The following is a 64,265-nucleotide window of genomic DNA, read 5'->3' as shown; positions in this document are numbered from 1 at the left end:
CCCTCCAAGGAAGAAAGTGGAACAAACCTCCAGGCTATTTTGTTCCGACGCTATTGCTTAGGATATCTATTATCCAACGCCTCGAACTCTATTCAAAATAGAGCCATTTTCACCCTCTTACAACTTCGAACTATTTTTTACCGATCGTTTATTTTTTTTTCTCTCTCTCTTTACAATACGAGAGGTTTGGTTTTTCCAGAAAGGGTTGGAAGGTTAAGATACGTATCCATGTTCGGACTAGGGTTTAAAACATAAGTGGATAAGATAACACAACCCGACCTGTTGGGAATGTATTCCGCAAACAGCGATGTGATTATCGGTAATTTTACAACCTCAGTAACACAAACCGTTGTCGGGAAAGTGTCTGCAAGGAGGTAATTGCAAGTCGCAATTTAAGCAGATTTCAAAAGCAAACTGCAATACTACAAACCGTAGGGTAGGGGTCGGGAAATTGTCGGCAACGTCGTAATTGCAAGTCGCAACCAAAGTAGGTCTCATTAAGGAAACTACAGCACCACAAACCGTTGCGTAGGAGCTGGGAAATTGTCAGCAACGAGGTAATTGCAAGTCGCAATTAAAGCAGATCTCATAAGCAAACTGCAGTACAATAAACAGTCGGGAAAGTGTCAACAATAAGGTTATTGCACGCTGCAATTAAAGCAAACCTCATTTGAGAACCAAAGCAACGCGAACCGTTGGGTAGGGGTCGGGAAAGTGTCGGCAACGAGGTGATTTCATGCCAAAAGCAGGAGAGATTCTTAAAGCTAACTCCAGTAATACAAATTGCCAGGTTAAATTCGAGAAGATGTCAAAGAGCTTTTGGGTACAGCTACAAAGAACTTCAAATAAGAACAACGAATAAATCAGACAGTGAGGATGAAGCAGATGACGTGTTAGAAAGAAATCAGAATCGTAAACACCATGCTGGGCACTACGTAATGCTGTAAACCACAACAGAACCTCGCTTTATGTTGCTATTTACCTCCTCTACATTTTGATTAAAAATCAACTTAATAATATCTGTAATGCGAACAAGACGCGTATGTGTGACCAGCCCTAGCCCCACCAAGGAAATCAATAAAGGGAAATTGAAATATATATTTAAGAAAAAAATCCCGCAGATGTAAAATCGTCATTTGCAATTCAATTTGCTACCATTCTCGTTCGCGGTTTGTAATGGCTATTTTTTTACAATCATATAGAACTCTTAAAAATTGGTGATAACTATAAAACTGGATTAGAAAAAACTTCAAGAGCCGTGACTAAATCGATTTAAGTTTCAGGTAATGTAACCTTTTGTCCTTTTATTGAGTTCTGTAAGAAGTCCCACCGGTTTCAAGAAGGATTGTCGCTCCCTGATTTTCAAGCACTCGTTTCCATATCTGTTTTTTATCCTATGCGAAATGGGTTTATGCAGATTATATTTATTCTTTCGAGTTTGGAAGTAGTTTTGAGTCGGATAGGCTTAAATTTTATTAAACTTGGTCCTCATCATGACCCTCAAAAATTGAGGATTTGGAATTTACATTTATGGGGTTGCCTCGGTCACTGGAGATGCTTGGAAATTTGGTTAGTCAGGGATTTTCAAAATGTGTCTGAAATTTCTGGGATTTTCAAAATGTGTCTGAAATGTCCGGGATTTTCAAAATGTGTCTGAAATGTCTGGGATATTCAAAATGGGTTTGAAATGTCAGGGAATTTTAAAATAGTGTGCAGCGAAATGTCAGAGAATTTTAAAATAGTGTGCAGAGAAATGTTTGCCAGTCATTTGTGACTAAATAGATTGTAGTTCTGTTCGATTCAGATCATGAACTGGAAGTTTTTAAATGTTTGTCTGAATGCATTCTGCCCAAAACAATTTTTAGTTCGTTAGGCCTAAGTCTCAATTTAGGCTTAGCAAGGTTTTCTTCCTAAAATACACCCAGAGTTCATATTGAATTGTTTAAAATATATCATCAGAATTTTCGACGTAAAATGTTTACTTTTAATAGAGTTATTAATTTAATTACTTGCTAATTACTAGAACCGGTTGGAAATTATGTAATTACGCTGTCAAAATTAATTTAATCACGTTAGAGAATTAATAAGGCTTGAAGATGGGATAATTATCTTTATTAATTAAAGCATTCTGAAATTGACAAAATTATATTGCAAATTAAAATCATATTTTTAATTTCTTAAATGTCAATTTCTAGAAGCCTATATTGGAATGACATTATCCTGGATATAATTAACCTCGCTTTTATATTAGTAAACCCCGAAGTGAGATGAGACTAGAAGTGAAGGGCTCTAGCATTGATAGTAGATCCTGGCACTAGTGAACAAATTTGAGGATTTTATGCCGCTTCCCACGCGCTAAAACTAGAGAGAAAAAAATTGGTCGAGTTCCAAAAACATTTCCTACCCCCTTCCCCTCAACCTGAAGCGGCGGAACACGGACCCGGCTCCATGAATCTAGTTCGGCCGTCTACCACCGCGAGCGTCTTACGTTTTGGAGGGGAAATTCTGAAACCGCCACCAGAGGGCCAACCGTTGGTGTGTTATCAAGAATATTCACTTTCACCGAGTGAAGAATTTGGTTAGCTCAGTACTTCTAGTCTCATCTCACTTCTGGTAAACCTTACATAGACACGTGGTTCAAAGAAACTTAATTATTTTCTTGAAAATGAGTACTCACTAAAAACAAAAACTGAATGTTTAGTCTTTGTACATCAGCGTCACGTGGTACCTGTGATGTATGTCATATAATATTTACCCACCTGCCGATACATTCTTCAAAGTATTTTTAATATTTTTAAATAAATAAAATAGCAAGTGAAAATAAATATTTAGCGTACCATTTTCCCACAACTAAAAGTTTACTAAACACTAGTAACGGATCAACTTATTACGCTTTTAATGATTTTCTTTATCAAAATTAGTTTACCATACACCATTAGTTTAATTTACAACACATGTAAGTCAGTAAATTCCTTTTACCACAATCAAATATTTCATAATTCCTAAATATAAGTTATAAAATTGATGTTGCAAAATTTAAGAGGCCTTCAATAACGCTTTCAAATCATTTAAACAATAACCTTACGTTTATAGAAATCCATAAATGCCAAACAATATTTAATATAAAATGAAGAACTCGTAAAATTAATTTCTGATTTAAATTTATCGACACATTCCTTTATATACAGGGTGTTGCAAAAACGGTAGTAGGTCCGACCTACTACTATCAGAAGTGAGATGAGACTAGAAGTACTGAGCTAACCAAATTCTTCACTTGGCGAAAGTGAATATTCTTGATAACACACCAACGGTTGGCCCTCTGGTAGCGGTTTCTGAATTTTCCCTCCAATACGTGAGACGCTCGCGGTGGTAGACGGTCGAACTAGATTCAAGCACCCGCGTCCGTGTTCCGCCGCTTTAGGTTGAGGGGAAGGGGGTAAGAATTTTTTTTTTGGAACTCGGCCAATTTTATTCTCTCGAGTGTAGGCGCGATTGAAGCGGCATAAAATCTTCAAATTTGTTCACTAGTGCCAGGATCTATTACCAATGCTAGAGCCCTTCACTTCTAGTTTCATCTCACTTCTGCTACTATGAGTAATTTTCAGTCAAAATGCTATTTATATGACCAATTTTGCCCCTAGAACCACAGTTTGCAAATTAAAAATAACTAAGAAACTGAAAGACAATGCTAAATTAATTAATTAAAAAACTCAATTATAACTTGAAAACTGTGGTCCTGTGGGGAAAAATGTAATAGAAATTACATTTTCGACTCAAATTTTATTACCGAAAGTAGCACCTTTTTAACACCCTGTATAATACGTTTAAATATTTAACTATGTGGCATTCCGCAAAAAATTTATTTAATAAGATGCACCGGGACATATCTGTCTTAATAAATCACACAAATACCTTAAAGCTTAAAGTCAATCGGAATTGCATTAGGAACCGTTAAGAAGGAGACGTAAATATAAAATTATACAACTCATTATTAAAATGAAATCAAAATCTCTCCGGGTAAGCATTACTTGTTTACGGTCTTTTGACGTGAATTACGCGAGTTCACTTTCGTTAGGTTATTTAATAGCTTCAGAAGATAATAATACCCACCTAAGTTCATATTAGAAGCCTCTTCAAGCTCGGCGCGGCGTTGGTGATGAATTTCCTCTATAGTAGCGACCGCAGCGCGCTTATGCGGAATTTTGTATTCTTCTCTACCGAAATAAAAATTAAATAAATGAAATGGTGCCACTAGCTGAAAGGGGCGTGGTAATTTACATCATTTTGGCAAAAATATAGATACAGGTAGAGGCTGGTAAATGTTTTTATAGTTATGGTGACGTCATTACCCTTCTAAAAATGTCCCCTCCTATCTAATCTCAACACCTCTCGAATTGAGAAGGGAAACAATTTTCAACTCCTTGTGTACTGATAAAAGGAGCTTTTGGAAAATTTTCATAGCCAACGCCGTTCACAGTATAAACTGCTTTGCCCTTAGTAACTCCTATATGATAAACTCCTTTTCCTTAAAGAAGGGTTTTTTACATTCTAGGCCGCCATTTTTCAAGATGGCGGAAATTTAAAAAAAATCTTTCTTGTGGCGTACCTTCTACTTAAGAGTAACATCCCTTCAAAATTTCAGCCTTCTATGTGAAGCGGTTTGGACTGGGCATTGCTTATCACTCAATCTGGAAATCAGGATTTTGACTTATATAGATGTACATTTACTTATGTTATTACGTATTTTCCCGCTAAGGTATGCTTATAGTTTTATAAGTCAGGTAGTATTATTTGAATTTAATATTTCAGCTATAAATTTTTCTCTAAATCTGTTACGATGCCTTACGGGCTAAATAGTAAATAAGGATTTTCATAATGATTATACCGAAGTCACACCCTGTTTTTATTTGCATTAATTACAACGGGGAATCTTAATCTTATAGCGAGTATCTGTCACATTGCGCCGTAAATTAAATTAATGAATCATAAATGTAACGGAAATAATTAAATTACCAGTATTATTAGCATTTTGCGGTATTTCCAAGGGGGTATTCACTCCATTAAGTAATGAAAAAAATAAAATATAAATAAATAAGTTCAAAGGTATAGACCACTTCTATGCAACCATAAGTTTATAAGATATATTCCATAAGTATGACGCTACCTATATTTCGTAATGCTAGAGACTTACAGTTAGAGAACGACAAGCGAGAATTTGCTACACTCGGTTTTGCAGTCCATCTTCCTATTTAGCTTGTACTAAGCCTTTGATAGCGCCTCACCAGGCGTCGCTTTACAAGAATCTATGACCTACGTCACTTCATGACAAGCTCTCAATAACCTGTGACAAACTTATGGAACACATCTTATGAGCCTATGGTGTGTTCTATGGTGAATTTTGAGGCGAAATTGTTCTATGACATTTTGCCACAAGAGACACCGTTTTCTAGTAATGTTTAGAGTGTTTTATCAATGGCCCTTAAATTAAATTAGCAGTTTCTTAATTAAATTTAAGTAATAATTAGTAAAATACTCCAATCTTAACTACAAACGGTGTCAAAGAACATTCTTGACTCAAAATCTCCCGAAGAACATCTCCCTTGACATTTTAGAAAGACAATGTATCTTATTTTCTCCTGATCTTACGATATATAATAATTAAATCTCTTTACAGTGACCATTAATTTTTCCACGAATACTTAACTTGATAATTAAGTCGTGATTTTACTGACAATAGCAAATTAATTAATTATCAAGAAATAAAATTTGGTAAAGCTTGGTGATAAATATCCGAAATTTATAGTGATTTTCGTGGCTACACCCAGTAGGACACTTTAATTGAAGGTACGCTGTAAGAGGCTATTAGAAAGGTTTTAATCAAACATATTGAAGCAAAGCACCTCCTGAACGTCAAAATTTAATAAAGCCATCAAATACTTGGGCGCCGTCCTTGAAACGAAATGCCCCGTCCCTTTTGAATCACGATTTTTCAATTTTATAACAAAAACTTTCAATTTGTTTAAGAATTATCTTTTTAGAGCCTCGAATTTACCTTCAAAGAAAGATACCCACATATCGAGAGGAACGTCACTGTAAACGTGGATACCAAAACTGAGAGAGTGGTTTCTACGTCGATACAATAATATTCCACGGTATGAACGATGAAGATCATAAACCTTTTTCAGAAGTTGGAGTAAAATAGAACTTGATGTTGCATTAAGACGTTACATCCGGTTTGTGTATCTAATGACGTTAGATATGACTTCAATCAAAAGTTTGATGCCTTCAAACAAATTAACTTCGGTGGACTGATGACTTTGATGCCTTCAAACAAAAGAACTTCAGTGGACTCGTAATGCTTGTTTGATCTCTTCAAACTAAAGAACTTGGTTTACTGGTGTTGTTTGTTTGATATCTTCAAACAAAATAACTATTGAGGACTGGTAACTTTGATGTCTTAAAACGAAAGAAATTGGTGCACTGGCAATGTTTGTTCAAATGATGTCTTCAAACAAAAGAACTTTGGCGGACTGGAAATGCTTGTTTGATGTTTTCAAACAAACCTGCTTGGTGGACTAGCGATTTTGATGCCTTTAAATCAAAGAACTTTGGTGGACTGGTAATGACTGTTTGATGTCTTCAAACCAAAGAACTTTGGTGGACTGGTAATGATTGTTTGATGTCTTCAAACCAAAGAACTTTGGTGGACCACAACTTTGATGTCTTCAAATCAAAGAACTTTGGTGGACTGGTAATGATTGTTGGATGTCTTCAAACATAAGAACTAGGTGAGCTGGTAGCTCTGATGCCTTCAAACAAAAGAACTTTGGTGAACTGGTTGCATATCAAGGTCACAAATAATTACTTCTATGCTGGCCCTCTTTAGAATTGTAAAGACCATATAGGCTATTACTGAAAGTGGATCTTCAGCGTTCTCATATACTATATGGGCTCTTCGTTTTACTTAACATAAACTAACCTGTTAAATAACCAGATTTGGAGCCAAATGCTCGACCATGTGTCATGGATTTAATTTTAGTCATAATAACCCTAAACTTCTAAACTAAATTACTGAAATAAAATATTATCTAAACTTTGAAAACTTACCAATAGATGGCAGCACTCGCTACGAAAATCCCATATTTATGGTTTAGGTTTGTATTTTACATCCTATTGATTTAGTATAACAGGCTGAGAGTATCTTGTCCCTCGCTTTAGGGCAACTTACAAATTACAATAGAGTTTTGCAACATTTTTCCAATTATTCTGATATAATGGGAAAATTATTAAAACGGTTGAATTTATTAAAAGAATGGCGTTCTTTGTCGCGAGATGGTATTAAGATTAATTAAGAATTGGTTAGTTTCAATGGTAAACCGAAGGGGCCCACACAATTTGCACCGTGATTGGAATATTTACAAAATTGATTTAAAATATCATTAATTTTAGGAATAAAAACCTTGTTTCGTAGTTTAATTAATTTTAAGAATGGCGTATTTAAAACGCGCTTGCAATTTTAATAAGTAGGCTAGTAATAGAATGATAGCGCCATTGTTTGTTAAAGTTGGTATAAAGTTTAAGGTATTTAAATATGTTTAAATGATTTATATTTTTAAGGTATTTCAATTCGTTTTGTTTTAATATTTTTTAATTTTGAAATTTCTTAGGGAGTTTTACTATTTTTTAATTTTGAAATTTCTTAGGGAGTTTTACTATTTTTAATTTTGAAATTTCTTAGGGAGTTTTACTATTTTTTAATTTTGAAATTTCTTAGGGAGTTTTACTATTTTTTAATTTTGAAATTTCTTAGGGAGTTTTACTATTTTGTAATTTTGAAATTTCTTAGGAAGTTTTACTATTTTGTAATACTGAAATTTCTTAAGGAGTTTTATTATTTTCTAAGTTTGAAATTTCATAATTAGTTTCAATATTTTTTTCATTTTGAAATTTCTTAAGGAGTTTTAATATTTTCTAATTTTGAAATTTCTTAAATAGCTTTATTATTTTCTAATTTTGAAATTTCTGAAAGAGTTTTAATATTTTCTAAGTTTGAAATTTAAGGAATTTTAATATTTTCGAATTTTGAAATTCCTTAAGGAGTTTTAATATTTTCGAAGTTTGAAATTCTTAAGGCCTTGCAATACGTCATAAAGTTGGAAATTCTTCAAACCTTGCAATACGTTTTGAAGTTGGAAATTCTTAAGGCCTTGAAATACGTTATTAAGATGGAAATTCTTAAGGCCTTGAAATACGTTTTAAAGTTGGAAATTCTTAAGGCCTTGAAATGCGTTATTAAGTTGGAAATTCTTAAGGCCTTGAAATACGTTTTAAAGTTGGAAATTCTTAAGGCCTTGAAATGCGTTATTAAGTTGGAAATTCTTAAGGCCTTGAAATGCGTTATTAAGTTGGAAATTCTTAAGGCCTTGAAATACGTTATTAAGTTGGAAATTCTTAATATTATAAATCACTTTAAATTTTGGAAATTTTTTAAGCATTTCAACACGTACGTTTTAATATTTGAAATTCTTAAGGTATTTCAATACTTTTTAATTTTAAAAATTCCAAATTTTTAATAGTCGACTCCAAGTTTTAACAATTTTCAAAACATTTTGAACTTTTAAAATCTTTGAAGTACGAACTCGACCGTATTTAATTGGAAAATGGAATTTTGAATATTTTAAAGCATTTTAACACGTACGTTTTATATTTAAAATTCTTAAGATATTTCAATACATTTTAAATTTTTAAAATCCAAATTTTGAACAGTTGATTTCAAGTTTTAACAATTTTCGAAACATTTTAAACTTTTTAAAGTGTTTGCAGTACGAACACGACCGTATTTAATTGGAAAATTTCTGAAAACCAAATGAGGAGGATCTTTTAAATTAGTTTCAGTTCGCTGAACTTGTTACAAAATGTACCGCAATGTTAAAGGGAACCGTTTTCCGAGGACTCTCACTGCGATAAAAAGCCCCTGGGCCCCGAAACGTCTCAATTTCCAATAATATTCAAACAAAACGTTCTTTCGTCTAAGTAGTTTGCGCGCCGTGAAAATGATGACGTATCGATTTTCGATGAAATGAAATAACGAATTAATCCTTAAAAATATATTTTGGATCAACCGATCTTTAGACGCCACTTATTTCTTCCCAAAGTCACGAATGTCTTTTTTCTCTCTCTCTCAAAATTATAGCCTACATCTTCAAGGCAGTAACGTGATATTTTAAAGTATGACATTAAATGTATTCTACATGGCAAGATCCAACAGTTAAACATGCAGTTTCTACTGTAACTGGGAAAAGAGCGGAATTTGAAAATGGGTGTGAAGTGTCATGGAAAATCAGGGAATTTTAAAATCGTTACTAATAAAGCTAGGGAATCTTAAAATTATGATAAAAGTTGGGGAAGTTACAGAATTGTCCCACAATGTAATTTTAAAGATACTACAAATTGGAGTTTAAAATTAATTTGAAAAAAGTGAGGGAATTCTAAAATTTTCTCAAAAAAAAAAAGGGCGTTTTAAAATTGTCACAAAATGCAGAGAATTTTAAAATTGTCACAAAAAGCAGAGAATTTTAAAATTGTCACAAAAAGCAGAGAATTTTAATATTGTCCCAAAAATTAGAGAATTTTAAAATTGTCACAAAATGGCAGAGAATTTAAAAATTGTCACAAAATGGCAGAGAATTTAAAAATTGTCACAAAGAGTCAGGCACCTATAGAGTTATGATAAAATTAATGAAATATTAAAAAGCATCATAAAGTTTAGGAAATTTAAAAAATCGTCACAAAGTTTTGGAAATTTTAAAAATCGTCACAGAGGTCAGGATATTTTAAAAATTGTCTCGAAGGTCTGGAAATTTTAAAAAATTTAAAAATTGTCACAAAGGTCATTAAATATTAAAAATCGTCTCAAAATTCAGAGTATTTCAAAAATGTGACCAGAATCAAGGAATTTAAAATCGTCACAAAATTAAAAAACAAAATTTATTCATATGTTTTTTTCCATAATTTTCCAATTTGATTACAAAAATTAACTAACAAGCGTGTACTTAAGTTCAAGGCATTAATCAATTTTAGCCATAACATTCAAACTTTCCTACAAATAAACAGATGTGAAAATTTATCAGGGAAATTACTCGAAACTTTCAGGGAACCCTTGGAAAAGTCCATTTATAATTTTAAAATGGAAGTTAAGATTTTTCATACTTACGCGTAAGGATTTACTAATGCCTTGTATATTTTGGTGTATAAAATGGCGTCTTCCATTTCAATCAGAAAGACTACTATGCTAGGGTTTCTTTTTCCCTCGGTTGGCACGGTAATCCATTTTGTAGTTCAGGTACGTCGATCAAAGGTCGCGGTGGGCTTGACCTCTCGCGAGTGAGTGCGCCGATATTGATTGTGTATGGATGGGACTATAGGCAATGATGATTGAATCCTCAAATTATGGTCAATAGTAGCCGTTCGACCGAAAACAGGTAGTAGCCTTAACTTCTCACAATAATAATAATATCGGGGCTAAAACTCTCACGCTATCAAAGGGATATTGAAATACATAAATAAAGTTTCCTATTTGTTGATTTCTGATTTTATTTATTTTTATTTCAAAGCTCTTATACGTATTGTTAACACTTTGCAGACAACTTTTTAGAACAATGTTTTTTCTGGTGAAAATTTAAGCAATATATATCTTTCAGCGGACTTACCTGATAAGGATTATTTGTTTGCTAATTTATAGAAAATTTAACATTTTCTACTTCATTATGGAAAAATGTAACATTTTCCACTACTTTATGGGAAAATTTAGCACTTTCTACTGTTATATGCCAATAAATTAACATTTTCTACTGTTACAAATGTAACATTTTTATTGCTTTATGTGCAAATGTAACATTTTCTACTACTTTATGGAAAAATTTAACATTTTCTACTGCTTTATATACAAATTTATCTTTCCCCACTACGTTTTGCAAACATTTAACATTTTCTACTGCTTTATGCAAAAATTTAACACTTTCAGCTGCTTTATGTACAAATATAACCCTTTCTAGTGGTATTGACAAAATTTAACATTTTATACTGCTTTATGCAATTTAAATTGCACACTGTCTACTGCTTTATGCAATTTAAATTGCACACTGTCTACTGCTTTATGCAATTTAAATTGCACACTGTCTACTGCTTTATGCAATTTAAATTGCACACTGTCTACTGCTTTATGCAATTTAAATTGCACACTGTCTACTGCTTTATGCAATTGAAATTTAACATTTTCTGGAAACTTACGGTAAAATGAACACTTTCTACTGAACGACTAACAAATAATTCAGAATTTCTTCAAGCGATCAGCAAAAAAAAAAAAAAGAATTAATGATTTAGTGAAGAAAACAATCTTATTATGCCATTTGTTAAGTCACCACATTTTCCTATGACTCCATATCGAACCCTTTTTGAAAGTCAATAAATTAACTAAGCCACTTGCTAATTTGCCATCAAATATAAACCCTCCGATAGAAAAAAACCTTGGCTGACCGGTCATTTCACTATCCCTTGACTAAAGTTTGATATTTTCGGTGACCAGAATAATAGATGACGGATAAAGAGATGTAAAGGAAAGGTTCTGAACGTCCGCTCGCTTCTAGGCCTATTTATGAAGACGTCAAAAATGATGTTGAGCTTGAAGATTGAGTTGAAAAGGTGGAGACACGGACCGTCCAACAATTTCCGAGCCTTTTCACGGGACCTCCATCCGTTCTCTCGAATATTATAGCATTCTTATAATTTTCCTTATAAATAATAGTTATTTTCGTTTATCTGGGCCGAAAATAATTTTTTTAGGTGATCGAACGTATAAGCCATGAATTTCTGTATCGATTACCAATACTATATTTTTAAAAATTACCTATTTTTCGGAAAAAAAATCGTGTACTAATTCATCATTTTTTATCAACGTCTGTGATTACATAATCTTGATGTGTTCAAATGAGGTTTGCTCTACGGAGAATATATCGCGCCTTGGTATTAGCTGTACTGTTTTTGAAACACTCCAGATGAGATAGATGTTCGACAGGAGAACAATACACTCGGTTCAATTATATAGTATTTTGTTCCTTACAGTTGTGTTATTACCTTGTGCTATATAAGGTCCATGATTTAAAGAATTTAAAGGTACACTATAGCTAAGATATCCAGCATTTTCCGAATGCTTTAAGGTTTGGTCTATCAAGATACTAATTAATTTATGGTAATTATTGTTTTCACGCGTATTTTCTATTAAACCACGTTGAATTTTGAGCAGTTAATACCTAGATTAGCCGCTATACACAGCGCCATCTAATGGGAAATTGAGGATGTCTAGTACATTTGGAAACTGTTTGGTAATTTAAAACGGTAATTTACATTGAATGGCACAGTGGTAATTTACATTGAATAGTACAGTGGTAATATACATTGTAAGGTTTAAATCGGGTAGTACAGTAATCGTAAGGTTTAAATCGGGTAATTTACTTTTCATGGTGTTAATCAGGTAATTTACAACCTTAGTTTACATTTTATTGTATAAATCGGGTAATTTACAACCTTAGTTTACATTTTATGGCATAAATCGGGTAATTTACATTGTATGGTATAAATCGGGTAATTTACATTTTATGGTATAAATCGGGTAATTTACCATGGTATCGTATAAATCGGTAATTCACCATTGTTTGGTATAAATGGGTAAACTACCATTGTTTGGTATAAATAGGTAACTTACCATTCAATGGTATAGATAGGAAATTTATGACGAATTGTGACTGTGTATAAAGCACAAACAAAAAAAATAACTTTCTCTTATAAATAAGATTTATACAGGCAACGAAGAGAACCTTTATTTTAGTAACGTAACATATAATTTTAAAAATTGGTGGAAAAAAATTAATATTAAATATTAGATATTTTTCGTTGAAAAACACATTTTTCTCTCAAGAAAATCTTATAGGAGTTTCCAAATATTACAGATTATGAAATATGCATAATAACATTCAGCTTGCAAATCACACATCTAAGACAAATCAAAATTCACCGATCTTCGCAGCCATAAATATGAAATTATATTTTATACCGAAGATATTCAAATTATAAAATATAGGTCAAATATTTTTCACCAACTCTACTGTTACATAAAATTATCATTAGACCATATAGACTCTGGTAAATGCGAGGGGTCGGACGTATCTTAAAATCACGCACACTTTGCAAAAATATATTTTACGATCTTAAAATCTAGAAATCTCTAAATCTCATCTTAAAATCTTGAAATCCATAAATCTCATCTTAAAATCTTGAAATCCATAAATCTCACCTTAAAATCTTGAAATCGTTATATCTCACATTGGAATTATTAAACCTCACCTTAAAATCTTGAAAATCTTAAGTCTCACCTTAAAATCTTGAAATTATTAAATCTCCCCTTAAAATCTTGAGATTCATAAATCTCCCCATAAAATCTTGAAATTGTTATATCTCACTCACAAATCTTAATATCTTAAAAATTCCAAATTTCTTGGTCAAAAATCACAAAATTGACTGCTACATTTTCAATTTTAGAACTAGAAATAAATTTTTCTAAAATCAGTCAAAATCCCCTCAGCCATGAAAATCAAGAAACCATAAAAAGAAAACACTAAAATTTCAAATGTTAGACCCCTCAGTGAAATATAACAAATTTTACTCAAAACATACCAATATTATTTACGTAAATTCGTGGGATATTTATTTTCTCGTATTAAAAACAACATTTTTGACCAAAATTCCAAATTTTCGAATAAAAAAGGCGGTTTTAATAAGAAAATACAGACGGTCTAACATTTACCTGAATCCACCCCGTGATTTAGGTTTAATATTATTCAAGCAAACTCGAGCTTCGGGCGAAAATGCGACTCCAGGATGGATTTGTCTTGATTAATTGCTCATCTTTTATGGAAACTATTAGGGACTAGACGGGCTTTGAAATGGTACGTCGGAAATATGAAATAGCCCTAGGCAATCTGAACAGGCCATTTTGGTTTAAGTATCAGACTGGCTCGTGCCCTTCCTTTGGCTTCATTAAACCATTAAGGAAAATTAAGTGATGTTGACTTCAATGTATTTTTAAAATTAAAATAGTCCATTTGATAAATATTATAGAATATTCTGGTGTATGTAAATGAATTTGATACTACAGAAATATTTATTAATTTTAATAAAAAGTTTCGAATAATGAATTGAGTGTAGGCTACAGCTGCTAGTGTTCGATTTAGTTAAAGTGTAAATAATTTTATATTAGTGACATAAGAGAATATTTTAAAATTAGAGTTTATAAAAATAATTATCATTTTTGACAAATACTATGAAAAATATAATTCCACAATGTGCTATTACACTTTTAACTAGCTTACATTACCAGCTTAGGTACACTTCTACCTGTAAACGTACACTTCTGCTATATAAAGGCTCATTAATGTTCTTAGATTGGAGACTATTGAAATTGTCTAAACAAGATATGTCTTACTACTCATGTGTGCTAATTTAATTGTTTCAGGGGACAATCAATGTTTGGGGGCCTGTACCTCCGAAACTAAATCTTTTAGCTGTCCCAATGTTCGTTGACACTTTTCACTCAGTCTGACCCAAGGAACACTCCCTTTTAGTAATGGCAGATTTATCACAAACCCACTGTGTATAATTGTTTGAAGATTAGGCTAAATTTGATTGTGTTATAAGCACTACTTTAATTAATTTTCAATTGTTAGGTGGAAAAAATATTAATTTTTCGAAAGTAATTTTGACGAGGTGTGACTTGGATAAGGTTAATACCATCACATTGTTATCCATAGGAATTCTAACGGTTCCAACGTGGTCTTTTTATTCTGAATTTCATCACAATACTTTAAAACCCGGAAGAGAAATGGACAGTGAATGAAAAAAAGCCTTTCACTTTTTCAAAAAACACTTTTACTTCCGGAAAAATCGTTGATGGCATGTCATGTGTCCTTCTGTTATTTGCGACCACCATCTGTATTACTAAGGGAGTCCACGAGGGTCTTTGACCCTTCTCTTGGACGATTTCGAATCAACGTTCGAAGCTATTTCATCTTCATCCTTATATATTTATATTTTTTCATGAAAATAAGGTCCTGTAGAAAAGGTTCGAAGCGGATATGTAGAAATGGTCTATGCCACAGACGACCGTTTGGGTGAAGAATTGGATTTTAGGGGGTGTGGGGCCCCGAGTCGACCATGAAAGGGAATATTTTGGGGGACCATGGGATCGTTACTTCAGTTGATCCCAGTTTTAGTTTACTATAACGGTAGAGTTGGACATGATTTATCAGTGAAATATCTTATAATACCAATTTGATTTTATCTATTTACATACTAGTCACATTCTGTTTTTTTTGTTACTGTAGTAAAAATACACTTTAAATGGTTACGACTTACGTGTTAATAATAGCGGATTAAGCTATTTGTCTCGGTTGTAGAAATAATTTTGGGGTGACTTATTATTTTTTAGCAACGATAGAAAAATGCTAGGTGAAGAATGCAGGAATCATAGTTAATAGTCTAAGGTGATTAATAGGTGTTTAATGATACATTTGACTTAGAGATATGAAATTACCATGAATTTCAAAACGGTACCAGGTTAATTAGAAAATAAAATTACCGTTCAGTCAGTAATTTATTTTTGACGTGTATGTAGTCTATTAAACTACGTTTGAATTGTGAGCACTTTATACTTTGTAAAGGTTTTGGGCCTGATGAGCACCAAAATTTGGAGACTGTTTTGTAATTTACAACGGTAATCTACCTGTTAATTACCATTGTAAAATTGCATTGTGATATAAATCGGTAATTTACGGACTGTAAATTACCAATTCTGACTAAAAGTATATACTGTTCATTGCCATCAATGTTTATTGCAATTTACGACTTGTACTTGTAAACAAAGATAGTGAATACTTACGAAGTAACTTATTTGTCCACCATTTTCCAAGATGGCCGCATATTTGAAAACCTTTTCCTCATCAACATATTAATGAAGTTTTCTTTATAGAAATACATTCTACGTACAGCGATATATTTGCAATTTGTGGACGAAACTATTTTGCCACGTACTTGTAAAACTTATATACTCGATAAACATTTTCTGAAAAAAATCAAAAAAAAAAAATGAAAATAATATTTCATCAAACTATCTAGAATTCCTCCATTTTCAGTATTGCAATTTCGGTTAAAACGGACAATTGGCAACTTTCCCTGAACAGTATAAGAATGGGCCCGCATTCGAGAGTGTCTCCCATTTTCCTGACCAAAAATAGAGAAAGTTTTTGATGAAAAAAAAAAAAAACCGAAGGATTTTTCATGAACATTGAAAGTCATTGAGACTGAATGTTACCGACCGGTAAAAATGTAGGAGCTTTACACGTACGCTACGGTACGGTATGGGCGAAGCAAACAAGGGACGATACAATATAGGCCTACTGCTCAGTTCCTAACTGACGTCAATTGAATAATACATCATTTTCTGACACGGAATATCGCCAAGGAAAGATTGGGGAGTTCGGGCTTTATTTTCAAAAGAGAAATGAAATTGGGAGCTCAGATTATTCAACAAGTTAGCTCGTCCAAAGTTTCAATCGCAGGCGTGCGTCTCGAGCTAAAAACATAGCAAGTGGCAATTTAGTTACGAAACTTGATAAAATGTTTATAAGATATATTGGCCATAAGTTTGTCACTGGTTACAAACTGGAGCTTGTCATGAAGTGAATGAGGTAGGTCATAGATTCGAGGTAAAGCGAGGGAGGCCTGGTGAGGCGCTGTCAAAGGCTTAGTACAGACTAGCGCAACTAACCGAGTGTCGTCAATTCTCGTGTCGTTCTCGAGCTCTCAGTAAAGTCTCTAGAATTACGAAGTTTAGGTAGAGTCATACTTATGGAACCTATCTTATAAACTTATGGTAGTAGTAAGTTAGAGAAGCGTAATTTTATCCTTGCTGATTAAATATTGTAACACCCCATTGACACTTCATGCTGAAGTTTTCAATTTATGCTGCAACTCATAACTCGCTGTTTAAACCAAGTCGCGGGGGTTGTGAACGCAGGAGAATCTGCCATATCAGGGTCACTATAAAGTTCAAAGTACTGTCTCAACGTGATTTATATATTCATCTAAACTCACTGAACCCGGGTCCCCCAATAGTCACTTCTTTGACGGTTTTCTTTCGAATTCCGTGGACATACGACATTTTCCCGCTGAATTTCTCTTCAAATGTTGACGGGCAATACATAATGCACGATCGATATTAGGTATAGTTGGGAAGGGGGCGGGGTCATTTTGATGTAACGATTTCGGCAGGCGATCGACTTGCTAAGACGTTCTAGTTGAAAAGAGGAGGCGAGCGTGAAAAATCATCGCGTGACAATCAATGTTATGAATTCACCTACTCACGCGCTCACGCGAGATCGGGGTTCTTCCTTCCCTAGACGAGTCATTCAATACTGTCGTTATGTTATGAAATTTGAAGACTGACTGACAGATTCAAGGTCATTCATTCACCACCTCCGTATTGACGTTTTTCTGAATGAAATAACCTCACCCCCGCTTGAAGCAAGCCCTGCTGTTACAAAAATATTTTTATTTTCCCTATTTGTACCTTGATGTGGTAGATATTTATAGTTATCACTTGGGTACCTCTTTAAAAGGAGGATGAAAAAGAGAATCAAGTGATTTTTCTACTAATTTTAAGACCTATCTGCATGAAATAACTCAGAGAGATTTTAAGATTCAAATTAGTTTCATATTTCGTTGGTAATTTTAAATCAGCGCCTCCGTCCAATCGTGTAACGCCCTGCATTCTTGTTAACAAAATTCCCGTTACGCGCAATGTCTATCAAATTTCATTCGACATGGACCGTGCCACGATAAGTTTCTTGACAAGAAGGAAGGACGTTACGCGATTGGTCGGAGGTGCTAATTTCAACTTATCTATGAAATCACAATCTAATATGAATTTTTAAATCATTCGGAGATATTTCCTGGATGTTTCTGTATGTAGATAGGTCTTATAAATCACTTGATTTTCCTCTCACTCCTCCATTGGTAACATGATTTCCGCCGTGGCACTGGAAAGTGTCATACTTATTGTTGTTATATGTTACTTATAGTAAATTTGCGATTTCGTGAAGACTTCATAGCACTTCTTTTATTATTTGGGTGCTTCATCCCTTAGTGTAGCATTCGTCAAATAATATTCTGTAAACGTTTTCATCAATTTCTCCATTCTCCACATAGACCACATAGACCACCTACTCCCCTATTATTTATTCTCTCTGTACCAATTTAATTTTACGAAATCCCAAATTACACAGTAAATTATTTTAAATTCAAATAAAGAACATCTATATTTTCTAGGAAACGAAACTAATATAAGATGAATTTTGTAAACAACACGCGTGCGGCATCGGTTCAATATTCGTCCCTGACCTACCTTGAAGATATAAGCGCTCCAGTTTCTTTCTTAAACACAATAACTTTAGGAAATGGAAATAGACGAACAATTCCGTCTTCGAGGGTGGTCTTCGCGATGTTGTCCATATTTAGAAAAGCTTATATTGTTAAAATAATTCATTTGATTATGGGGTACAATCTTCGATTTAATTGAAATATCCAAACCAATAGATACATTTCAATATTTTGGTTTAAAGAAGATGGTATTTTCAATTGCACATACAATGTTTATTGAAATTACACGTAATTCATATATTTTATTTTCTGAATACAAGATATTCAATTTGCAAATAAATGAAGTTGCAGGATCTATTTTGACATTCCGTATAGAATGTTTAAGTCGCATTTTAATACTGAAACTTGGAATAAAACGCTTTCTTGCTATTTTCTTTCGTAAAATCATAAGTTCATAAGATATACTCCCTAAGTTTGTCGCTGGTCACTGAGAGCTTGTCATATAATGACGTAGGTGAAACGTCATAGATTCTATTATAGCGACGCCTCGTGAGGCGCTGTTAAAGGTTTAGTACAGACTAAATAGGAGAAGATGGAAGTCCTGCAAAATTAACCGTGTGTAGTCAATTCTCGCTTGTCGTTCTCGAACTAGCTCTCATTAAGTCTCTAGCATTACGAAGTATAGAAAGTGTCATACTTATGAAAAAACTTATAAACTTATGGTAAGAATGAGGAAAAACGATGCTAAACTGACTTCATTATCAATGACGATATCGGTTTATTAGCCCTTAGAAATTAATTGAAGCCCTTATCGGAAAAGGTTGCAACAAAAATTTCTAACTGTAGTATTTTTTTTCACGAACTTTGCCAAGTTCAAAAATTTTCATTTTTAGGCCTAAAATAGGCGTTTAAAACAGTCTGTCTTCATCTAAAAAATATGAATCTTTGATATAAAAACCCTTTGCATCGCTGTTTAATTATCAAACTTTAAGCAGCGTTCTCTAAGTGTAGTTAAGTGCTTTGCTAGTACTGTTGTGCTCATCTGTCAAAATGCAAGTTTTAGTCGGGCTAGTATTGCTCTTAACCGCGGTCGTTGCGGTTCCTGGATTGGAGTTTGAGGTCGATTCAAACCCGTTGGTTCTCGATGGTAATTTCGGTGATGTTGAGGAGTTGACCAGCAAGAAAATTCATATAGTGAAGGCCATTTCGACGACAACTCCTAGGCCTTGCCTTAAATGCTGTGAAAAATGCAAGCATTCAACCACAACACCAAGGGTAAGTATGCATTGAAGAGTGTTTCTTGTTAGTTCAATGAGTGAATAGGTTTTAGTCTTGTTTCCTATATTGTTCTTGGTGATTGATTTTTTTAGCCTACATCATCCACGACTTCCACTACGACATTAAAGCCTACCACGTCGTCCACCACGCCAAGACCTACAACTACGGTTAAGCCCACAACAACCACGACTTTGAAGCCGTCTACAACTTCCACCACGCCCAAACCTACGACTACTACGACACTGATGCCAACAACTAGACCTCCTTGTGTTCCTGGTTGTGACTGTGAAGAATGTACCACAACGCCAAAGCCGACAACTACCACGACTTTGGGGCCCACCACGACGTCCACCACTCTCAAACCAACTACCACGACTTTGGGACCCACCACGACGTCCACCACTCTCAAACCAACTACCACGACCGTGAAACCGACCACGACTTCCACCACGACGAAACCAACTACTACCACTTTAAAGCCAACTACTCGACCTCCTTGTGTTCCTGGTTGTGACTGTGAAGAATGTTCCACTACGCCTAAGCCCACAACTACCCCGACTCCTTGTGTTCCTGGGTGCGACTGCAATAGTTGTATGACTACTCCTAAACCTACAACTACCACACTGAAGCCATCAACAACATTAAGACCGACCCACAAGCCTACCAGGAAACCAACTCGCAAGCCCACTTGGAAACCAAAATCCACAACTGTCGAACCACACCAGACAACCAAATGCGTGAAATTCCTTCTGAAGGAGGTGTGTTGTCCAGTTGAGAACGGTGCTAATCCAGTCTACATTCCTCACCATGAACATGTGGATCACTTCTTCAAGTGCAACTGGGGTGTGGCCCACTTGATGAAATGTTCCCCAGGAACCGTCTTCGATTCCACTTTGAACGTCTGCGTTTTTAAGCATAATTTGAAGAAATTCAATTTGTGAACTGTACTTTTATTTATTATGTGGTTGAGGCTTCTAAACATCCAATTTTTTGACTTATATACAACTTATTGTAGATATTTAATGTAAATAATAAACGAGAAACGATTGTTTCAAGTAATTTGAAAAGTTGCTGGTTTTTGAACTTAGAGGTGCATTAGTGTTTTCAATTGTAGTCAGACAATCCACATGAAATAACTTTAGCCAATATATCCAGAATGATACATCCTAAACCATTTTAGTGAAACGTAATAATTAAAATGAATTGAAGAAGTATAAAAACCAAAAATTACGTATATATCATTCATCTTTTGCTGTCCATTTTAATAGAGGAAATTATTTAACGGTTAGTTTGATGTAACCGAACCGTTTTAAAACGTTTATTACTCAACACTTCTCAAAATCAGTTGTGGCTTCCAGTTGAACATCTTCCTTAAATAGTCCCTTTTCATCTTCATTTCGCAATATTTACTATGAAGATATTCGAAGATTTTTTATCTTGAACAGCATGTGTGAGAAGGAAAAACATTTTTGTATTGGGTCGTAGACCCGTTAAAATGCTGCAGTTTAAGCACAACGAAATTGGAAAAGTAATTAAGTATAAGCATTCACTTTTGGTATAAGTCATTATAACAATGAGAATGACTCTATACACCTATTCGGTTATTTGTTACACATTTTTTTGAAGCAACCCCTGTTGATGCAGCGCCAATAAGTATGGTTAGTTTCTTGGAACTTGCTAATGTTGCAGTTTTCTTGTAAAGTCCCTATTTATTGCATGGGATCAAACTTTCGTTTAAAAATTCAGCATTAGGCCTTCCTTAATGGGAAAGGTCGTACTTATTTATGGTTTTAAAAATTTTAAATATTGATAAAACAATTTTACATGTATACCGTAAAGAAATGTCTTTACTGATATTTTTTTCTCGTAACGCTGAGGTTAAGATAAAACGAATCTTATCGGACTTCATTACCAACTGTGATGTCGATCTTTCGAAGTTTTTACTGAAGAGTGTTTGAAAAAAATTGTTGCCATAGTTTTCGAAGCAAAATTTTGCCTAATTCGAAAAAATAAAATAGCCATTACTATTTAATCTTAAATAAAAAATTAATCACCGATATAAATACCGTACACACTGACCTGAAGTCATCACACGTTCTATAACGTTCTCTTAGTGGATTAAAACATTTGAGAAGTACTTGGCTCTTCCATCTTTAACATGAAAGTTTTAGTCAGTCTTCTAGCTGTGTTAGCCATAGTGGCTTCGGCTCAAGCGTTAGAGTTTGAAGAGGGTTCAAGCCCATTGGTGCTTGATGGTATCCGTGATGATGATAAAACCTTGACCAGCAAGCACGTTCATGCCCTCAAGGATAAACCGTGTTCATTGACATGCAATTGTCAAGAAAAGCCTTGTAAGCCCGGATGTTGCTGCAAAGATTGCACCACAACACCAAGGGTAAGTATCGTTCATAGGGTTTTCCAACGTAATTGCCAATGAGGAATTGGAAACAGTCTATTTGTTCTTATTAGTTGTTCATAATTTAAAACCATCATGATGAATTTTAGCCTACCACGACTTTGAAGCCAACCACAACGCCAAAGCCCACGACTACCACGACTTTGCCGCCAACCACAACATCCACCACGCTTAAGCCGACCACTACCACAACATTGATGCCAACTACTCAACCTCCTTGTCTTCCTGGCTGTGAATGTGGAGGATGCACCACGACAACTATTCCTAAACCCACAACTACGCCAAAGCCAACGACTACCACGACTTTGAAGCCAACTACCACGACCTTAAAGCCCACGACTACTACGACTTTAAAGCCAACTACCACGACCTTAAAGCCCACGACTACTACGACTTTAAAGCCGACCACGTCGTCCACTACTCCAAAACCCACTACTACTACTACGACTTTAAAGCCGACCACGACGTCCACCACTCCAAAACCCACTACTACTACTACGACTTTAAAGCCGACCACGACGTCCACCACTCCAAAACCCACTATTACTACTACGACTTTGAAGCCAACCACAACTTCCACCACACCCAAACCGACGACAACCACAACTTTGATGCCAACTACTCAACCTCCTTGTGTTCCTGGCTGTGAATGTGAAGAATGTGCCACAACAACTACACCTAGACCCACAACTACCCCAACTCCTTGTGGCTGTGATTGCGAAGCTTGTATGACTACCACCACGACTACTTCAAAACCAACAACTACCACTATGAAACCAACTACAACGTTGAGACCGACGCACAAGCCAACTCGCAAGCCGACTAGGAAGCCCACAAGTACTACAACTGTAAAACATCCAGAGCCTACCAACTGCGTCAAATTCTTTCTGAAGGAAGTCTGCTGTCCGGTTGATAACGGTGCCGAACCTGTCTACATTCCTCACTACGAATATCTGGACCATTTCTTCAAGTGTAACTGGGGTTTGGCGCACTTGCTGAAATGTGCACCAGGAACTGTCTTCGATTACACTTTGAACGTGTGCGTTTTTAAGCACGATTTGAAAAGAACCATTGGCTAAAGCAACTTCTACTTCGTTTTTAATTAATGAGTATGTTTGCAGATTGTAAACATTCAATTTTTGACCTACACACAAGACTGTGTACTAATTAGTATGTAAATAATAAAGAACCATTGTGTTCGAATTTCTTTGAAATTTGGTTTTTTTAGTAAGGTATTAGTACTTTCATTCGAGATAACAGGTTTTTTATGACTTTAAATTAATTGTAAAACTACAACCCAATATTCGTAAGAATTCTACCTTAAAACTCTCAAAAGAATAGTAGTGTGAAAGCCTAAACATTATATTCCTATTATAATCAAAATCACTTTTAAAAACGCCACTACATCCCATCAACCACCTAGTCTGGTCATTGCTAGACTCAAAATTAGGAGGAAAACTCCCGTTGATAGTGTCATCCTACTACTACAGTGGGTCACCCGGTTCTTCCTCCCCCTTCTTCCCCGATATTCATTATTAAAATGGCTGAATGATTGATTACATGACCGCATCGCCGTCAGCGTAAAAATTAAATCTAATTTTAATCGCTCTTAAAATATCGTTAATTGCCAGAATTTTGTAACAAAATACGCATAAGTAGTCAAGGAAGGTAAAACAGTGAAAATGAATGCTTAACGTTTATCGGAATTTAGGGAAAAGTAGAGGTTTTTAATTGTGAAACAAGGGAGTTTGCTGGTGAGTTAATGAGTTCTTATTTTGCTTTTCGATTAAGCAGTCGTTAGGCCTAATGGCGGCTCCACGTGTTCTTCACTCTGTTTCGTCCGTGTCTTGACTATACAGTAATTTAGAACAGTCATCATTAAACTGATAATTATTTCAATTTTATTGTTATTGGTCCCTAAGTTATTTATAATTTAAAATATCATTTTAAGAAATGATTTTACAAATATTTAATTCATCTTTAATTAAACAACCCCTAAAAGTAGGTGACCGTTGGGGTAGAAGACTGCAATGGGTCATGCTCATTGAGCCTAACCTATGCCTAATGAACCCAACTTAAACGTAACCTCAAGCTCAACCTAAGCCTAACCCATATCAAACCTTATTTGAACCTTACGCACTATGAATATTATGGGGGTTCAGGTTGCCTTTTTGTCCCTTGAGTTGATTAATCATTATCATTTAACAATTTACTTAAAAAATCATCCTAATCTGTACGCTTTAATTTGAGGCTAGATGGCGATAGCAAAGCTACTATGAAGCAATGGCAGCCCCTATTTATTTCAGATCGTAAAACACATGTATTGAACACGCGTCTGGTTCACATCAGTATTTCCATTGAACTCTCCTAGTTTTTATCTCAATCAATAGCTTGTGAATTTTAAAATGTCTGATTAGTGTCAAAATCAATTGAAGAAAAAATATTAAATGGGAGGTTTCTAACATAAAATTCATTTTCCACGCGCCAGAGGCCAAAGATGGAATATTAAATTTTATGAAAGGGATACAGCAATTAGTCTGGCAAGCAACGGTTGACACGCCTCTCTAGGTCTACCTCAGTCCCTGGTGATAACTTAATGATGTAAAGTGGTAGTCGACATGGAGCGTGCGTCTCCAGAGAATAGTCTTAGTGGGAAGTTTGGAGGATGAAAGTTTAATTCTGGAGTGCTCCTTTCCCATGTTTGGACGTAAAATCTAGCCATAGTTGTTTAGTTTTTAATTGTAAGTCAATTTTAAAACCAAAAACATTCTGACTTATCTACCACTAAAAGTGTAAAATAAAATTGGTAAGGTAAAATGTCTTAAGATGGTCATGAGAATCCTGGAAAATTTAGGAAATATTGTAGGGATATTTTGACTCTCACACACAAGAGACTAATCTGAAAATGGCAACCGTCCAGGTAGTTGAAGCCTTCAGCTTTGGCCTTGACAGTCCTCAATTGTCATTAGAGTTATCTCAGTTGTGACGTCACTGCCTAGGTAAAACGTCACAGGCTTAGCTTTGGCAGTGGGCGGCCATGTTTGGTACCGCGTTGGTTCTATGGGCAAATACCACAGGTGACGTCACACTTAAACTTCTACGGCCACATGTTGGAGGTAACGCGAAGTATGACGCGAAAAGACAGTCGAAAGATACCGTTTCTAAACCGCTTTGGCTCTTTTATGGTTCAGAATGCATGTAATCGCTAAAGAGATTGATGAATAGACTCTAGAATCTTCTTAAGTCAGGGTAAAATCAAGTCTTTGGTGGACTGATAACGTTGAAGTTCTATCTAAAGTCTTTGTTTGTTGTCCACACACACCCAATCAATTTCCATCATAATGGCCCTGTAAAACACAGACGATAGGCAGCCCATTCCCCTTTTGAAAATTTTATTCTGAAATTCACAAACAAACTTACGCGACTACCACTTTGAAGAAAGTTAATATTACGAAGAGCAAAATTACCTAAGGTCAGAATTTAATTATAAGAAATAAAATACTCAGAAACGAGACGTGAAAGTGCCGCAGTCGTGCTGTAAATAATTTTAAAATAAATTTAAACATCATTAAAATTCAATAAAACAATTAAAGGTACATTCGTATCTACAACCAAAAATAGCAAAATATGTTTTCGAAGGACTTTTCAGTGTCGTAGATTTTATTTGCTACTATTCCTTTGAAAAAAAAACCTTAATAAAAAACCCAAGTGCAACGTGATTCGATCGACCTCGGGTCTATCTATTTTAACGTGGCGGCATTTAAATTAAATTTAAATCAGTTTGGACCGTTAATTAAAGAGAACCGAAATTCCGCTAATAGTTTTTTCGAGAGAGTTTTAATGTATGGTTTTTACTCGGTTATTATAACACCATAAGGTGAAACTTGTTCAATTAGAAACTGAATAAATTGATATAAAACACTCCGACCTCCAAGGATTAGTGCAACGCAAAAACTGTTTAAGAACTCTCTGGAATTTCTTTCTCTTTTCGTCGTCTGCTAAGGCCGAGGTTCCCGGGTCGATAAGCCATTACACACCGTTCGAGATTTTTACGTCGTAATTAGATAGTTCTGAAGTAATAGAACACTTCGAGGTAACAAAGAGGGAAAGACGGGGGTTAAACTTTGCCTTCCATCTAGCTATTTAGCGCCTGCGCTGTAGGCTTGGGGGTTCATGAGAGTGACAGTGAGGGTTCAACCCCCTTGTACGTCAGGGTACAGATGCTTGCCTACCCCGAATTTTACATCGAAAGGGTTTCCTATTGTTGTACCAGTACCTTAAAGCGAGTTTTGGCTGTGATTTAAAATGCCACTAGATGTCGCCAAGCTTAGCAAGAGATAATTATCTCCTTGGTTCCTGCTTTTTTCGAGAGGGTTAGTAAAAGATTAGCCAGCATGTTAGGGGCGCCACAATACAAGAGCCAGCATTTGCTTTAAGACTCGCTAACCAAGAATGAGTTGAACTGAACCGAACCGGTTATAGAAACTTAACTCCCAGAAACTGGCAGCCATGGTTGCCAATTTATATAAGATAAAATACATCACATTATGGACTTTTGATCAAAACATAATTTAAGTGATACCACTAAGACATCGATACCATCATTAAGGCGTCTCACTTCATCCAGTAGCAGAAAATTGTCATGTAAGAATTGTCATTAGGCTATCGCACGAGCCGAGACAATTGCATAGTAGGGAAACGTTTTTTTATTTTTGTTTTTCTTTTTCAAATGATAAAATTTGTCTAGAGAGAATCTTACATGAATTTCTGTACCAAAGTGCTCATTATATTAGCTATAATTTACGACCAATGTTACTAAGCCGGTGTACCGTACCCTTGATGTTATTTTAATATTATTGTCAGCTCTAGTCTAGCCTTGTTAATAGTTACTAAGACTGTAACATTATACACATTTTTAGCAACGCGACATTATAGGCTATAAGGTTCTTGAACTCTGTAACAGTAACAAAATTATTAACATGTAAAAATATGCTAAGATTTACTTTAGAACTGATACACTGTAAAAGGTTTTGAGATTCCAAGTACAGCCAAGTTTTATTCAAAGTTTTGTACCTATATAAAACATATCGTCGTTTGGTTGTCGCACAGGAAAAAATACATAACAGTAATAATATTACCTATGATCATAAGTACTTACCTGCGATATCCAAATGCCTATATGTTTTCTCAGAAGTATATAATACTTTTCTACGAGAGAAGTGTACCACAAAGCGCGGGGTAGTTGTAATTTGATTCATCTCAACATCAAAACATTTGGATCAAGGTTACTAAACCGAATCAGATACGGGATAGAAAGGCGTGCTTGTGGATTCTTGTCCCACGTCAAGACAATCAAGGTTTGAGGGTTGATTGCTGAGGATTTAGTACCAAACAGTTATAGAATTCACCCTAGCACGGTGCGATGCCCATTTGAAGCCTGATAAACAGGAGAGCAAACGAAAAGGGCAAGAGCCTGGGTAGAATCCTGTTACATAACTTAAAGAATTAAGAGAATACAGAGTGTCATCTTTCTTCTATTATCCCCTTCTAGTTTTATAAACAAACTGTACAAAACTTCGTATAAAGCTTGGCTGTAAATTGTATCTCAGAACGTTTTACGGTTTATCAGTTTCAAAGCAAACCTTGGCATACTATAAGTCAAGTTATGGTTAGACAAAACCTCCTGGAAAGGCCAGATAATTTTGAAATAAGAAATTTGTGGCAATTCTTGCAAAATAGCGAAAACGGTATTGTATATTATATCTCGTAGCCAAAAAAAAATAATGTTGACGACTCTGAACTTGAATATAAGTTAGTTTCTGCAGTTGTCTATAATTCACATCACATCAATCATACATTAAATCATGTGACATCAAGCTAGAGTTGTCCTCTTGAGATAAATGGAACATCCAAAAATAGAACGTATATATATACTCCAGTAAGGGAACGCATTTCCGTTAGTAAATTACTATTCCAAGAAGATGAAGATGATCATTTACCTGACATTGAAAAACAGGAGAAAGAAAGATGCTCTCGCGTTTCCGGCGCATCCTATCATCTTTTATAGCAACATTACATTAATGCACGCGTCGCCAACATTGGCACGCGAGATCTTTCGCACGAGAACGTCGTCGCGTTTGCGTGTTGCGTTGTCCCGTACACTTAAGTCCCGCTTGCCTTCGGGGCACGCACTTTTCTTACAAGTTTTAAGTTTCTAAACACGTAAACAAACTACTCCATTACTGTTACTGATACGATTTTGCGCGCTCTTTTAAAGTGGAAACGTAACGGACGAAAGTTGACCGCTTTAGATATGGGGTTTTACATGAACAGGGTTGCCACAGGTCGGCGAGAATCTGTAGAAGTCGGGGAATCTCAATTTGGACCATAAAGGTTAGGGAAAGTCGTAACGGGCCAAAGTCAGGAAATTTAAAATGGGTCAAAAAAGGTCAAGGGAAAGTCAGGGAATTTCAAAATGGGCCAAAAAGGTCCAAGGAAAGTCAGGGAATTTCAAAATGGGCCAAAAAGGTCATGGGAAAGTCAGGGAATTCCAAAGTGGGCCAAAAAAGTCAAGGGAAAGTCAGGGAATTTCAAAATGGGCCAAAAAAGTTGAAGAGAAAGTCAGGGAATTTCAAAATGGGCCAATAAAGGTCAAGGGAATTCCAAAGTGAGCCAAAAAGGTCAAGGGAATTCCAAAGTGAGCCAAAAAGGCCAAGGGATAGTCAGAGAGTTTCAAAATGGGCCAAAAAAAGGTCAGGGTAAAGTCAGGGAATTTCAAAATGGGCGAAAAAAGGTCAAGGGAAAGTCAAGGAATTTCAAAATGGGCCAAAAAGGTAAGGGAAAAGTCAGGGAATTTTAAAATGAGCCAAAAAAGGTCAAGGGAAAGTCAGGGAATTTGAAAATGGGCCAAAAGGTCAAGGGAAAATTAGGGAATTTTCAATGAAGTCAGGGAATTTCATTAATGTGGTTGAAATATTTGCGGTCCCACCATCAAGCAGTTTTAGTGAGATCACGTTTGACCAAACACTGAAATGTTTTAAATTTAATATTCCAAAATGAAATTTAAACTCAAGTTTTCTAAATTATATTTAGAATAATGACATCTGGGCCTATAAACGTCAGGGAAAACCTGGAGAAGTCAGGGAATTTGAATCTGAAACTTTCCTGGCAAACACTGATAAAGAGTGGTAGGTCCGAAGTATAGTGGGTCTACGAGCATTTTTAGAGTCAAAAATGAAATTTCTATGACATTTTGATTAAGGTGTCCAATGTGGAAAAATTTCATAAACCATTTTTTGACTCAAATCTACAATAGAACCGGAAGCACGACAAATGGGTGAAAGATTTTAAGTTGCGTTTCTTCTTTAGCTATGAACTATTTTTATGAAGATCGCGTGCCAGGTTGTACCGCATTCCGTGACTCTTAGAACATTATTTAAATGTCAATGTTGTGAAAGGTAGTCTCAAACATTTTTTAATTACCGTCGAAATGGTCTGTGAGAAACGTATTATGGGAATTGGAGAAGCTATTAGTGTTTTTCTTAATATTTTATTTCTCCCAAGATGGAAGAGACAAGTTTCTAATTTTGGTGCGCGTAATTATAATGGATCCACCGACGGAAATGTTTATGTTCGAAGCCCTGTGGGTGTGTTATTACGTCGTTTTGTATACAGATAATTTCAATATATATATTTTTTCCAAGATTTTCTTTTTACGCGACACGTGAGACATTTTTAAAATCATAATACTATATCACAGCTTTGCCATAGTACTGTAGAGTAATGGCACCTCTCTGCCTTTGGTTACGTTACGCTCTATGAGAAATTAACACGGAGTGCCAGTACTCTGTTCTTCCTTTGGAAAAATGGGGGATTTTGAAATGACAGAGACAAGTCATAACAGTCACTGAATTCAATGCAGGTTGAGAAATTTTCCTATAGTAGGTACTGGCTTGAGCTAATATACTTAATCCCTCAAGCTCATAATATTGCTATTTATCTTTTACAATTAAAAGTGGAAAAATTTATCAGGGAAATCTCCAACAGTCAGGGAATTTTGAAAGAGTCGACCATTGCACGAAACCTAGTGTTAAAAGCAATACCCAATGTCAAGCATTAAAATATAAAAAAAATGTTTTGAAGAAATTAGAAAATAGTAATTTTGTATTTGAGAATTGGAATTTAAAATTAAATATTTTGGACGGAATTTTTAATTTTTAATTGATGAATTGGAACTATTTTGGATGGAATTTTTAATTGATGAATTAGAACTGTTTTGGATGGAATTTTTAATTTTTAAATTGAAGAAATGGAATTTAAAAATTAAACATTTTGGATGGAATTTTTAATTTTAAATTGAAGAATTGGAATTTAAAATTAAATATTTTGGATGGAATTTTTAATTTTAAATTGAAGAATTGTAATTTAAAATTAAAAATTTCAGATAGGAATTTATTTTAAGAAAAATAGATAATTATCCTCAAAGCCTGTCACATTTTGGCGCCCAAGTCATAAATATTAATATTGTGACGATAATATGAATTAATTTCCTTGAAATAACTTGGATAGTAAACTTTAAAATAATCGTTTTAATCTTTGATCAAAAAGGTACGTACAACGCCTTGATTCCCGAAGATACTCGATTAAGGCAATTATTTCTCGTATTAATACTATAGATTTATATTAGTTTAATTTGATCGTGAGGCCGTGTCGGCAATTATCAAGAAAAACGATTAATTTTCTCATTAATTACGGATCCTGAAATGTCACGCTCGAATCACGATCTCTCTTTTGTTAAATCTTTCTTAATACTCCGCCGCTATTTTTTTAATCACTTTAGGCTATTCTCAGCGTTGTTGTGTAATTGCTCAAAGCCAGAGTAGAGAGTACCAAGGGAGCTGGCTTATTATTTCGATTGAATATAAACCCCATGTAAATGCTTGGTAATACACGATAACTGATGCATTTTTTCAGTTGATTTAGTTGAAGGTTTAAATACGGGTTACGTCGGTTTTATGGACTATCATATCAATATACTGTATTTTTCTATGAAATCCTCTGCTATCTTGAGAAATCTCCAATCAATCAATCATTTGGTTTGATTTTAATAGTTTTTCCCCATGGAATTTAAATTAATGTTTTGAAAAATATCTATTATGGAAAGTGGATTTAAATTAATATCTGACGAGATATTTAAGAAAACGGCACAGCTATGACCCCGTCTTGTCCCTTATGGCTACGGCATCGCAGGCAGCGTTTTGTAGGAAGTTTTCAACTAATAAAACAATCATATGTATTAGTAGTTTGAGATGAAGGAAACGCCAATAAAGAGTTTCACATTTTTCCACCAGATAGAGTTTCACATTTTTCCACCAGATGGCGACACTGGTATTGCTTTATTTTAAAAATAAATTTTCTACTTTCGATATTTTTGATTAAAAATTACAAAAATAACTTATAGACTATTCCAATAATTCCAGCAGAGAAGTAAGCACCACAGGGGTTATTTCTCTCTCGACGAAAAACACCACTAGAGGCGGTGCGAGTCGGCTGTTTTCCACCGTGTAGTGAGCTCTAGCTCCGTCTGGCGGTGCCACTGGGCGCCAGGGAAAACACCTAAGAGCGCAACCTACCGCTCCTGTGGGTTGGAATAAATAATAGAACGGTCTATTGGGCTTACCATAAGTTTATAAGATATGTGCCATAAGTTGACATTTGCTATACTTCGTAATGCTAGAGACTAAGGCTCGTTTGCATAGAAAAATTCGAAAACGCTCACGCTTCGCGAGCTTGAATACGCGCGGTAACGTTATTTTTTCGAACGTTTCCGCTTTCGCTCGAAATTTTCACGCAACTCGCGCCAATGAAAACGAGCCCTAATTACAGCTTGAGCTAGTTCGAGAACGACAAGCGAGAAATGACTACACTGGGTTTTGCAGTCCATCTTCTTGTTTAGTCTGTACTAAGCCTTTGACAGCGCCTCACCAGGCGCCACTTTACCTCGAATCTATGACCTACCTCCATTACTTCATGAGAAGCTCCAGTTTGTAACCAGCGACAAACTTATGGGGAACATATCTTACGAACTTGGAATTACTTTTATACCCTTACCAAATTAAATTATGTTTTTCATCAACCATTACTTGACTGACGCCAGTGTCTTCACAATCTCGAATTAATGCAAAAGTACGCTTGCATTAACTAAAATGTTTTTCCGAATATTCGCTGGAAGCAATTCGTGAGCGCGAATCCTTTCGTATGGGGGTTAATTTAAGGATAGCTGAACACGTCCTTGTCGCGTGCCGTTTAAGAATTCTTTTCCTAATTTAATATGAGCGAGATTGTGGCTATAGCTCAGCGACTTAATGGAAAGCTAGCCACTATTTAAATGGTTATTAATCGAGCATCTCTGAAGTTTTCGTGACGGACGTCGCTTTTAACAGGGCGTAATCCTTCAATAACTAATTAGGGGGTTGTTACATTTTATCGTAAGTCCGTAATGCCTAAGTTTGGGGCTACCGTAGGGGCGTATACTATAGCCATGCGACACAAAATGTGATTTTGCAGTGACAACATAGGCTGTTAAAAAACACGGGCCCCATTTTTGTCGTCTACTTTGCCACAAATTTAATATTATTTTTTACTGTTTAAATAGCATTTAATGATAAATATACAAGCTGTTTCAACAAGAATGGTAGACTAGTGATGGCCAATATCTTAAATTAACCGGTATCGAAGTTTTTCTGGAACCGATACCGAATATTTATCCAAAAAAATCGATATCGGCCGATTATTAACCAACTTTTATCGATTATTAACCATTAAACCGGTTACTTAACCTCGAACCGATTAATCGGTAAAAATCGGTTACTTAACCTCGAACCGATTAATCGGTAAAAATCGGTTACTTAACCTCGAACCGATTAATCGGTAAAAATCGGTTACTTAACCTCGAACCGATTAATCGGTAAAAGTCGGTTACTTAACCTCGAACCGATTAATCGGTAAAAGTCGGTTACTTAACCTCGAACCGATTAATCGGTAAAAATCGGTTACTTAACCTCGAACCGATTAATCGGTAACTATCAGTAAATTAACCTCGAACCGATTAATCGGTAACTATCAGTAAATTAACCTCGAACCGATATATCAGTGTCATATCGGTCACCGACATCGATTTGTTCTCATCACTAGTTTAGACCATACTTATGAATTTTTAATAGGGCTATGACTTTATCTGGTTTAAAACGAAATTATTAAGGATTCAGTTAGCGTTCCTTCATCTTCTTTAAATTTTAATTTTAAAAATTTTGACTTCGAAGATAGTTTAATGAGGTTTATCTTGTTAAAAGCATTTACCTCTAATGTATTTTTCAGGTAGTTTTGCGGGAGCACGTCCGACTTAGACACGTATTATATTACAGATTCTGATAATGTAGTGTATCTTTTTTGGTTTTAAATTGTAATACAACGAGAAATATTTTACATAACTCAGGTTACTCAGAGTTGATTAGAAGATTCAACGCTTTGATCGCAAAATTTAAAAGGTATTCTATCATTTAATATTGATATATTCTGTTTACGAAATATTTAACAAATCTGCACAAGTACCCGTAATAGATGCTTAAAGTAAGGGAATTCGAAAATGGGTCTTAAGTGTCAGGAATTTGTCATAAAATTCAGGGAATTTGTCATGGAAATCAGTGAATTTGTCATGGAAATCAGTGAATTTGTCATGGAAATCAGGGAATTTGTCGTGAAATTCTGGGAATTTGTCGTCGTAAAATTCAGGAAATTTGCCGTAAAATTGAGGGAATTTCACATTGGTTCGTTGATATTCCTACTTTAGTTCAGGCATGTTAAAATTTTGCTGTTTAATATAGAGAGTTGCTGATAAGTTTGCCCTAAATTAAACGATGTGTTCTTTGAGTCTAATTCTGATTGGACAGTTTCAAAGATCTACCATCTACTACGTATAGTTATGGAGATATGGACTTCCAAAAATTGGCTTTACTTGACCATAGAGCCCACACTCAACGCATTTCAATAGTACACTTCTACTATATAAAGGTTCAATAACGCTCTTAGGTTGAAGACTATTATAATTGTCTAAACAAGATGGACACTCTGATATGCCTTACTCTTCATGTTTGCCAATTTCCTTGTTTTGAGGACATTGATTGTCCTCAAAACAAGAAAATCTCCGTAATTAAATGTTGTATACTCCCAGGTTCTTTGATTATTTTAGCCACAACATTTTGGCAGTCTTTTCTAGAAATAAAAGTGGAAATTAAAACTGTCTGGGAAAACCGGAAAAATTTAGGGAATTTCGAAATGAAAAATCTATAGCAACCCTATATTTCAAATAAAAATTTAATTAAGTACTTACAAATTTAATTTACATTTTCAAGTATTTAACGTTACGTAAACGTTAATATTATTTTAATTAAAGTTAAAATATAGATCGAGATTTGTTATTAAATTATTTATTAATTCGTTCCCTCTATTTCTATCGAACAAAGCCTAGGTTTTTTTTCATTTATCTACTAATGGATGGAAGCTTTTTGAAAAATAATAATTTAATGATTTAAATTCCTTTTCGCGGCCCTTGCCCTTGGCCTTACACCTTCGTATCTCGCTTCAGGGTCACTTGTCGCGTGCTAGTCTGGCGTCAGGCACGCTGCACTGACTGACTAAAAGCGAAAGTCTTCTTGGCTCGTATTCACACCTAAACCAAAAAATATGTTTGGCCGATTTTTCAGCCTCAACGTTTAATGGAACATTAATAATTGCCTTCTAGACCAATCGTCTATCATTTCGAAAGGCATTCGTCCGCTCGCCCCGGGACATTCTCTTTCCGCCCATTTTTACTTCGTTTATTTCGTGAAGCCCTTTTTTAATTATAGCCCTACCGCTATCATGATACCTTTACGTAAGTTTCCCCAGAAGATATTCAATATTCACACGAATAATGATTGCGTTGAATTTCTTTTTAAATGATTAACTTTTGTTTGCCTTTTAAAATATGTAATCTTAAGTATTTTAATTTTAACTTCTAATGTAATATTAGTACTTCTAATGTAGGATTATTCTACAAGGTGCTTGTGGAAGATCTGTCAGAAATTATGGGGGCCGATATTGATTCGAAAATGAGTGTTTTACCGATGGCCCCTGAAAAAATTAGCAGTGCATTTCAATTTCTTACTTAAATTTAAAGGGAGCATCCATGATCATAACTTGTTTAGAGTGAGTGTCCTTTGTAGAGGCAAAATATGTCATGAAACATTTTCAACTCAAATTTATTTTCCACTCCTATAAATATCCATTTTGGAACGCACTGTGAAACATTAAATGAAGTCGGGGATAGATTTAATTTTCGAAGTAGGAATGGAGAACGGTTAGTATTTATTTCAGTCCGACTCATAGCCCCGTATAGAGCCCTCCCTCCAACACGTAACGAAAAGTTTAAATTATCTTATTGGCTCACTTAGTTTAAACTACGTTTTGATGACGTTGCTGACGGGGAGGGCGAAAACTTCGTAATTCCTTTTTACCTCTGTCGCTATGACCCACCTCTTCTTTCATACCCCTCCGTGCGCCCATATTACTCTGTTCTCCATTCCTACTTCTAAAATTAAATCTATCCATGATCAAGTTAATTGCGAAACACAACTACATTAGCAAGAACCAAGCATCGCATATCTTGTTTTGTTTTTCAAATATTTTAGGCCTAACGTAGTACATTATCCAATAAATTTGGAATAAATGAATAAATTCTTTATAAAACTAGCTTTGGATAATTCGAGTACATTCGTAGGCAATGGAGATCATTTGTAATATAGCGTGCTTTCGTAGCGCTTCTTTAGATATGGTGTTAATTTTCACTAGAGCTAAAATATTCTTGGTCGATGTGTTTGGAGGCACGTGTTTTGACAACAAACACCGAAAGATACATTATAAATAATTCGGGCTTAATCTGTTTTCTTAAAGCTTAATTAGCGGGTTCCGCTGAGTTATTAATAGTGCTGTGCGAGTACTCGATAAGACTCGAGTACTCGATCGAGTATCGAGTCGAGTACTCGGCTCGATACTCGATAAGAGATTTTCTGAGACTCGAAAGGGTTTCGAGTATCAAACCAAGGCTCGATAAATACTCGAACCTGCTTTTGGAAAGCCTTCAACTCTGAAAATAGGATGTAGTAGCTATAAAAATTTACAAGAAAGTCACGCTTATTGGTTAACAGACGCACATTAGTGCTCATTGGGTAGTTTAGATCATAATGCCAGTGCAATGTAGTAGGGTGGTAGCTCCTAGCTGGTAAAATAGTGGAAGTAATGAAATACAGTTAAAGACGCGTTTACTATTATTATTTTATTATTTTATTAATTTATTTATTTAATAATTTATTTTAAGTTTAGGTTAGCAATTTTCGTTTGGAACTTTGCGGGAAGTATAACAATGGCTACAAGTGACTTCGGTGAGGAATGACATTCCGAAGAAGATATTAATGAGGAATCAAGTTAGTTAAATTTAAAGGGAAGAAGACTAATACCGTCTGGGAATTGATGGAAGTAGTTGTCGATGGTCAAAATTACACCAAATGTCTATTATGAGAACAATAAATTAACAGAAGTGTGAAAATACTAGAAAATCAATTCCCAATTACTCGATAAATACTCGAAACAAATTTTCCAACTACTCGATACTCGATTCGAGTACTCGAGACTCGGCTCGATACTCGATAAGGGAAAATTTCAATACTCGAGATTCGACTCGAAACCAAAAATTCAAGGCTCGCACAGCCCTAGTTATTAATGTCTATTAAAAGACGTTAGTTACGACGAACACCCGACCTGATCAAATCGTCCCTAATGGTGTTTATTATCACGGGTTACGAACTGCAATTTACGGTCATTATATGAAAAAAGCCGAAAAACCGCGGACGGAGCGGTGCATCTTGGGAAAAGGCGTCAGTGAACTCAACGTTATGGAATAAATCACCTTAATGTGTCATTAAAATTTTACAGGCTTAATTAACAAAGGTTAAAGGGAAGAACGAAGCTCCAGGACTTGTTGGTTTTTATACAGCCAAATGCAGTCTCGTAGAGTTGAAGGGATAGTAACATGATAATATAGCAACTCAACAATATTTTGAAGGTTTTATTTAGGCCAACCTGAAAGTGTGAAAATTTATATGGTTTGTATGAATATGAAATTGGGGAAATGGACTTACACTAATACAAGGTAACTCATGGAAATATCAGGGAGGTTGCTTTAGGACTGTACACTTAGGGAGATGTCATGGAAAATCGTAATTGTATTGGAGAATCAGAGAAGAAATTATAATTATTTTGGAAAATCACAGAAAAAATCATAGTTATTTTGGAAAATCGCAGAAGAAATCTTCAGTCTTTTAGAAAATTAGAGAAGAAATCTTTATTATTTTGGAAAATGGAGAAGAAATCTTAATTATTTTGGAAAATTAGAGAAGAAATCTTAATTATTTTGGAAAATTAGAGAAGAAATCTTAATTATTTTGGAAAATTAGAGAAGAAATCATAATTATTCTGGAAAATTGCAGAAATCTTAATTATTTTGGAAAATCGCAGAAAAAGTCTTAATTATTTTGGAAATTCTGAGAAGAAATATTAATTAAACTAATAATAAGTAATTAAGGTTAAGAAATCTTAGTTATTTTTCGGAAAAACATAGAAAATTATTAGTAAGTTTACTAACAATGAACGGCAAGAAATTTAAAATAACATTTTTTTCTTCTGTCTACAACAAGGTTTTCATATCCATGTAATAATTCTCGTGCTATTTCTAGCCTAACTCCACAGAACCTTTTGAACTTTCTTCTTTAACCACCCTTCGGTACGGTCTATAGTATACTTATTGGTAGAGTAATTGTCATTGACGGTGGTCGATGTAATTGCTACTGTGGTCCATGGTTATTACGCAGAGACATTCCACGAAGGTTGCCTATTAATGATCCTCTTTGAAAACGAATACGTGTATTTGAAACATTAATGCTTGCTTCTGTATGTTATTTCGTTATGAATATAGGTTTATTAACTTTAATGAGCGCCCTTGACCCTGCTTGTCAGGTCTAGAAAACTCATAGGTTCCACAAGCGCCCATTATATTTTAGTTATGAATGATGATCTGCTTTAAAACAAAAATATAAAAATACTAGCAGAAAAGGTACCCACCCGGCTTGGTCCGTCACCTCGTTAGCCCGTCGGAATATCTTTATAATTATTTTAAAAAATGGCGGCAAATCGAACCCCAAAAGCCATAAAGTCCGTCTGTAGGATATAAAGAACCAGTGTACTAAATATTAGCGAAATCGGTTGAAACGCCTGATTGTTTTTCCATAAAAATTGCTTTTTTTTTTAATTTATGGCCGCCATTTATCAAGATGGCACTGAATTAGAAACCTTTCTTATTGCGTGCCTACTACTTAAGAGTAACTTTCCTGCAAAATTTCAGCATTCTAAGCAAAGCGGTTGGGAGGGGGCGTTGAATATCATTATAAAAAATATCATTATTTATTATTATTTTTCCTTTGCAAAATATTTATTTTTGAATAACCATTTATTTTGCTTATGTGTTATATTTTTGAACGTAATCGTTTTATTTTTCCCTAAAAATATGCCATTAATTCATCACGTATTCAAAAATCATGTATCGATCTCGATTAGCTGAGCTCTAATCGATAATTTTTCGATTAATCGATTCATTTCTGACTGCTTGAAAAATTCATTTTTTTAATAACAGGATATCTTGCTCATTTGTTATATTTATGAACATAATCGCTGTAGTTTCTTTTCTACAAATTTAAACATCAATTCATCTAGCAGACGAAAACACTGCATCATGTATATTTGGCTAACTGTACATTTCATAAGTAGCCTTATCCCTTTTCAAACTAATTTTCCAAGAAGAAAAATAAGAATATTTCAAAGAAACTAACCCGCTTGGTGTACATAGAACAGTAGCTTACCGCGTCTGTCTACAGAAGCTTTTGTATGTTCCGAGTACCACTTACTAGTAGCTAACCCACGGGCCAATTAAAGCGGGACATCATGTCTTTACATCAAGAGAGAAAAACTCGTGCTGCATTTTGACTTTTCCGCAAATGAAAGTGTTAAAATACACACGGGAATTTGAGGGTTGTTCATATAGTGATTGTATGTATAGAAACTATTTTAAAATTGAATAACATTATGTAGATATTGTGGGTGAAGACTGCTCCTTAATGCCTCAGCCACAGTTCTAAAATAAGAATTTCTGCACGAAGAACTGAACTGAACTTAACCCAACCAATTACTTTTTACCGTTCCTTTTCAATGGCCTTAAGCTAAACGAACCAAAAACCTGTTACCAAAGAGGGTATAACGGGGAGGAGTAGAAGGCTTGGCTGAAGTGATCTTGCTTTGAAACTTTTCCTCTCGCGCGCATCTTCTTCTGTCCTCGTATTGGTTGAAATTATGTAAACCGGATACTAGGAGAAAAATATAGCAAATAAATAAAAAAGAGAAGCGAGAAATTCCAAAAAGCTTTCGTCTTTGTTAGACTTTTGCTGCTACGTACCATTCCGTTTTAACCGTCTTTTTGTCTCACTGAGACTGTCCCGTTTATATTAGTCCATGGTTAGCCCCATCATCTCTTGACCTGAAAACGTTCTTCTTGAACTTCCAAGATACGTAGTAGTCTGACATTTGACTTCAATCTCGTTCCGCTGACTGACCACGTATAGGCTAGACTGTGTATTTGACCTGGCGTATTTACTCTTGAGTGAGACGTCAGAGGAAAGCCAAGGGGTGGACCTACTAATCCTTTCCTAGTTGCTTACACTTATATCGAAGGGATAGGGAAATTACAGAGGGGTTAGACCGCGATCTACTTCAATTTATGTTATTAGTCAATGCCGAAATGAAATGTGTAATTTTCCGGTGATTGCCTTTTCTAAGTAAGGAGGTAGAAGTTTTTCCATAGACGTCTTGTCTTCTTGTGAAAAAATGTTTTTTGAACGTAAATAATTCTGACACTTTTGAGCCAACTCTTTCAGTAGAATTTATGATTTTCCTAACATCTCTAATGCAATATCTTGCATTTTTCAATAAATTATGAATTCACCTTCAAACTCTTTACTAGGATTTCTTCAAAATCCTATATTTTTGAACCTGTCCTATACTATCCTATAATTTCATGAAAATTCCAATATTTTTGGACCTATCCTATATTATCCTATAATTTCATGAAAGGTCCTATAATTCCTATATTTTTGACTTAGTCGAAGTTTTCGTATAGTTAAGCATCATCTGGAATTTTTATAAATTTTATTTTAATTAAGTACCTCTTTTCAAAATAAAATTAAATTTGTTTTATATAAGCATTTTTACTCCTATATTTTCTTATAAAAATTCTTAAAAGTTTTACTCCTATATTATCTTATAAAAATTCTTAAAAGTTTTACTCCTATATTTTCTTATAAAAATTCTTAAAAGTTTTACTCCTACATTTTCTTATAAAAATTCTTAAAAGTTTTACTCCTATATTTTCTTATAAAAATTCTTAAAATTTTTACTCCTATATTTTCTTATAAAAATTCTTAAAATTTTTACTCCTATATTTTCTTATAAAAATTCTTAAAATTTTTACTCCTATATTTTCTTATAAAAATTCTTATAATTTTTTCTACTATAAAATCCTATATTTTCTTATAAAAATTCTTATAATTTTTTCTACTATAAAATCCTATATTTTCTTATAAAAATTCTTATAATTTTTTCTACTATAAAATCCTATATTTTCTTATAAAAATTCTTATAATTTTTTCTCCTATAAAATCCTATAATTACAAAAAAAGCTAAATCCTATCTTTCCTATAAGGAATTCAAATTTTTGGATTCCCTGCTTTCCTTAAAACGAGAAATATTAAAAACATTTATTTATTTTTAGGTAAAATTGATCTATTTTCCAACCCTTTCACTAAAATTGTCTTTGTTCTTCACACTTCTGAAGCTTACAAAATAACTGAGACTAATACCACCAATTAGCTTTAATACAATGAAACTTAATATTCACATCACAAAATTAGGCGAATCACAAAAAGGCATATGCTGTTAACCAACTAAACCCTTAAGGGAAGTAAATAAAAAAGGAGACCGGATGAAAATATTAAATCGCAGAAAAGAAGTTTGTCACAAACATCATATACCATAACCTATTCATACAATATTGCGCGTTTCCTTTCAGTAGCTTTATAATATTAAAAAAAAAAATGAATGAAAAAATGTGACGGTGTTGGCACGTGCCCCAATGTCTTCACGCTCCACGAAGCCACTTAACAATGTACATACACCATATCGTCTGAGAGCAGACGACCCAAGTCTGTGATGACACGGGCCCAAGCGCTTTTCAATACGGTCAGGGAGAAGTTCAAAAGGAGTCGTATTGTGGGGTGAACTAGTGTTCTAATACCTAGAGACTAAACTCCAAGAGTGGGAAAAAGGGACAGGGTTCGAATTCAATAAACCCTGCCCAATGGTATTACCCAATAAAACCTGAGGATTTTTTTGGGCTAGGTACTATTGTCGAAAAAGTCTTGTACTGACTGCGTAACTACAACCAACGGACGAGCTTTTTCTTTGTGAAGATTCTCTCACGAGAGGGCGGTTCGTAGTGGAAGTTTGCGGCAACTCCGATGCCACTTGCCACTTGAAAAGTGATTGAAAGGAAGTTTTTTCCCCCAATTCCCCTATCTATGGGAGTTAAAGCAAATGTCTGCACCTAACATTTTACCTTGCCAAACGCAGGAGCCAATCAGAACTCGTTAACGTTGAGGGGCGTAGCTAAAACTAGCCTTTGCAAAGCTTGGAAGGCCAGTCAACTTCACCCCTCGATTATGGGAGCATCTAGTTGCATTTCAATAAACTACAGCCGCGACTTTCTTTAAGTAAGATGTACGGTTGTTAGTCTAAAAAGCGCGTACATTTCTTCTCCTTTTCGACTGCTCCCTGTTGCGGTATTTTCTCTCCTTTTCGACTGCTCCCTGTTGCGGTATTCCCGAGGTAATACGCTAGGATGAATACGCGAGCTATACGTCATAAAAACTTATGAATGTGTCCACATAACGGAACATTATGGTACTGGAGAATTTATACGGTAACCGTAGACGCGTACAGGAAGAGAAGGGATTGTTGTGTACTATTTAGTGTTTACCGCGTGATACCGAACGGCTGTTCAGGGTTCAGCCTTAAACTTTTTTCTTCTCTTGGTATTATGAATATAAAGTGTATTTGACACTATTTTTCGTGTAGATATATTAATCATTGTTTACTAATTGTAATTCGTGAAAATTTGTGATTGATGATTTGGCTTCATCAGAAAAAAATATTTAATTTTTCCTTTAAGATCCAATTTAGGAGAAAAAAACATTTTTCTTATAAAATCTTGTTAATGAGTAAATGAATTTTTTTCCTATAAGATCCTATTAAAAAGAAAAAAGTACATTTTTCCCATAAAATTTTATGAAATAGAAAAAAGATACATTTTTCCATAAAATCCTATTAAAGATATCTTGCTTTCCCTATAAAAAGTATTAAGCAGAAAAAATGTAATTTTATATATTCCTATAAAACAAAAAGTATGATATATTTCCTATAAAATTTTATTAAAGAGAAAAAACGATTTAATTTTTATTCTAATATCGTTTTAAACAGAAAAATATCCTATCGTCTTTATCCTATAAAATCTTATTAAAGAGAAATACGATTTAATTTTTGCACTAAGATTGTTTTAAAGAGAAAAATATCCTATCTTTCCTATAAAATACTATAAAACCGAGAAAAACTATCCTTTTTCACAATTAGGAAGCTTTAAATGTATGGCTACAGTGCTTTCTGCCTCATAGGCCCTTTTATCCTATTTTTCCTATAAAATCCTATAAATCCTATAAAACCAAGAAAAACTATCCTTTTTCCTTATCATAAAATTTGAAATTTCTGTCTACTGTGCTTTCTGCGTCATAGACCCTTTAAAAATGTTATGGTTGGGTTGAAAGACGAGCCATCGCTCATCCTGTTTACGACAGAAGACTCGTGTACGGTGTGTTCCCCGTTAGTTGACCAAGGCCTTGCATTTTAACATCAATCGTGTTTGTTTCCGAATCCTTACAGTTAGTACGGTTAGTGGGCGTTGAATATTTTACAATGAGTCTTTCCCCCTTTCTGTTTACTGGAACATCTGCCATTTCGGATTTTTATAAATTACTTGTTGACTAAGACTTGTTGTTAAGCATATATTTATTGTTAGTTTTGTAACACTGTAAATCAACAAAATATTCTTCTGACTATTAATTATCATGAAATTAAATATTAACACTCAAGGAATTTAAAGTTAATTATGAGATGAAGAGCTATATTGAATTATTTGAAAATCACGGTTCAATTAAGTCGGTAAAGTCGGATGTTCGAAATTAATCGACATGAAATCACGTGTAAATTTGAATGGTAGAAGCTCGATTTTTATTTTAGAGAGTTGATTAAGGCGTTATGAAACTTTATTGACTTTAAAAAATCAGGGAATAATTCTCTGAATTTAGATGCTTAAAATTCGACATGAAATCAATTGAATTTATGTACATTTGCGAAGAAGTTAATTGAAATATTTTAAAATTTATGTAGTAGTAAAACTACCAAATTGGTTTATCACGAAAATAACGAATAGGTAATTCATACAATCCTGGAAATATTAGAGAAATATTTTGATCTAAAATTCATGGAAATTTTAGTTGAATATAATGACTTAAATTCATAAAAATTTCATGGAATTATATTGACTAAAATTCATGAACATTTGAGGGTATTATATTGACTAAAATTTTTAATATGTTTAGTAAAAGTAAAATGTTTTACTAAACAAATAATTTAAGATTAAGTAGATGAGATCCTTCCAGTAAATAACTATACTACCGTTCTCAATCCTCCATCGGATTAAAACCCATGGAAATATCGCGGAAATTTGTTTTCCAAATCATCCGAAGTGTTTTAATGTCACTGAAAATACATATCAACTTTGAACCGAGCCAAAGCTCCGGAAATGCTTACGGACCAAAGTCCATAAGATTGACTTATTCGACGACCTAAGCGTATAATAGTTTCATTGCATTTTTTCATTGATGTCTGAAAAATATAGTTTTTTTTGTTCAAGTTGAAGGCCGGAGAAGTACGTTCTAATTGGGGCCCACGAACCTCTCAACCCTTCATAACAGGAGGCTCCGAAATCCCCCAATACAGAAAGGGGCATTGAAATATTTGAAAAAAAGTGACCTTGCTTCCCTTTCGGTGGCTGATGAACGCCACAATGGCACGGGCCACCTCTACCGGTTCATTCTTCCTACGTCTGAGCTAGACGTTCCCCGCCACCCCAGTGGGTACCCCCTCAGTTTCCGACCAACAGTCTATTTCCTCTAAAGTGGTAGTCACCTAAAGTTTGCTAGAACCAAATGATCAATAAATGTTTATTTTGATAGGTATTTCCAAATTAAATTCAAAACATTGCTCAATTAAGGAAGATAGCAGCCGGGAGCACTCTTTACTGGCTCTCTTGCCTATAGACCATACCATTCTTACAGAGAAACCAACACACAGTAGGGCGGCCGCCCACTTGGGTTATTAGAAGCAATTAAAAATTTATATAAGTTCTTTAAATTCTGCAATAATACCCGCGACTAGATATGTGAGTCGGTAATTAACCATCCGTAACTAACCGGTAATACCGTTGTAAATTAGCAATTACAATGGTACTTTACAGTTTTCAATTATAAAACTGTTTCCAAACATTAAAGTCAAACCTTTTTCGATAAAACTATGTGTCCAATTTAAAATTCAAAATTTTACTTCAAAGACCAGTTTGCCTCAAATTGCCATTAGATCTCACTGTGTAAAACAACTAAACTAGGTAAAAAGAGCTCACTATATACGCGTTAAAAAAATTACCATCAGAACGGTAATTGTATTTCTCCAAAAATTTGGATTGGTAATTTACAGGTAAATCATATGTTCATATTGTTCCATTAGTTTTCCACTGGTTACAGAGAGCTTGTCATGAAGTGACATAGATGAAAGGTCGTTGATTCTCGTAAAGGGTTGCCTGGTGAGGCGCTGTCAAGGGCTTAATGAAGACTTAATAAGAAGATGGACTATAAAACTGAATGTAGTCAATTCTCGCTTGTCGTTCTCGAATTAGCTCTCAGCAGGTCTCTAGCATTACGATGTATTAGTAGTGTCATACTCGTGGATCATATTTTACAAGCTTATGGTAAATAACGATAACTTCACATCTCTACCTGAGACTATCTCTTTAAAGGTTCCAGCTTGTATTGTCAGTTTTTTTTTCAAACTCCAACGGTTCTTTTAGTAAACAACAGAACGACGATGACGATATATACCGTTAGGCCTACCGTTTCTTGAACGTGGTGGCTGGCACGCGCCAATGTGCGTCGTGGAAAACTTTAAATAATGAGATAATGCGGCTACCGAAAATATTTTTTATTACGTCGTGCATATAGTGCTGTCACTCTAAATTTAATACGGTGGTTGGGAACATTTGACAATGAAATGTTTCAAGGACGGAAATACATAGATAAAAATTACATATTTTTAATAGAACTTTTCATCAGAAGTCGAGGATAAAATAGAAGCTGGTGTTTCACCACCTTTTAGTCAGTCTGGTCCAAAGCTAGTTTACTAATTTCTTGGACCAGTTTTCATTTTCAAGAAGATGGGAAAAGTTTATTAATTGCAAATATAGAAGAAAACTAAGGGGGTGGGGGACAAGTCCAAGAACCACTTTATTATTTTGGACACTAGGTCATTGACTGGTCCCAAGGACGAGTTATTCTTATTACCCAGACTGCTTTTAGTCTCAAGAAGGGTCATATGGTTTGTGGACAACAAAGGTGTTAGATATGGCTTCAAACCAAAGCAATTTGTGGACTGGTAACTCTTAAAGCAAAGCGCAGGTCCAGTGGATCCCCTACAAGTTGACTTTCCTCCTGAACACCGGGTTTAGCTTGGCAATGGCTAGTGGGCGGGATTTATAAGTGTACTTATAAATCCCGCCCACAAATGCCTCCTGCCTTCACCAAGCCAAAACTGGAGTTCGTAAGGAAAGTCAACTTGTAGGGGATCCACTGGACCCGCGCTTTGCTTTAAGTCATATCTAACGTTTTTGGATCAATATACCAAATTTATGTTCCGTTTTAACCCTATGACCTTGATATACCAGATAAAATACAGATCCTAATTTTTTTCCCTTCTACACTCGCCTTGCTCTATACATTATTGAGAAAATATTTAGAATGACCTAGATATACTAGTTCAAACTTAATTCCTCTCCATGCACGTTTATACTGTAGTTTTTGTATCGATTACGTGCCAAGTTTTTTGTTTTGTACGATCGATGCTAGCTAATAATCTCAGTTAATGAAAAATGCGGTAATTGAAAACAGCGTCAGTGACCGTGCAATAAAAACCGCAGCTCGAAACGAATTAAACGCTTGGCTGATTTCTCTTTTCTGAGATGTTGAAACAATAGTTCTTAAACGAAAATAGGGCATCCAATAAAAGTTCAGTTTTCTCGGATGGAAAAGTTAATGGACGCAGTTTAATTCAGTACTGACACAATGTACTCATTTTCTTCAAAAAATTGAGAATCACTACTTTTTCTCTTCACAGGTTTAACATTGTTTATCATTTCGCCTCAATTTTGATAAAGTTCCAAAGGAACATAAACATAACCATTTTTTATAAAGAATAAATGTGTTTACAGGAAAATGGCGCATAATGCCTTGGAACTTCAATTTTAATGATGTTCCTTAGACGATTATGAACATTAATAGGAGTTTATTTTATTGGAGTTACTATAATAGCAATCAAGAGGTGATGAGTTGATGAGGGGGGACCATCTTTATACTAAATCCACTCAAAATTCTAACTTTAATAGCATTTATTAGCCTCTGGCTGTATTTATTTTTTAACATGGTGTTGTATTCTCGTCCCACGACATCACGCCAATTTTAGCTAGTGGAACATTTTTAATTTATTCTTTTTCGGTGTTAAGAATCGAAAATTCCGCATAACTGCGCTGCGGTCGCAGCGTTAGAAAGGTTCATCGCCTAGCTGGGACTTTGAAGGGTAATAAACATCTGATTTTAGTTGTTCTCTCTCAGTTGACAGATTAAACTGATAATAACAAGACGGCCCAAGGGCTCGTAATAGTAGCCACATCGTACGAGTGAATAGCCCCTCTATACCCTACCCTAATGAGTGGATAACCCCTCTATAACTTACCCTAATGAGTGAATAGCGCTATCTTTTTCAATGCTTAAATGATTTACCGTGCATAAAATCAGAGTTAATAGCCCCTCGATGCCCTACTCTAAACAGTGATAAAATTATAACCGTATAAACTTACGCTGTAATTCTAATATTCCGGCGAATCGAAGAACAGATATTTATGCCCAGAAACGTTTGAAAGCGAAAGTTTAGTTATAGTGATTATCCCCTCGAATTACCTTTAGCAATGCTAAAATGATCAAACGCGTAACGCTCATTTAACACTATGTTAGCTCTATCTAAACCCATACCCCAAAGATACAAGTTCAGAAGTATCCGACCCCAAAGATACAAGTTCAGAAGTATCCGACCCCAAAGATACAAGTTCAGAAGTATCCGACCCCAAAGATACAAGTTCAGAAGTATCCGACCCCAAAGATACAAGTTCAGAAGTATCCGACCCCAAAGATACAAGTTCAGAAGTATCCGACCCCAAAGATACAAGTTCAGAAGTATCCGACCCCAAAGATACAAGTTCAGAAGTATCCGACCCCAAAGATACAAGTTCAGAAGTATCGGACCCCAAAGATACAAGTTTAGAAGTATCCGACCCCAAAGACACAAGTTCAGAAGTATCCGACCCCAAAGATACAAGTTCAGAAGTATCCGACCCCAAAGATACAAGTTCAGAAGTATCCGACCCCAAAGATACAAGTTCAGAAGTATCCGACCCCAAAGATACAAGTTCAGAAGTATCCGACCCCAAAGATACAAGTTCAGAAGTATCCGACCCCAAAGATACAAGTTCATTATAGTGATTACCCATTTTAGTGATTATCCCCTCGAATTACCTTTAGCAATGCTAAAATGATCAAACGCATTACGCTCATTTAACACTATGTTAGCTCTATCTAAACCCACATTTGAATTAACCGCCAAAACGTTCCAGTCAATCATAACATAGATGGCGATAGCTACCGAACGAGAACGAAAAGGGGAAAATCGTTATCTATTTAATTAGCACATAAATAAAAAGAAAATAAATATAAAAACCCTAAACATACAAATTCATAAGTATCCGACCCCACAGATTAAGAGGTACCCCACCCCACATCACCCCGACATTTTAGAGATAAAAATAAATAATAAAAAACTCGGGGTTTCTATCAAGTCTCTATGGCTCAATGGTAGAATCTTTGCTTACCACGCCAACGACCCGGGTTCGATTCCCGGCTGCGATCCGAAAAAAATTTTAATTAAAATTAAATCTCTAACCGAGCCCAGTTACCCCTATGGGTGGGTTGTGGTAATGTGGAGTTGCTTTTAAGCCAAAAAATAACGATAACGAAAGCGAAAACTCCGGCCACATGTACTACTACTACTACTACTACTACTACTACTACTACTACGGCTCGGGTCAAACTAAGAGCCTCATCGTATACTACGATGTGGCTAAAAACTAACAACGATAAGCTGGTTCCAAGCATCAAGACTAGAAAGGGCAGTTTTAAGTTTCCCAAGCCTAAGTTGTCGCTTGTCGGGGTTTTCAACTTAATGTACATTTTTTCAATGCAGTCCTCGCCCTTTTTCAAATAGCGGCTACTCAAATAAAACGGAACACCAGATTCGTAGAAGCGACCCAGGCTGTACAGACTGTTAAAAAAGTCTTTGCGCGTTGCAGTTTTCGCACATATTTTACTATATTTCAAAAACTATTAAAGCTAGCGCTCTGGAATAAAGTGCGTTATAAAAGATTTGCATTTCTCTTTCATATTTTACCCGTTTCAAAGTTGTCCTTTGCATACCTATACCGGAAACCGGAAATGTCAAAATTATCAACTTTGAAAATATTGGATTCTCGAGGATATAAATGCGATTTTCGGATTCCTTGGGGTCGATTCATATTTGAAAAGTTTTCACCAAATTCAATTCGGATGAATAGGTCACGAGTAATCAGCCTTTATTCAAAATCTGGCAACTTCGATTTAAATGGCGATAATTCATAATCGAGTATCGAATCTTTGTCATAATAATGCTTGTTAGATGTTATGGCACTTTATGCATATATATATGATTGGTCTTGTGGCGCGATACTTTGAAACAATTTAGACGCTCATTAAAGGGATGGTGAAGTGGAAAATTAAGTAATTTTTTATTGATTCTTCTATAAGACCAATCTGCATAGTGAATTATCGAGGAAATAACACCGAACGATTTCTATACGTCAATTAGTTTGAAATTTCATGGATAATTTTAAATACGGATCTCCGACCAATCGCGTAGAGCCCTGTCCTTTTATAAACAATTTTCTCGTGGCACGTTCCGTGTTGAATCAATTTATCGCGAGATTTGAAAAAATTTGCGTGATGTGACAATTGTGGCGCGAGACATGGAGCGTGCCACTGCCACGAGAATTTTGTTAACAAAAAGGCAGGGCGTTACGCGATTGGTCGGAGGTCCTTATTTAAAATTGTTCTTAAAATCTTAGCCTAATTTGAATATTAAAATCAATGGGAGGTATTTCCTAAATTTTCATTATGCAGACTGGTCTTATAAGAACCGATAAAAAATCACTTTAATTTCCACTTCCCCTCCCTTTAAGAGAAAACTCGCGTCTTTTGAAGAGGAGAAGCGGTTTGAAAATATTGTTATTTGGGCCATGATATCATAATATTTAGAACTCATATTAATTACGTCTAGGTCTTCAGCCCGACTCATTGCAGCCTAGTGAAACTCTCATTCATGATGGCATATGCGCTTCACGAGATCCCTTCAAATAGACATATTCGACTATTCCATTTAAGAAACAACTTCAGAGGAGATGGCTTCTATGCTAGGAAGGTTCGCTACGCGATTGAGCTTCGCTAATCGGAGCCTGGGGTTGCCTATAGCCTCCTGCGTATAGAGCAAATGTTAGGCCATTGAAAGATTTTGTTTTAGAGGTAGGAATAGGGAACAGAGTAATCTAGGCGCGCGTCAAAGTCCCGGACCCCTTCGTCGGGACGGTGGGATATGAAAGAAAAGGCGGGTCATAGCGACAGAGGTAAAAAGGAATTACGTATTTTTCGCCGTCCCAGTCAGTAACGTCATAAAAACCTAGTTTAAGTGAACCAATCTGAAATTTTAAACTTTTAATTACGTGTTGGAGGGAGGGGCTCTATACTGGGCTATGAGTCGGACTGAATTAAACACTAACCGTTCTCTATTCCTACTTCTAAAATTAAATATATCTCTGGTGAGGCTTAATAATAAAGTCGACCACAACCAAAGCATGGGTGAAGGGGTATTTCACAACTGACGTTCAAAGCTACCGATGGAAAAGCCAAAAAATTAAATGAAAAATAAATGAAAGCCGGTAACAATGATCACAACTGAAAATAACAGCTAACAGCTAAAACGAGCCCGAACGGTAAAAACTTGAAGTTAGTCTCTGCGCTGCTGGTCTGCTACTCCTTTTGTTTTTTTTCTATGGCAAAAACACTATTTTTGGGCATCGAGGGGTAGTGAAAAAAATAACAGGAATGCAGTTACTTGCTCGATCATTTATATAAATATATAACTTCGGGCGTGATAAATGCAGTTAGGGAGTAATGGGGATATTAGGGAATTTTGTGGTTTAAGACTTTTATTATGAGGGAAAGAAGACATGCCTTTTTTGAAGAATTTTTCGAAAACTTATTATCTTTATTAATAATTATTTAAAAGCTGACAAATATTAATAAAATTTGGAGGAAAATTTTCAAATAACAATACTTCCTACGAGTTTCAAATTACAAGACTTCCTTCGAGTTTTAAATTAAAGATAGTTCGTTTGCTTTATTAAACTATTTATTACAAACAAGACTGTCACTTTCAGTTTCAATTGTTGCTTAATATTTTACTTAACCTCCCCTAGCCCTTAAACACTTCTTTTATTTAATGAGAGACATAAACGCTAAATAGGGTTCAAGTCGGGCGAAAGAGCGGCCCCGTGAAAAGCGTCACTTCCTTCGTTCGCCCGAAATCTTGCAACGAGTCGGGACGAATGGGCTGGCCAATTGCCCTTCAGAGCCTGAAATCATACACTAAAACTATTTTTTATGTTAGATAAGAATAATTGTTAGCTTATTAATTATATTAATACCGGTCACGATTAGGGCTGGTTAATCTTACGCAGAAAAAAATACCAGCGAACCGGGCGGATCTGTTGAATATTACAAAGCTTTACCTCCTAATTTCATTAGACTTTATGTCTGTCTTTAAGAATAAGACTAAGAATGTTTTAAAAGGGAGGGTGAAGTGAAAAAATGTGTTTTTATCGATTCTTCTAATAATTATGAGACTATTCTGCATAGTGAAACATCCAGGAAATATCTTAGAATGATTTTAAAATTCAAATTCGGGTTAGGTTTTATAGATAATTTAAAATAATAACCTCCGACCGATCGCGGAACGCCCTGCCTTCCTGTTGACAAAATTCTCGGGGCACGCTCCATGCCCAATGGAATTTATCGCGAGATTTAATAAAAGTTTCTCACGATGTGACAATCGTGGTGCGTGATATAGAGCGGGCAACGGAAATTTTGTTAACAGGAAGGCAGGGCGTTAAGCGATTGGTCAGACTTGCTTATTTCAAATTATCTATAAAATCTGAGCCTAATTTGAATTTTAAAATCATTCGGAGACTTTATTTCCTGGAAGTTTCACTATGCAAAATAGACTTATAATTAGAAGAATCGATAAAAAAATCACTTTATTTTCCTCTTCATCCTTCCTTTATGGGCTAGGGGAGGTCCAATAAAAAATAGAGCAACAATTAATGTGACTGCCTTGTTTGTAAAAAATAAATCAATAAAGCACACGAACATTCTTCAATTTGAAACTCGAAGGAAGTCTTGTTATTTGAAAATTTTTGTCCAAATAATTTTATAGATATTTTTCAACTTTTAAAGATATTAAATGTCATTCGAAATATCTTTAAACAGGCTTGTTTTCTTTCCTTCACAATAAATTTTTTAAAACACAAAATGCCGTAATAACCCAATACCTCCCTAAGTTAGTGTTTTTGCCATAGAAAATAAACAAAAGGAGTAGCAGACCAGCAGCGCAGAGACCAACTTCAAGTTTTTACCGTTCGGGCTCGTTTTAGCTGTTAGCTGTTATTTTCAGTTGTGATCATTGTTACTGGCTTTCATTTTATTTTTCATTTAATTTTTTGGCTTTTCCATCGGTAGCTTTGAACTTTAGTTTTGAACTACGCCTTTGCCCATGCTTTGGTTGCGGTCGGCTTTATTATTAAGCCTCACCAGAGATATATTTAATTTTAGAAGTAGGAATAGAGAACGGTTAGTGTTTAATTCAGTCCGACTCATAGCCCAGTATACAGCTCCTCCCTCCAACAAGTAATTAAAAGTTTAAAATTTCAGGTTGGCTCACTTAAACTAGGTTTTTATGACGTTACTGACAGGGACGGCGAAAAATACGTAATTCCTTTTTTCCTCTGTCGTTATGACCCGCCTCTTCTTTCATATCCCACCGTCCCGAGGAAGGGGGTTCCTACCTCTAAAATAAAATCTTTCAATGGCCTGACATTTGCTCTATGCGCGGGAGGCTATAGGCAACCCCAGGCTCCGTTTAGCGAAGCTCAATCGCGTAGCGAACCTTCCTAGCATAGAAGCCATCTCCTCTGAAGTTGTTTCTTAAATGGAATAGTCGAATATGTCTATTTGAAGGGATCTCGTGAAGCGCATATGCCATCATGAATGAGAGTTTCACTAGGCTGCAATGAGTCGGGCTGAAGACCTAGACGTAATTAATATGAGTTCTAAATATTATGATATCATGGCCCAAATAACAATATTTTCAAACCGCTTCTCCTCTTCAAAAGACGCGAGTTTTCTCTTAAAGGGAGGGGAAGTGGAAATTAAAGTGATTTTATATCGGTTCTTATAACACCAGTCTGCATAATGAAAAATTTAGGAAATACCTCCCATTGATTTTAATATTCATTTAGGCTAAGATTTTAAGAATAACTTTAAATAAGGACCTCCGACCAATCGCGTAACGCAAAATTCTCGTGGCACGCTCCATGTCTCGCGCCACAATTGTCACATCACGCAAATTTTTTCAAATCTCGCGATAAATTGATTCAACACGGAACGTGCCACGAGAAAATTGTTTATAAAAGGACAGGGCTCTACGCGATAGGTCGGAGATCCTTATTTAAAATTATCCATGAAATTTCAAACTAATTGACGTATAAAAATCGTTCGGTGTTATTTCCTGGATAATTCACTATGCAGATTGGTCTTATAGAAGAATCAATAAAAAATTACTTAATTTTCCACTTCACCATCCCTTTAATGAGCGTCTAAATTGTTTCAAAGTATCGCGCCACAAGACCAATCATATATATATGCATAAAGTGCCATAACATCTAACAAGCATTATTATGACAAAGATTCGATACTCGATTATGAATTATCGCCATTTAAATCGAAGTTGCCAGATTTTGAATAAAGGCTGATTACTCGTGACCTATTCATCCGAATTGAATTTGGTGAAAACTTTTCAAATATGAATCGACCCCAAGGAATCCGAAAATCGCATTTATATCCTCGAGAATCCAATATTTTCAAAGTTGATAATTTTGACATTTCCGGTTTCCGGTATAAGTATGCAAAGGACAACTGTGAAACGGGTAAAATATGAAAGAGAAATGCAAAACTTTTATAACGCACATTATTCCAGAGCGCTAGCTTGAATAGTTTTTGAAATATAGTGAAATATGTGCGAAAACTGCAACGCGCAAAGACTTTTTTAACAGTCTGTACAGTTAAATTAGGCATCGTTAAAATTTGAGAAATGGAAAGTAATTCTCTGTTATATATAACTTGTCGATGTTGTAAAACTCACATATTGAAGTACTTCCTCTTTAGCTGTGGATCGATCATTTTTGATGTTGGATATGCTCGTATTGAGCTGTAGATTGTATCGTCCGAAATGTGAAAGTAGTGATTCATATCATATTGAGAGCATGATTCTCCCACGAAAAGGTGAATGACTCGAGTTCCGAAAAACCCCACGAAATTTCCTCTAGGAACATCGGGAATAAGTTCATTTAAAGCTCTATCGTCCGCCTGGATGCGATGCCAGATCCAACGCTGGGTTAACGTTTTTTGACTCTATAATTGCAACATAAGAAATAGCATATCAAACACTTCTGGCAACCATTCTCTGCAGAAACTGGTTGCGTATGTTCGAGACGCGTTCAACTTAATTACTTTGAAATACTGATAATTGCAACATAAGAAATAGCATATCAAACACTTCTGGCAACCATTCTCTGCAGAAACTGGTTGCGTATGTTCGAGACGCGTTCAACTTAATTACTTTGAAATACTGATAATTGCAACATAAGAAATAGCATATCAAACACTTCTGGCAACCATTCTCTGCAGAAACTGGTTGCGTATGTTCGAGACGCGTTCAACTTAATTACTTTGAAATACTGATAATTGCAACATAAGAAATAGCATATCAAACGCTTCTGGCAACCATTCTCTGCAGAAACTGGTTGCGTATGTTCGAGACGCGTTCAACTTAATTACTTTGAAATACTGGTATTCGCTTTGCGTAATTCCCACGACGATTTTCACGTTTTTGCGTTCGAGAAGGTCATCAAGACTATTGATATATTTTGGTTGACTTGGAGTTGTAATATTCGACAGTAATTTGTTCGTATACGCCCTCGATATGAAGGAAAACCCTAACAGACAACAAAAGCCAAAAATCCATGTACGAAAACGAACGTGTCCATTTGGAGAGCCTAAATAATTTTCGAGCCTATCAATTGTCTATAGCTGATTTGTTTATGAACAATTTAATACCTTGTCCTATTACCAAGGAAACTGCGTCCAACCAATGAATAATGCAAAATTTTGCTAAACCCATCTTTTTTGTTCCATAAACCAACAGAAATAATATCGGAAAAATTGCGATGAAAGTCAAAATAGCCCACCACACCTACATATATATTTAAAAAAAGAAACTGACAGCTTTTCGTTTATCTTTATCAGAAGTAGGATGAGACTAGAAGTAAAGAGCTCTAGCATTGGTAATAGATCCTGGCACTAGTGAACAAATTTGAGGATTTTAAGCTGCTTGCATCGCGCCTACACTAGAGAGAAAAAAATGGCTCGAGTTCCAACTTCCAGAACAATTTCCAATCCCCTTCCTATCATCCTAAAGCCGCGGAACACGGACGCAGGTGCTTGAATCTAGTTCGGCCGTCTACCACCGCGAGCGTCTCACGTTTTGGAGGGAAAACTCAGAAACCGCTACCAGAGGGCCAACCGTTGGTGTGTTATCAAGAATATTCACTTTCGCCAAGTGAAGAATTTGGTTACCTCAATACTTCTAGTCCCTTATCCTACTTCTTTCTTTATACATAGAAATGTAAGTATCATTATTTCGCTCCTAGATGTCATTGAAAATGAATGAAGAGCAATAAGCTATATTTTGTTAGTAAGGTTTGGTTCTTTTCAGTTTAGTCAAGTGAGGTTAGCTAAGGTTTGTTTTTAGCCACATCGTATGATGTACATCTACGATGAGGCTCTTAGTTTGACCTGCCCTGTTGTTCTTGTAGTAGTAGTAGTAGTAGTAGTAGGGGTGTCACAGTAGCGCCTTTGGCAGTATAAAATGTTTCGATCGTCATTAAAGGGAAAGTGAAAGGGATAGAATTGTGGTGAAGATATTTTTCGTTCGTCTACTTAAAAGGAAGGGAATTATGATTGTTAGGTTAAGCCATATACTCTCCCTTGAAAATTCCTCTCACCCGTCGACAATAAGAGTTTCACGCTCCCCTATTTCAACATTCAAAGAAATCGAGGGAAATTTTGAAAGCAAAGGCAAGTATTTACTGACGTTCTTTTTAGAATGGTCTTACGGCACCGGGATATTACAATTATTGGGTGTTTTACCGAGTTCTTTCTCTTTCAAACTGTTCTGGCCATAAGTTCATGTTAGAAACTTATAAGATGCGAAAATTATGCGTCGGCATAAGTCTGTGTCATAAACTAAAACTTTCTGTACGTGTATTAATTGAGCGTTAAGTACGTAATGTTAGAAATTTATAAGAAGCGATAAGTGTGCATCGGCATAAGTAGCTATCGCCATCTATGTTATGTTTGACTGGAACGTTTTGGCGGTTAATTCAAATATGGGTTTAGATAGAGCTAACATAGTGTTAAATGAGTCTTATGCGTTTGATCGTTTTAGCATTGCTAAAGGTAATTCGAGGGGATAATCACTATAACTAAACTTTCTCTTTCAAACGTTTCTGGGCATAAGTCCTTGTTAGAAATTTATAAGATGCGATAAGTGTGCATCGGCATAAGTCTATGTTGTAAACTCATCGAGGGGATAATCACTAAAACTATCTGTTCTTCGATTCGCCGGAATATTACAATTACGGCATAAGTAAATTTATACGGGCAATAATTTTATCACTGTTTAGGGTAGGGCATCGAGGGGCTTTTCACTCTGATTTTATGCACGGTAAATCATTTAAGCATAGTAAAAGAACACTCATTAGGGTAAGGTAAGGTATAGAGGGGCTATTCACTCATTAGGGTAAGGTATAGAGGGGCTATACACTCATTAGGGTAGGGTATAGAGGGGCTGTTCACTGGTACGATGTGACTACTATTACGAGCCCTTGGGTCGTCTTGTTGGTTTAGTTTAGTCTGGTTAGCTTTGGTTATTTTTGGTTTAGTGTAGTCAGGTTAGCGTAGATTGTTTTAGTTTAGTCAAGTCAGGTTAGCTTAGGTCGCTTTTGGTTTAGTTAAACCATGTTAGCTTAGGTTTTATTTAATATGAGGTCACGACTTTCATCGTTTCACTTACAAATCACCGAAATGTCCTGCACCCGACTTCTATTTTGCCGATTGTCATTCGTTCGAATGGGATAATAGCGCTTTTGTGACATATATGCCACAATGGAGCATCGTGTTAAAACATTCCCTGAAAGCGGCCCTTTTCTAACCGACTTTTTTCTGCTTTTGCTTTGTTCCTAATTATTTTGAACCCTATGAGAATTTCACCTTAAATTTGAATATGTGTATGATATCGAACATTCCAAATTCTCGATTGATTAAACCTCCGCTTAGAATTTTGACTTCATCAATTAAAAATGGACCTCCAACACTTGCGAATGATAAATCTGTTTCGTCTTCCAAGTAGTAAAACGGATAAGCAATATCTGATACCTATACGAAAGTTATTAAATTTGCGATAGTTGAAAAATTATGGGTAGAGTTAATATATTCCAAACAGTACTAACATTGTCCTGAAAAGATTTCTCGAATTCCTTTGCATTTCCGCTTCCATCTTTGATTTTCAAGAAATGGAACAGAATTTCGTAGCCACTTGAGGGGGAAAAAAGGTTTTTAACATATACTTCGTCGTTTTATATTGTTATGTTTTGATGGGTAAAGACCAAAGTTAGAAATAAGTCATTGCCTCGATAAATATTATATAGTGAAACTTCGAAAGGCACAAGTTGGATGTTTAAAAGTATTCTGAAACGCAACTTCGCCTTATTATCTTTGTAATTAGGGTCAGTGGACCACCAAAAACCAATGGTTTATCTATGGGATATTAAGCCTAAAATGTACAGTACGATCTCTTTAATTAAAATTATGGGTGGGTCTTATCTACAAAAGCCTACCGGGCCTTGTAGAACATCTTTTATTTGCAATATCAAAAGATCTCAAGATTGAATTTTTCTATCATGGTCGAAAAAGAAAATTAAGCATTGATTACGTCATGGCATTAAAATGGGTGCGGACGTTCTATCTGAGGTGCAGAAGAGTAATATGGACTTGTATTTGTAATAAAGAAATACTCGCCTCTTTTCTAAACTCGTTACAACTGGATTGATAACTTCCTTAAGCAAGCCCTCGAATATTCGTGCATTGTCTTCTTTAAGAGTCAAATAATTGGATAACGTTACAACAAATCTGGCAATTTTAGTCGCGTTCATAACGCTGACTATCGGGAAAGTAAAGAAAACGTAAGGTTCTCAATTTCTACGTTGACATCGATTCACTAGGCGCCAAGAAATGGGAACTGAACCATGAAAATAATAAGAAAACCACAATTCCGCGACGAAAAAATAAACGTTAGGTCAATTATACATTTTCCAGTACCTAGTCAATAATCTCGGCTACATTCAATAAGAACTTTTAATGTGGGTTATGAAGGATACAAATTAATAATTAGTGGAAACACGTGGTAGTACCAGTGACTTTTTAGAAACAAGCAATATTTTAAGGAAACATTTTGTTTTACGATGGGTTTTACAATTCTTGTCGACGTTGCAATGGTGTGTACGTGACCTTGACTTTCCAGAAGAGATAGAGATATTCATTTGAGTTCTGCCAGGCGCGTGCTAAGATTGACCTTGAAATACTAGTTCATACTTAATTCCGTCCTTCCATGTTTATTGCGTAATTTAAAATTTTTTGTATCGATAAAGCGTCAAGTGTTTTATTTTGAAATTTCCATGCTAGCTATAGTAACCACTGTTACTGAAACACGCGGTTAATGAAAACAGCTTTAGTGACCCTATAGTAATAAATAAAAACAGCAACTCCTGAAATGTTGAACCAATAGTTCTTAAACGAAAATACAGCTACAATTTCAGTCCAGTTTTCTCAGATGGAAAAGTTAATGGTCACGATTTACTTATTATCCTTAAAATTGTCCATGCATGCGCTAGTCTTGTGCAACGCCTGTAGCTACACTGATGTTCATCTCCATTTGAGAATCTCTATTTTTTTCTCCTATCAGGTTCAACGACGAATATATACATTACTTAACATTTTGTTTAAGAAATAAATGAATTGAAATAATGCCTTGAAGACACGACTATGAATGGAACTTGACCAGCGTAAGCGATGAATAATGATCGAAAGCTCTTTTTTCCTTGTATACACGGGGTTGAAGGCAATCATATAAATTATGAACTATTTTAACCTTTATCTTTATTTCTCTTCGGCAAACAATAGTTTAAAATTCCGCATGAGCGCGCAGCGATAGAAAAATTAATCTCCAACGCCAAGATGGGAGAGACTTTTGATGTGAACTTCAGTGGAGATTATAAACTTCTTATTTTAGTTTTACTCCGTCAGTTGACAGACTAAACTGATGATAAAAACTAACAAAGATAAGCTGGTTCCAAGCATCAAAACTAGAAAGGGCAGTTTTAAGTTTCCAAAGCCTAAATTGTTGCTTGTCGGGGTTTTCAACTTAATGTGCATCATTTCAATGCAATCCTCGCCCTTTTTCGAATAGCGTCTACTCATATAAAAAGGAACTCCAGATTCGAAAAAGCGACCCATGCTGTACAATTAAATAAAGCATTTTTAAAATTTTAGAAATGTAAAGTAATTCAGTGTTTCCAGGGGAGCGTGACAACTGAGTGACGACGACAGGGTGAATGACAACTGGGAGCACAAAATTTGGAGGGCCGAAAAATTGGTTTATGACAATAGGTAGAATCAATAATTGGGTGAGCGGCAATTGGGTGGAAATGAAACCGACAGAGCGTTAATTGAACCAATTAAAAAATAATTTCGTAAAAATACATACTTCTTAAAACCAGAAAACTTGGATCTTCAAAATTTTACGTTCAATGAGGTCATGTCAGGTTAGATTTGGTTACTGTTCAGGTAAGGTTTTTTTTTTCAGTTAGGTCATTTTAGGTTTCGTTAAGTTAAGTCAGGTTAGGTTTGGTTCAGTTAGGTCAGGTAAGGTTTCGTTCAGTTAGGTCAGGTTAGATTTCTTTCAGTTAAGTCAGGTAAGGTTTGGTTCAGTTAGGTCAGGTTAAGTTTGGTTATGTTTGTTTAGGTTGGGCTGGGTGCGGTTGGATTAAGCTTAGGATTTGGTTCGGTTTGGTCTTTCGCCAAACTATATGTACTTTTAAAAAAATTAATATCTTTTAACCCAATTGACGCAATGTCCGTTTCATTGACACCCAATTGTCACTCAATTAATTTTAAATTCCACCAATTGTAGGACAAGCAATTTCCATCCCCCCAAATTGTCGCGCTCCAAATTCTCGGACACTCAGTCGACGTCACCCAAATGTCTTTCACCCAGTTGTCGTGGACCCTTCCCAATATATAACTTGCTGACATCTGGTAAAACTCACATATTGTAGTACTTTTTCTTTAGCTGTGGATCGATCACTTTTGATGTTGCATATGCTCGTATTGAGCTGTAAACTGTATCGTCCGAAATGTGAAAGTAGTGTTTCTCATCATATTGAGAGCATAATTTTCCCACAAGGTTGTAAATCGATCCAATTCCAAAGAAACCCACGAATTCTCCACGATGAACACCGGGAAAAAGTTCATAGAAAATTCTCTCGTCCGACTGGATGCGATGCCAGATCCTACGTTGGGTTAACGTGTTTTGACTCTATTACAGAAGAAGAAACACCAGTTAAACTCTTCTAAACCTTAGCCGTCAGCCATTTTCTGCAGAAACTGGTTGCGTATGTTCGAGACGCGTTCAACTTAATTACTTTGAAATACTGGTATTCGCTTTGCGTAATTCCCACGACGATTTTCACGTTTTTGCGTTGGAGAAGGTCATCAAGACTATTGATATAGTTTGGTTGACTTGGAGTTGTAATATTCGACAGTAATATGCTCGTATACGCTCTCGATATGAAGGAAAACCCTAACAGACAACAAAAGCCAAAGATCCATGTACGAAAATGAGTGTGTCCATTTGGAGAACCTAAAAGGTTTTCGAGCTTTTCACTTGTCTATAGCTGATTGGATCATGAACAATTAAATACCTTGTCCTATTACCAAGGAAACTGCGGTCAACCAACGCATAATGCAAAATTTTGCTAAACCCATCTTTGTTGTTCCATAAACCAACAGACATAATATCGGAAAAATTGCGATGAAAATCAAAATAGCCCGCCATACCTGTTAAAAAATGCATATATCATTATTTAGGATCCAGCTGGAATGCCTGATTAAGTTAGCTAGGTTAGGTGGTTTCAGGTTTAGTCAAGTCAAGTAAGCTTAGGTTGTCTTTTTTTAAGTAAAGTAAGGTTAGCTTGATTTATTTTTTGATTAGTCAAGTCAGATTACCTTAGGTGGTTTGTGGTTTAGCCAAGTCAGGCTAGGTTAGCTAAAGTTGTTTTTGGTTTAGTCAAGTTGAGTTAGGTTGATTTTGTTTAATAAAGTAGGGTTAGCTTAAGTTATTTGTGGTTTAGTCAAGTCAGGTTTGGTTAGCTTAGGTTGTTTGGGGCATAGTCAAGTCAAGTTTGGTTAGCTTAGGTTGTTTGGGGCATAGTCAAGTCAAGTTTGGTTAGCTTAGGTTTTTTAGGGCATAGTCAATTAAGTCAAGTTTGGTTAGATTAGGTTGTTTATGGTTTAGTCAAGTTTGGTTAGCTTAGGTTGTTTAGGGCATAGTCAAGTCAAGTTTGGTTAGCTTAGGTTTTTTAGGGCATAGTCAAGTCAAGTTTGGTGAGCTTAGGTTGTTTAGGGCATAGTCAAGTCAAGTTGGCTTAGGTTTAATTTAATATTAGGCGCCACTTAAATATCATCGAGTTATTCTACGGTCGACTTCTCTTGGGTCAATCGGGATTCCGACAAATTGGACCATAGCGCTTTTGTGGCCTTACATGTAGCCGACTAGCCACAATGGAGCACCTTGTTAAAAACCATCCCGGAAAGCTGCTCTTGTCTAACTGAATAACGTGAGAATTTCAGTATTTCACCTTATAATGGAATATGTGTATGGTATCGAACATTCCAAATTCTCGACTGATTTGATCTCCGCTAAGAATTTTCACTTCATTCAACCCATATGGACCACCAACACTAGCGAATGACAAATCTGTTTCATGCTCCAACAAAAAATATGGAAAGGCAATGTCTGACACCTATACAAAAGTTATTAAAATTGTGGGTAATATATTCCAAACAGCACTAACATTGTCCTTAAGAAGTCTGCCGATTTCCCTTAGTCCTCCGTTTCCATCTGTGATTTTCAAAGGACGGAGCTGAATTTCGTAACCACTTGAGAAAAAAGAAGTTTTTCTAATGTACTGTCTCGTTTTATGACGTTATGCTTTGTTGGTTTCAGGTCTAAATAGCAATATGTCATTGGTTTGGGATGCTCGGTTAAAATTAAGATTTGGTGTAAGGTCGTTCGTTTCAAGATGGGTCCCTATAGTAGATTTTTTTCTGTCAAGGTGGATAATACGAAAGCAAAATTTGTCACTTTGGGTCAAAAATCAAAGACTGATTTCGTCATGGCAATAAAATTAGTGCGGAAGTTGTATTTGGAATGCAGGAGTGTTCTGGACTTCTGTTTGTAATAAAGAAATACTTGCCTCTTTTCTAAAGTTCGCACAACTGGATTGATAATATCTCCAAGCACGCCCTCGAATATTCGAGCATTGTCATCTTTTTGGGTTAAATAATGGGATAACGTTACAACAATTCTGGCAGTTTTAATCGCGTTCATAATGCTGGCTATCTGGAAAGAGAAGAAAGCGTAAGGTTCTCAGTTTCTACGTTGATATCGATTCACTAGGCGCCAAGAAATGGGGACCGAACCATGAAAATGATTGCTATAGAAACCACAGCTCCGCGACGAGAAAATAAAAGTAAGGTCAAGTTATATGAAAACTAGCAAGAAATCTTAATTGATTATGCATTTTCCATTACCTAGTCAACAATATGGGTAATTAAGGATGTAAAATAATCTATAGCTGAAACACGTGTTGCGACTTTGCAAAGGTGTGTGTGTGTGACCTTGATGTTCCAGAAAAGATAAAGATATTCATTTGAGTTCAACCAGGCGACTGTTGAGGTTATATTTCGAATGTCTTTGACATACTAGAATCTGAATTTCCCCTCGCACATGTCATAGGCTTCGTGTCGACAAAGCACCCAGTTTTCCTATCCCGTGTCGGTTGTAGACCATCGATTCTTTTATTAACCATAGCTGTTACGAAATACGTGGTACTTGAAAAAAAGTCAGTAACCGTGAATTAATAACTAAAAGCCAAGACTCATAACGATTTAAACGCGTGGCTGATTTTTATTTCCTGAAATCTGAAACAAATAGTTTGTAAATGGAAGTACGGCACGAAATTTTCCACACCAGGTAAATCATCGAAGTCCAATTGAGTATTCACACCATTTTGGTTAATAGAGCATAATTGATTGTAACATCAAGCTATGGTTTGCTCAAACAGTAAGTCTACTATATAACCTATAACTGTACCAGGTCAGGAAAATTTATTTAGAGCAAAAGAGCTCATTTAAAGGAATAGCGACGTGATTTAAAAATTACCTCAAACCTAAAGAAAACCTTACTTTTTTGAGAGTTTAAACCCTTATGATTCCAAAAATATGCTTGATTAATATTTAAATATGAAGGAAAACACAGAAAAAACACTTTGAAAACTTGAAATTTGGGGGGCAAAAGCAAATTTGCGAAGAAGATTTTTGGCGGGTTTTTCTCCTTGCTACGTCACTCACGGCATCTCGCGGAAAAGCCAAGCGCGCGCGCCCGAGACTCCCGAGTCTACTAATGCAGCGCGCGCGCGAGTCTGAATAAATTAGGCTTAACGCGGCGCGGCGACATTAACAGGCGCGTCACGTGAGCGACATCTAGAGTGAAAGTTTCTCCTTACTACGTCATCAAGCGAAACAAAATT

At 35.4% G+C, this 64,265-nt stretch overlaps 3 protein-coding genes and 1 long non-coding RNA gene across 5 annotated transcripts; all 4 read left to right on the top strand.

Annotated features, from left to right (window-relative positions):
- Positions 1-4,472: 4,472 nt before the first annotated feature.
- LOC149709291 (uncharacterized) lies at positions 4,473-7,331 on the top strand. The gene is made up of 2 exons (XR_016381335.1): positions 4,473-6,152; positions 6,222-7,331. It is a non-coding gene; the product is annotated as an uncharacterized LOC149709291 (long non-coding RNA).
- A 476-nt stretch (positions 7,332-7,807) lies between these two features.
- Positions 7,808-10,583, top strand: LOC149709290 (uncharacterized). Of its 2 annotated transcripts, XR_016381334.1 has the most exons (3): positions 7,808-8,503; positions 8,577-8,694; positions 8,815-10,583. XR_016381334.1 is itself a non-coding variant. In XM_089864647.1 (2 exons), the coding sequence occupies exons 1-2, from the start codon at positions 8,226-8,228 to the stop codon at positions 8,611-8,613; spliced, it is 315 nt and encodes a 104-aa protein (XP_089720773.1). In that variant the 5' UTR covers positions 7,808-8,225; the 3' UTR covers positions 8,614-10,583. The 2 variants fall into 2 exon arrangements, 1 of the variants encoding a protein (XP_089720773.1); XM_089864647.1 differs by having other exon boundaries at positions 8,577-10,583.
- An 8,728-nt stretch (positions 10,584-19,311) lies between these two features.
- On the top strand, positions 19,312-20,834 carry LOC149709289 (uncharacterized). Its single transcript, XM_089863496.1, has 2 exons — positions 19,312-19,761; positions 19,857-20,834. The coding sequence occupies exons 1-2, from the start codon at positions 19,537-19,539 to the stop codon at positions 20,703-20,705; spliced, it is 1,074 nt and encodes a 357-aa protein (XP_089719622.1). The 5' UTR covers positions 19,312-19,536; the 3' UTR covers positions 20,706-20,834.
- Positions 20,835-21,862: 1,028 nt separating this feature from the next.
- Positions 21,863-23,394, top strand: LOC149709288 (uncharacterized). The gene is made up of 2 exons (XM_089863489.1): positions 21,863-22,159; positions 22,270-23,394. The coding sequence occupies exons 1-2, from the start codon at positions 21,923-21,925 to the stop codon at positions 23,257-23,259; spliced, it is 1,227 nt and encodes a 408-aa protein (XP_089719615.1). The 5' UTR covers positions 21,863-21,922; the 3' UTR covers positions 23,260-23,394.
- Positions 23,395-64,265: the final 40,871 nt, after the last annotated feature.

The sequence above is a fragment of the Phalangium opilio genome, unplaced genomic scaffold (genome assembly GCF_054372755.1).
Source record: "Phalangium opilio isolate 3A_F unplaced genomic scaffold, DU_Popi_V2 ptg000013l_1, whole genome shotgun sequence".
NCBI lineage: Eukaryota > Metazoa > Arthropoda > Arachnida > Opiliones > Phalangiidae > Phalangium > Phalangium opilio.
Note: the sequence above shows the minus strand (reverse complement) of the source record. Positions and strands in the feature narration are given on the sequence as shown.

Bases quoted from the DNA above. Each gene is read 5' to 3' on its own strand.
- LOC149709290 (XM_089864647.1), top strand. From the start codon at position 8,226: ATGGAAATTCTTAAGGCCTTGAAATACGTTTTAAAGTTGGAAATTCTT. The intron at 8,504-8,576 runs GTACGTTTTAAT...AATTTTTAATAG, and splicing joins TTTTTTAAGCATTTCAACAC to TCGACTCCAAGTTTTAACAA.
- LOC149709289 (XM_089863496.1), top strand. From the start codon at position 19,537: ATGCAAGTTTTAGTCGGGCTAGTATTGCTCTTAACCGCGGTCGTTGCG. The intron at 19,762-19,856 runs GTAAGTATGCAT...TGATTTTTTTAG, and splicing joins ATTCAACCACAACACCAAGG to CCTACATCATCCACGACTTC.
- LOC149709288 (XM_089863489.1), top strand. From the start codon at position 21,923: ATGAAAGTTTTAGTCAGTCTTCTAGCTGTGTTAGCCATAGTGGCTTCG. The intron at 22,160-22,269 runs GTAAGTATCGTT...GATGAATTTTAG, and splicing joins ATTGCACCACAACACCAAGG to CCTACCACGACTTTGAAGCC.